Source organism: Mixophyes fleayi, chromosome 11 (genome assembly GCF_038048845.1).
Source record: "Mixophyes fleayi isolate aMixFle1 chromosome 11, aMixFle1.hap1, whole genome shotgun sequence".
Classification (NCBI taxonomy): Eukaryota; Metazoa; Chordata; class Amphibia; order Anura; family Limnodynastidae; genus Mixophyes; species Mixophyes fleayi.
Window position 1 is genome coordinate 13,517,857 of NC_134412.1, and position 72,089 is coordinate 13,589,945.

General features: G+C 38.7%; 3 protein-coding genes across 6 annotated transcripts in view; 2 read left to right on the plus strand and 1 right to left on the minus strand.

The window, feature by feature from the left end:
• Nucleotides 1-3,730: 3,730 nt before the first annotated feature.
• LOC142107386 (interferon-inducible GTPase 5-like) lies at nt 3,731-19,223 on the minus strand. 4 transcript variants are annotated; one of them, XM_075190800.1, is made up of 3 exons: nt 19,013-19,223; nt 10,894-11,064; nt 9,195-10,331 (listed from the first exon to the last, which is right to left on the minus strand). In XM_075190800.1, exons 1-3 carry the CDS (start codon nt 19,118-19,120, stop codon nt 9,618-9,620), a joined length of 993 nt encoding a protein of 330 aa, XP_075046901.1. In that variant the 5' UTR covers nt 19,121-19,223; the 3' UTR covers nt 9,195-9,617. The 4 variants fall into 4 exon arrangements, 3 of the variants coding, with proteins under 3 accessions (XP_075046899.1, XP_075046900.1, XP_075046901.1); XM_075190798.1 differs by lacking the exons at nt 9,195-10,331; nt 10,894-11,064 and adding an exon at nt 3,731-5,936 and having other exon boundaries at nt 19,013-19,092; XM_075190799.1 differs by lacking the exons at nt 9,195-10,331; nt 19,013-19,223 and adding an exon at nt 3,731-5,936 and having other exon boundaries at nt 10,894-10,957.
• Nucleotides 19,224-30,228: 11,005 nt separating this feature from the next.
• On the plus strand, nt 30,229-46,062 carry LOC142107606 (heat shock cognate 71 kDa protein-like). The gene is made up of 9 exons (XM_075191126.1): nt 30,229-30,363; nt 35,748-35,959; nt 36,049-36,254; nt 37,769-37,921; nt 38,017-38,572; nt 39,488-39,690; nt 42,211-42,409; nt 42,766-42,998; nt 44,354-46,062. The coding sequence occupies exons 2-9, from the start codon at nt 35,755-35,757 to the stop codon at nt 44,540-44,542; spliced, it is 1,944 nt and encodes a 647-aa protein (XP_075047227.1). The 5' UTR covers nt 30,229-30,363; nt 35,748-35,754; the 3' UTR covers nt 44,543-46,062.
• An 18,115-nt stretch (nt 46,063-64,177) lies between these two features.
• The window catches only part of LOC142107532 (uncharacterized), a 17,395-nt gene continuing 9,483 nt past the window's right edge, over nt 64,178-72,089 (plus strand). Inside the window, exons 1-5 of the mRNA XM_075191007.1 lie at nt 64,178-64,284; nt 66,760-66,870; nt 68,827-68,976; nt 69,850-69,990; nt 71,337-71,468. Coding sequence (XP_075047108.1) covers nt 64,221-64,284; nt 66,760-66,870; nt 68,827-68,976; nt 69,850-69,990; nt 71,337-71,468 — 598 coding nt within the window. The 5' untranslated portion in view covers nt 64,178-64,220. The remainder of the gene's footprint in view (nt 64,285-66,759; nt 66,871-68,826; nt 68,977-69,849; nt 69,991-71,336; nt 71,469-72,089) is intronic.

The window sequence follows — 72,089 nt, forward strand, 5'->3', positions numbered from 1 at the left end:
TTGCGTCTGGAGGATGGGAGGACAGCTGTGTTTTAACTGTCTTACAGAGCCCAGGAGGACACCATAGAGATTATATATATATATATATATATATATATATATATATATATATATATATATATATATCTCCGGTTTCCTCCCACACTCCAAAAACATACTAGTAGGTTAATTGGCTGCTATCAAAATTGACCCTAATCTATCTCTCGGTCTGTCTCTGTGTGTGTATGTTAGGGAATTTAGACTGTAAGCTCCAATGGGACAGGGACTGATGTGAATGAGTTCCCTGTACAGCGGCGCTATATAAATAAATGGTGATGATGATATATATATTGTGATAAAAAACAAGTACGGCATTCACTGGAACCTCACACAAGTTTGCTGAACCATTTTACTGTTTATTAGCAGTTGTCAGAATGGCTAAGCAGTTTCAGCGATGGTACAGCAGTCATATCCAGCAAAAGTATCACAAAATCTCCCACCACTGACATCTGGCTAAACATTAGTTCCCTGACTACTAGCCAGCCACTTACTGGCATTGGTGGTCCTGCTCACTAGTACAAACAGTGTCCTTATCCTCCACCCAAGCACTACAAATAAATCACAGCAAAACAAACCAATTACACCCATGTGGAACACCTGTATTTGTATGTGCTGAAAGAGGATTCCAGGGAAAATTTAACCCTGTCTGCAGCCTGCTGCTGCAGACTAGCTGTGTTATTACATATATATATATATATATATATATATATATATATATATATATTAATACCTGCACCTATGAGTTTAGAACATTAAAGTATGCCTGGCAAAGGCAACAATAAATCTTTGCGTTATATATTTAAAACTAAATGCTATGGACATCTGGTTAACTACTCTTGGTTTGGTTTTTCTGTAGTGGTGACTATAATGGTGATTAATGTGTAACTTAGGAAGGGGAGAGTACTACTGGGTATATATTTTCTGTTTGAAAATGTTTCTATGGTGTATTCTTTGGCCAGATGGTCTTTGTGCAGGTGAAGCCAGGTGTCTGTTGGAAGCTCATATGTGGGAAGAGTAGTTGTGGTTTGCTCTTGTTACATTTGATGTTTGCTATTAGTGTCCTGTGTGTGACTTTTTTCCCCCCATGATCATTATCTCTTGATAACGTTCTCATTATAGTTTCTAGAATGCTTTTGTTCAATGTTTACATTTTTGGCTATGTTATCTACCTCGTTGTTACTCGTACTTTCAGCTCTATGGCCTATCTCAAGCCATACCACTCTGGACATCCAGATTTAGGACACCCAGAACTTAGCGAGGTCGTCCACGGCAATGAATATTTGTATTTTTATACAAAATACAAATAATATATTTTGTAAAATATTTTCACACATCATAAAAACTATTTTTTTCTTCTTTTGCAAGACTTTCATTAATTGGATTCAGTGTCAGGTGCCATAATATACAAGTGAAACTATTAATTCTTTGTATTTTGTTATATAACATATATACAATTAATTAATTCTTAATGTTATGATTCCTAGTACAAACTACAGAGAGAGGAAATAGTGCTCAGAAAAAAACAAAGTGTCTTTATTATAGCAGAGGTACATGGGAAGCCAATTGGTGCAGACAATTGTAAAGAGCTGCTCAGTTCATAGGAATTGCAGGTTTCAAACAGCAATAATAGCAGGTATATATGGATGACACAATCAGGTACAGATACAATGAATGGCAAAACTTAGTCCATAGAGGCAGCAAGTTCCAAAATACAAAGGGTGAACTGCAGGACAGGGTAACAGGTTTACCAGTTAGTAGCGATAGTCTGCAAGCACAGGTAGCACAGAGGTCCAGGTAAGCTGGGGAGCTTGTAGCTGGATACCAGATGTAGCGATATTCTGCAGGCACAGGTAGCATGGAAACAGAGGCCGGTTACCAACGGAGAGACACTTGCTCAAGAGTGTTTGGACTCGGTCAGAGTATCGGCGGTGTGTGGATATATCCGGCTGGCTCCTGATCGTTTTGGTAAAGAGTTAAAGGTTATTTCTACGTGCCTGTTTATACTCTGAATGGAGCATTTATGACAAGACGATTTAAGGAGAGAAGAAATGTTTTATCACTCATAAGTGTAGTGCATCCCAGATGCTGACATCAGCTAATTCTGGATATCCCTTTATGTAAGTGTGGAATTGGAGTGGTTATTACTCACGTGGTGAATATACTAACCATACAACCACCTACTTTGATACCTATTGGTGCAGGGAATTTCCATATGTGAAACAGATTACACTAAGATGTGTTTCTTTGATTTCTTTTTTATGTGCATGGAATCCCATGAATGAGCCTTTTTGATATATTCCTTGGAATATTTGGAAGAAAGAAAGGACGTATTATTATATGTACTTTAGAATTTCAACATCCAACATACTATTCTTAACCATTCCCGAGGAGAGGATAACTGTTCAAATTTGGGACTTATGGACTACATGTTATAAACATCCATTGAGGTCCATTTCATTTGTTATAAAAAAATAGATTGGTATTTTTTAGATAGCGCCGTTCCTATTGTCCATATTGTGTGTGATTTATATATTTACATACCTGGGTGGAGTGTATGTAGGATTATAGGTGGCTGCTGTCTATAGTCAGCGCAGACTTAACCCTATCCTATTGTATACAGGTAGCATGGAAGCCCATGTAGGCCAGGAGGCACAAGGCACTGGATGAGCCATGGGAAATACAAGAGAAGGGAGGGTCAGACAAACCTGAAGGTGAGGTCGTGAGATCCACAAAAGTTTCTAGGCATAAAGTTGGATCACACCAGTTATTTTTATTTAGCTATTTTTTGGGTCTAATGTCAGTGAACAACAAAACAAACAGTAATATTATCAAGGATAGTTCCCTTCTATTTCCCCCAAAAGAGTGGGAGTAGGCTCTCGAAACTAATTCTTTCTCTTTGGAAGGGCATATTTGTTTGCTGTGTTAGACTATTTGTTGTGTTCTTTCTCTGTATAATTTTCTATTGATCTGTTTTTATTACAGTATCCTATTACTGCCATTACAGTTTGTATGTAGCTCATGTTGTTGCTGAAAATAAAGAGTTTAAAAAAAAAAAAAAGAAAGGGGAGAGTACTACTGGGTATATATTTTCTGTTTGAAAATGTTTCTATGGTGTATTCTTTGGCCAGATGGTCTTTGTGAAGGTGGAGCCAGGTGTCTGTTGGAAACTCATATGTGGGAAGAGTAGTTGTGGTTTTGCTTTTTTACTTCTTGTTGCATTTGATGTTTGTTATTAGTGTCCTGTGTGTGACTTTTTTCCCCCATGATCATTATCTCTTGATAACGTTCTCATTATAGTTTCTAGAATGCTTTTGTTTAATGTTTACATTTTTGGCTATGTTATCTACCTCGTTGTTACTCGTACTTTCAGCTCTATGGCCTATCTCAAGCCATACCACTCTGGACATCCAGATTTAGGACACTCACAGCTTAGCGAGGTCGTCCACAGCAATGAAGGGATTAGCACATCATTTTATACAAAATATAAATAATATATTTTGTAAGATATTTTCACACATCATAAATACTATTTTTTTTATTTTTTTGCAACACTTTCATCAATTGGATTGAGTATCAGATGCCATAATATACAAGTGACACTATTAATTCTTTGTATTTTGTTATATAACATATATACAATTAATTAATTCTTAATGGTATGATTCCTAGTATAAACTACAGAGAGAGGAAATAGTGTTCAGAAAAAATCAAAGTGTCTTTATTATAGCAGAGGTACATGGGAAGCCAATTAATGCAGACAATTGTAAAGAGCTGCTCAGTTCATAGGAATTGCAGGTTTCAAACAGCAATAATAGCAGGTATATATGGATGACACAATCAGGTACAGATACAATGAATGGAAAAACTTAGTCCATAGATGCAGCAAGTTCCAAAATACAAAGGGTGAACTGCCGGACAGGGTAACAGGTTTACCAGTTAGTAGCAATAGTCTGCAAGCACAGGTAGCACAGAGGTCCAGGTAAGCTGGGGAGCTTGTAGCTGGATAACAGATGTAGCGATATTCTGCAGGCACAGGTAGCATGGAAACAGGGGGCGGTTACCAACGGAGAGACAGTTGCTCGAGAGTGTTTGGACTCGGTCAGAGTATCGGCGGTGTGTGGATATATCCGGCTGGCTCCTGATCGTTTTGGGAAAGAGTTAAAGGTTAGCTGGGGAGCTTGTAGCCGGATACCAGATGGTAGCGATAGTTTGCAGGCACAGGTAGCATGGAAGCCCATGTAGGTCAGGAGGCACAAGGCACTGGATGAGTCATGGGGAATACAAGAGAAGGGAGGGTCAGACAATCCTGAAGATGAGGTTGTGAGATCCACGAAAGTTCCTGGGGATAGGCAAGAGGACGGTCAATTCAAAGCCAGGGATCTGAGTCACGAGTAGTGGTGTAGAAATATAGGGACATGCAGGAGTCAAGACCAAGGAGCAGGTCAGGAACAATCAGAGGGTTACACAGACAACCAGCAGCAGCAAGGACAATTGATGAACTGCACACGTTGCAGGGGAAGGCAGTCTCTTAAAGGCCTGCCACAGGTGATTAGCATCCTAGAGTAAATGAGGTTAGGAGAATAGTCCAAGTATCACAGCAGCACCTTAGGTAATACAGATTCAAAATGAAGGAGAGAGTCCTAACACATATAAAGAATTTATTGAGGGAAAAGGGAGATTCTTAAACAGGAGAACCTAAAGCCATCTTGACAACTCGCACTGCATCCTCCGCAATATCTTTTAGGAAGCGATAGAGCATCCAATAAGTGGTAATAAATGAGATGCTACCTGCTGCCATTGTGCCAATCACTGGGATATTGCTGGCTGCATATTCAACTGTCATGAGTATCCCAGTTGGTCCTCTGGTTAAAAGAGTGGTGACAAGCTCTTTGTTTATCTCTGTTAAAACTAAAGGGGACTTGATAACAGATGTCAACTCACTAACATCTTTACCAAATTTATTGGCCAATTTTTGGAGAGAACACTGATCCAGGCCAAAAGCTTTTTGATATTTTACCATTTCTTTCACGAGAATAGCAACATCACAAACTACAGACAGGCCTGGAATAGGGACTGTAGCAACAGCACAGGAAAGAAGGGCCCATTTCCAGATCTCCTTCCTCAGTGCCTCTCTTTTCTTTTCTAGAATTGGCAGAGAAATGTTGGGCAGACATAACATAAATACATGTCTTTTGTGACTTGGAAGTTCCTGTTCGAGAATTTCTTGCATTTGGTTAAAGTCATACTTGTCTATGTCCAGACAGGAGAGGAGAAACACATGTGGATCTCTGATTCCTCCATCATGTAGATTGTTAATGCAATTATCCCGAATCTCCTTCAATATGTTCTCTTCATGGAATGTCTTCGTCCTACGTCTTAAAGAGGCATGCAAGTCAGCGTCAACTTTTGATCTCACAAAGTAGAACTTCTTCCCCATGGACTGGATCTCCTTGGCCAGTTGCATGTCATTGTATCGGAAACGTTCTGATGACATGATAATGAAAAAGTCGTATCTACTGAATTGAACTAAATTTAGATATGCACTTGAATTAAAATTTGGACTTCCTATTCCAGGAAGATCCCAAATGGTCACATTATTATAATGTGGATGGACATAAGGTTTTGACTCTGTCGTGGTCTCCACTACACCTGTTTTAGCAGAACCTTCTTCTTCATCATCCATGCCACGAATGGCATTAACAAAACTAGACTTTCCTGATCCTGATTCTCCTGTCACTGCAATGTTTAATGGGGCATTGTCTATCTCATTTAGGGACTCATGGAGTCTTTCAGTTGCTTTACAGAGATCACCTTCCTCTAGAGCAGAGTTAATTTCCTGCACTTCTTCTTCCGAGATGATATGAAAAGCTTCATTAAGATCCATTTCAAATTGTTTCCTAAATGAAAATGAGACAGAATTTCTAATGAGGATGAACATCAACAAATGCCACAAAGAAGATTTGTATCTTGCATACATATATATTAAATGGACTTATCGGTTATTTCTGCTATAAGGTTATTTAAACAAGTGAATAGTTTACAAAGTTTCTTTGTTAGTGACAATCAGTAGCATTGTAGGACACCCCAGAATGCTGTTTGCTATGATTCAACAAAGTTTTGTTAAATGTAAAACAAAATTAAATGACCCTACCTCACTTCAGGGGTGGTCCTGATCTCACAGGACCTGTGCAATTTATGTAAAATAAAAATAATTAAATGCCTTATAATTTAATAGGACCCATTCTCAAGAGAATTTGCAGACAAACTTAGAATCTGCTATTAGACATTTCCCATACATAGTTCATGACGTTAGTACAAATAAAATAATAGGTGACATGTGCCTCGCAAATCCTAAATTAGAGCTAGACAGCCTGGGGTATCTTCTACTATAAGCATGGGGTCCCTCTGGGTCAGTGCAAGGCTGAAGCCTCTGTGGGTGGGGTGCAAACAAAAAAATGGGTCTCAAAGGAGCTGGAGATCTTCCCACTTCCCTGGCCTATGGTCTGGTAACTTCCAAGATCCTTGAAGTGACTTTAAACTTTTCCTCCCCAGAGGTTCCAGCATAATGTATAGGGTTCCTAAGATCATTTCTCATAATACCAAAAGAGCAAAATGGAGACATGTAGTTTTAAAAATGAACTAGTTGAATAAAATACTCCCAAAAACTCATTTGCCAACTTATTAAACATAAAAAACACAATATCAAGTTTATTGTATTGACTGTTAGTTATAGAAAATAATAAATTGTGTGAAGATGAAACAAACTTTGCTTAAGCCAAAGTAGTAGTATTGTAGCTATGAGACAAACACATGGAATTATGAAATTCCTAGGTCATGTTTGCAGTTTAGATGATAATGACATTTTCAAACCTCTGTCAACCCTTTTATCAAATCCTGACATACAGCTTTGTTTATAGAGTCTCAACTTTGTGGACTTTGAGGACAATATGTCAGGTTCTAGCATTGGGGACAATTAAGTTCAACTGAAATTACAACTAATCGCCAAACTCACAAGAGTTTGAAGTTGAGTTTGATGATACGTTAGTATTGCAGTGTATTAGTTATCATCAGAGGAATAATGAAAACGAACATCTACTGTTATCTCATGCTTAAAACATTTACCACAAAGTGATAAGCCTAAATCTGATATCGGCAAAAAATCCCAAATATGCACAGGCAACCCCATATTGCTTAGTACACTGCGCAATAAAAAAATAAAAAAAGAAGCAATGCTTGTGTCAGTGGTAACAAAGCAACGAAAATTATGTGCAAAATAATAAACTAATTTACACCCCTTGCATTGCTACATGATTTTGTCCAGAAAATTTAAGTAAGAAAACTTACTCAAATTCTTGCCTAAGTTCTTTAATGAATCAGGCCCAACCTTGGAATGACATTATTTTCAGAAACGGCATAAGAAGTTATCATACAAATAGATGGATCTGTAATTCAGCAGCCACAAGTGTGAAAAAAGATTCCCTGTCCCATCGTTCATATAGGAAAAGCTCAATTGCCCTAATCTCGTCCCCCCAAAAAAATATTATATTGTGAAGCATAACAGCATAACTGATAATGTGATACCATACACGTTCTTGGCTGCAAGTTCTTTGTCACCTACAATTTACATAAAAGTGTTAAGAAAGGTCCCAAGTAAAGTAAAAAGACATATGATGTAAAAGTCCAATCAGCTGAAAATCTCCAGTTTGATTTTTTTTACAGTGGCAAACATGAATAGCATAGTATGTGCACAAATGGTCAGGTGATATTACTAGGTAACAAAGGTTGGATTGTAGAACTGATCCAATATATGGAAAGTCATTGCAGAGAGAAATACAAGTCCTGATAAACTAGATCCAAGTTCCAAACATAAAAATAAATATGATAGTGGTATATCTAGTTGTTGTCCTTGCTGTTGGTAAATATGATGTACATGATTACCATTAGTAGAATGAAGCTGCAATTTAAGACAATTCTGAAGGGCAAACATTGACGTAATATCCAACTTTATGGCACAATAACCTGGATAGTTTTTCTGTGCATGCACAGTAAGCTGGGTCAGACTCGAAGGTGTGTAAGTGCAAATGATTTACAAAAAGGCATACACATGTAAGTATAGCAATACTCCCTGGAGGTCTGGCCTATTTAGAGTAGTCTGCATTTCCAGGTACACCTATTGGAAGTCAAAAACTTGCATCTACCCGAGCTGCGGGTTTAATAAATCTGCTAATGATGATCAGCACATATCTTTATTAGTGAAAAAAACACAATTATATAAATGTTTAAACAAACGTAATCTTACACCAAAACTGTAATCAGCATCAGTGCTAACAGCATACATCCCAACTTTAGAGGTCTTCAACTTTGGACAGACAGTGAAACAGGGCATGGCCATATCACCACTGGGAGCATGACCGCACCCCCAAAGGTGCGCTTAGTGCTGCTCAAGTGCTAGGTTGTACTTTAGCCCTGTCACTTTCCCTAAAATTACTCATTCATTGTCATGCGCACCCAAGGCAGATACACACGTCATCCATTGGGTCATACCTCCCAACCTTCCAATTCCTGGAACTAAGATGTCTGTGGGTAGGATGGCAGGACAGAGCACTCAAATCAGGAATGTTCCTCCTAAATTGGGACAGATGGAAGGCTTGCTTATGGTATTGGCTAGCTTCTGCTAATGTGGGAGGACAAACAGTGTTGGGACACCTGCAAAAGCGACAACAAAGCCAGGCTATGCCAGGCTGGGCAGTTCATACTATCACAAGGAGACCCACATCATGGAGTCCCTTTCATAATGCGAACCATCCTGGCAAGCACAAGGCTGAATTTCCTAGGTCAATCAGCTCTGCAAAAAAAGTGTGTGTCCACCAGGGAAATACCACTGAGGCTCACCCCCCTGGGGTGGTGGGGGTCGGGGAATGAGTTCAAGTAAGATAATCATTAGTTTAGTGTATGAAACTCTCAGCACGCAGCCAACTATGTCCTATTGCAAGGCAATTAAAGTTGATCATCACCAATGTTTTTTAAGTGCATAAATCAATTTTATTCTGCTGACTTAAAGTTTTTAAATATTTAAAATGTCAATTTCCTCAGATCAACAGATATGGAAGGGAGAATGTGAAAGTTTAAACAAAAGGGTTGGTAGAATTATCAAATACTTCGTAAAAACACCTTTAATAAAAATAGTTTTCCAACATATAGCAGTTAATAACCATTATAAATATAAATAATTTTCAAATCTTTCAATCAATTAGGAATTCCAGGATTGGATGAGGTATTCGGACCGATACTAATCTCTTCAACATTTCAGAGCATAGGAACGAAACACTGTTTCAGGGAGCTCAAATTTTATCTAGTATAAGATTTTATCATTTATATCACATACTTCCTAATTGCAATATGCAATTAGAGTTTTGATACCATAGAATATATTACAAATATTTTAAATTTGTAAACATCACATGATCAGTTTGATCCAGAGAAACCATTATGGGCCTCTTACACAGCCTCAGATCCCAGATGTTGGTGGGATACTTAAAGCTGCCCTCAAGAGTTATAGCCATACGTTATTTATATGTTTATTTGCTCAGAAGTTCTTTTTCCAGGGTCTTTTGCAAGAGATGAAAGTCATACTTTTCCAGATCTAAGCAGGAGAGGAGAAACACACATGGTTGCCCTATTCCATTGTCAGCAAGTCCCTTCATGCAATTATCCCGAATCTCTTTCAGTATTTTGTCTTCGTTGTAGGTCTTCCATCTGCGAACTCTGCTGGCTTTCAAGTCAGAGTCAATTTTGTTCCTCACATAGAAGAACTTCTTCCCGATAGAACAGATCTTCTTTGCCAGTTCCATGTCATTATATCTCAATCGTTCTGAAGCAACAATAATAAAATAGTCATATTTATGCCAGTCTACTGATTGCAGATAATCACTCTGTCTAAAATTGGGAGTTCCTGTACCAGGAAGGTCCCAAAACATCAAATTCCTATGCTTTGAATGTGGATAAGCTAATGTTTTTTTTGTGGTTTCCACCACCCCTGTTTTAGCAGCACCTTCTTCTTCGTCTTCGCGACCACAGATGGCATTAACTAAAGTGGATTTTCCAGATCCTGATTCTCCTGTTACTGCAATGTTTAATGTAGAATTTTCAATGTCCTTTATGGATTCTCTATTCCTCTCAGCTGTGTCACACAAGGTACTCTCCTGTAGTGCTCGAATAATGTCCTCTACTTCATCTTCAGAGTAAGCCACATATAATGCATCAGTATACATGCTCTCATGTGATTTAGACTTCTGGGGAAATGTAAGACAAACAATTTTAGTATATGTCTGTTCATTGCTGCTTTGTTATATCAGCTACTTTATAATGCCACCCTCATTTATCACCAGGTATATTATCAGCCCAAAAGTTTTTTGGAATTTTTTATTGTCATTATTTAGTTTATAATGCCACCCTTGCTAAACAATTTTATTGACCTGTGTTTTAAGCTTGAACTGTAAAGAGCACTCTTTATGGTTATTTATATGTCACACACAATGTGAAAAGAGACATAAAGAAAAAGTGGAAATAATAGAGTACAACAGGAATTAAGTAGTTGCCTCTTTCTAATACCATTGTGGTCATAGGGGACTATATTAATATAAACCGTTCCTGTACTAGGCAAATTATTTAGTATTAAGTAATGCTGCGGCCACTTCTTGGACAGGGTTGGGCTGGTTACCCTTCTTGAGGACCTGGAAAAGTAGTCAGGGTTACTTAGTAAGGTCCATCAAAATGCAAAACAAAACCCACAGTGTAGCAGTTGGCAACTTTCCCTCAAATCAAAGGTTTGACCAGTCCTTCGTGATGTATTACCTTGTGAATGGAAACCAAGACCTTTCCCTTCCTCTTCAATTCCTGAATATTCCAAGAGGAGTTTAAAAAATCCAAAAGTTGAATGTCCTCTTCAACAAGGAAAACTCCAAACAAAACACTGTATATGATCCGTAAGTAAGATCTACTGATAATTATCCTGTTTATAAATTTCTGAAAAGTAAACAAAATATATGAAAGCAAAAAACAAGATAAAGGAGAGATAAAGAGGAATCACATATGACATATATAAATATAATGTCTGTTTAAATTATTCCAATAGATTAAGAACAATAATGAAATTAATAAGCTAAAAATGTGTACTTACAAACAAGTGTCCATGTATTAGAGGGCCGCATAGAGACACTTAAGGATCTTCCCGACCATGCACCATTGGCTTATCAGTACTGGTCAACCTGAATCCTTCTACAGACTGATTATACACCAATGTGCTTATATAGGCAACCCCATGACCCAGAATTGACCATGTCTCCTTCCTCTCTGGCTCCCATGCTTCTCCCTCTCTCCCTGTGTTCAGGAAGGTTAGTGTCGATAGTGAATAGGATTAGACGCTGGCTTTGGCCCATTCAATGATTCCTTGGGTGCATCGAACTACAAAAGGGCTGAGAGACACAAAGTGATATCACAGCCCAACACTAGTGAGGAGTTAGTCACTAGAAAGTGAGAAGCATGGGAATGCTGGGCAGCTCCATTTTAAAGTGGCTAAAAGCAACTAAGAGAGCTATCATTCCCTTAGAAAGAGCTGATAGACTAACAGAAAGCAGAAAAGACTACCACTAATCCAGGGAGAGCTGCCAGTCTTCCAGAGTAAGTTGTCAGTTTACTAGAGAGAGCTGCCATTTCCAGAGTGGAATATGACAATTTCAGGGAGTAAGCAGCCAATGTCAGAGAGCAGTTCCCAGAGCAAGCCCAGAGTTCCAGAGGAACTCCATATCCAATATAGAGGGAGACAAGATCCGATCAGGAGGGAATATAGATCCATTCCAGGAATCCAGATCCAGTTCAGCTCTCCAGATCCAGCCCAGTTGTCCAGTGGAAGTCTGGAATCAATCCAGATTTCTGCAAGGTGTCCTGATTTGTTACAGTTGTTCCAGATGCCTGCATTTCTTAATATTCCTACCCATCCAAGCCTTTCATCTCTACTTCAAAGACCCAGCAAGTCTCCAGAACTGGTCAGTGTCCACAGCAAGTGTGAGTAACCAGCCTAATACTACACTGCACCTCTGGGCTGAGCCTCAGTACAGTGACTTGCCTTAGCTAAATGTCTGTCCTGGAACTGCTCAACACTGCCGGGACTATGCCTCCCCTCATCTTCTACACATCCAGAATTTATGGAAATTGCCATTGTTGGAACTATTCCCTTCATCTTCTTCATATTCATAGTCATTATTATTTTCAGGACTACTCTTCGCATCATCTGCTTCTGCACCTGCTTCATGAGAGACACATATTACCTTAATTACTCTAATTATAGAGGTACTTAGTGTAACTCATTGTCTTTACATTACAATTATTATAGTGGTATTCTGCACTACAGGCTCCTACCTCAGCTTTTTCTGGCTCAGAGTACAAGTTCATGCCAATTGTTTAATTATTTTGGTTGCACTGTTTCTCCAGTTCATGGTGCCTTCTTTGCATGAACTTGCATGCTGTTAGCTAATTTAGGATGTGTGCCTGTAGGTCTAAATGTGATCACTGTGCACAGTAGGTCCACTCCCAGGTTCGAGTTGTTACATGTTAGTGCTGTTACTACCAGTCTTGTGGTTACATGCTGAAACTATGTTATTATTGTTTTTACTATTACTATTGTGTTTTTATATCCAACTTGTATTTCACAGTTTCAGTCACTTAAGCCATTTTATCACTGATGAACACAAGTTTCTTTTTCTTTATTTGTTATTCATAGATTTACTAGCCTTTGTAGTTGTCAAGTCATTAAATAAACATTCCAAGTGTATTTTTCCTTTTTACCTGGTGTGTGTCTATCATCACCGGTCAATTTACTGTGAGTCTGCAGGGGTTACCAGAGTCAACCTCTGGTAGACCTCGCTAAGAGCATTAACCTATTTTGCTCCTTTCTATATTTATTTTAATCTTATTTTGGAATTGGTAATGATACCTTATATAGGAGCTGGATTCTTCTCCTCATTTCACACTAAAAAGTATTAGGTATTATTTCAAAAGGTTTCTCTAATTTTTTTATTTACTTGGGCACTTGAATATTTGTGTACATTTTGTTTTAGCAAGTGGCTTTTATTTTGAGGGTTGTACAAAATAAGACGTGTTAAACGAGTCATCTCTAAGTAGGAAAAAGATGAGGATGTATTTTGTATTACGAGACACTAGCAAATTATTTCTAAAGCTTTTAGTTAGAGACATTTACTGTGGACCGATAAAAATGAATGTTATTGAAATAATAAAAATGTACTCTTGGTAATATCAATCCACTGGAAATCATCCCACCCCCCCCCCCCCCCCATCTATTCGAGATCGATTCAAAAGACTTGAATTTTATAGAACCATGGATGAATTAACATTATCCACAACTGAATCTTTTGCCATTTGGTGCCCCTGGCTCGAATTCCAAGATTCAGAAAAATTCACATCCCTATCTATCCAGCAAACACATCTTCATGACGACTCCTAAACCACACATTTAATCTCTCTATGTGATCCAATGTTCAAAAACCCCAAAATGATGTTAGCAACCTTGGGCCTGCTTCATTAGTGATCTTGGGCCTGATTCATTAAGGATCTTAACTTAAGAAACTTCTTATTTATGTCTCCTGGACATAACCATGTTACAAAGCAAAGGGTGCAAATTAGTATTCTGTTTTGTACATAAGTTTAATACTGACTGTTTTTTCATGTAGTACACAAATACTTGATAGCTTATTTGTACACTGAAATTTAAAGTTGATATTTGTGTAAAAGTTAAGATGCTTATTTTTAAGAAGAAACAGGGAGATAAGAGTGAAGTTAAGATGGATTTTCATTTAACTTAAGAAATTCTTCACTTACGCAGTGGATTTTGCTTCTTATCTCCCTTTTCTGAGCATGCACAGAGTGGAATTGCTTAAGATAAGCAAAAAACGGCAGATAAGATTATTCTAGAAAACACCTTCCCCTTCCCCCTACCCTTCTATTCTTTTCTCTTCCTTCCTTCTTCATAATGACATCATAAAATATATTTGATTATCTCATTAAGCCCTAATGTATTTTATCTTGAGAATTTACCAATTTTGCCTGTAATTGTGGTACAATTATTATTGATGTCTTTAAAACTTAATAAAGAAAAATTACATTAAAAAAACAAACAATTCTATAGAAAGCAAAGTAAAAAAAATAGTATTTGTCCCACCAGTACTGACATCTCAGAATACACAGAACTCTGAGTCGGATACCAGCGCCTTGATAGCAGTATTTAAACTGTATTATATGTTTGGCCTATTAGCATCTGATTAGTGTTAGGTTGGGTACACACTACTGTGTTTTCAGCTGATACCACAGTAGTGTGTACCCTGCAACAATTAAAGAGCGCTGTTCCAAAGCACATGGAGTCGTTGAGCGAGATTTTCAAACTGAACTGAAAATCTTGTTCAATGATGGAACACTGTCGTTGCAATTCTGTGTACGCACTCTGCAGAATTGGAATGACAATTTAGCTGCAAACAGGTGCCAGATGTACTCTCCTGTTGCTGCTTACCCTTAGGGACCCTATAGCAGCTGCAATAATAAATCCAAAAAAGCAGGACCCAGACAGGGGAAGGAGGAGTCTGGAGCTGACCCTTAGTCACATGATGTCCCAGCTTGTCTTAATTTATACTTTTGAGCATCTCCCTCTTTCATCCCATTTGCTTTCAATCTTTTGTCAGTAACAGTCAACCCCTCTCACCCTTTTCTCTCTCCAGCTCTTCCTCCTTTCACGCACCTGCCTTTCTTCTACACAAACTTTCTGGGTAATCCTTATAATACTGGGGGTTTATTGATTCACTGTGTGTACCCAGCCTAACCAAGGAAAGGTTAAGAAAGCGATCTCTGCAGATATATTTCAAAGGACAAATCCCTCCCGTGGCTGTTGCTGTATTTTGGATGAATAAAAAAGATAGACAGTAGGAGTGGAAGGGGGACTTGTGTATTTCAGGATCCTGTGAGAGATCGCTGGTGTCTAACAAGGTTAGAGCTGGACAGCGTTAATGTTTTTCAAACTACAGTTAGTGACCTGCAAACCTTTGCTCTGTGACTAGATACTTGAAGTAACTGACCTCTGTGAAAACATAAGTCTGCTAGTATGTGAACAGGCATGAGTGTGTACGTTTGTGTCAATGCTACAAAAATAATAAATCTCTATGGCCTTGTATACTGCAGCTATGAGCATATACACACTGTGCTGTGATGAGAAAGAGCGAGAGAGGAGGGGACGAGAATCATCATCAGCTATTTATATAGCGCCACTAGGTCCATTTGATAGCAGTACTGTGAGGCAGAAGTGCTAACCACTAAGCCACCGTGCTGGGTGAGAGAGGTGTGTAACTGTGTGGCAATAGAATGATGATAAGAGATCAGGAGGAGCAATGTATACAAGGAGTTGGCTGCCGGAGAGGTTACTATGGAGATGCTTTCTGAATACTCAGCCGACGGTTATGACAGATAAAGAGCACAGATTGGTTCTGGGGGAGTCAGGGATCTGTCCCGAATGCAAACATGCTTATGCATCTTTTTACCATAACATCTGGCAATGCAGAAAATATTAAGCTTTTTATCCTCTGTCTTAGATACTCTTCTCCCAAGTGATAGAAGGGCCATCTTTTTATGTCAATTCGAAAATTGGGTACATCTTATTCCATCCAGAGATTCCCAGGATGTTAAGCCATTTATCACGGTCACCATTACAATAGCTAAACTGGTAATTTTTCGACATTGGATTAAAAAATCCCCTCCATCCTTATCGGAAGTGAAAAATGAACTCTTTAATACACTATATTTAGATAGGAGAGCCACCTTGCCAGATATTGAGAAAGGGGTGGAAAGATTCTTCAAGAAATGGGGCCCTTTTATTGACTCTCTCCCTCCTAATACCCAAAAATAAATTTTAAAGATGTTTGAAGACACAACATGGTCGTTGTACCGTGCTTTGGGGAGCAATTGATATGGAAGTGGGATGTCCCCACCCTCATTTGCATCTGATCTTTAGTTCTGTAACCATATGGAGGAGATGGGATGATGGGTACACTTCCAGCCGCTGTACTATATACTAGGGAGCTGTCCACGGTCGCCTGCCTGTTACTGTTGGTTAAAGCCAGTATTATTTTATGTTATGTACGTTATTGAATTTAAGATAACAAGATATAAAAGATATTAAGTGAACAGTCATTGACATTTATTGAATGTAAACAAATTACTGTACAACCTTCTGTAACATATTCTTGTCAGTGAGTGTTTATCGTTTGGATATTGTCTTACCTACTGTATCCTGTATGTGAAAAATCTCTAATAAAAACTGTTATAACAAAAAAAAAAAGAGAGCACAGATTGAAGTTATATCGTGTATAGTGTGTACACAGGAATTGGCAGACTGTTTGGAACTTCAGTCGTTCGTAAAATCGTGAGAGAGACCAAATTGGTTGGAAGTTTTTGCCGTGTGTACAAAGCCTTATTAATAAGGATTCTTTAAATCTGTTAGAGAGTCCAAGTTCACAAGCATAGAAGCGTAAATTGTTGAAACTGCAATATGTTATTTTCTTAATCTTATTACATGAATTGTTCTGTGCAGAGAAAACATTTTCCTATTTATATATCTGGTGAATGTTTAGGGCCTGTTAGTTTTATATGAATTTATTAATATTGATACAGGATCTACAGTCGCCATCTGATGTCTTTGTCTGCTTGTTAACACCCAGGCTTGTTTTATTACTGTGACTGTTCAACATCATAAAGTGGAGTATGGGCTGGCGTATGTGTCAAGCATGTGGGCGGGGGGCATGTGTGTGTGTAAAGCATGTGGGCAGGGGGGCATGTGTATGTGTAAAGCATGTGGGCAGGGGGGCATGTGTATGTGTAAAGCATGTGGGCAGGGGGGCATGTGTATGTGTAAAGCATGTGGGCAGGGGGGGCATGTGTATGTGTAAAGCATATGGGCAGGGGGGCATGTGTGTATGTAATACATGTGGGCAGAGCGGGCATGTGTATGTGTAAAGCATGTGGGCAGTGGGGCATGTGTATGTGTAAAGCATGTGGCATGTTTATTTGTGTAATACATGTGGGCAGAGCGGGCATGTGTATGTGTAAAGCATGTGGGCAGAGCAGGCATTTGTATGTGTAAAGCATGTGGGCGGGGGGCATGTGTGTGTGTAATACATGTGGGCAGAGGGGGCATGTGTATGTGTAAAGCATGTGGGCAGGGGGGCATGTGTGTGTATGTAAAGCATGTGGGCAGAGGAAACATGTTCTTCACCTCTTAAATGTCCTTTGTTTAAAGCGTATTTTCAGCAACATTTTCTTGCTTATTTCAAGTGTATACAGAAAACCAAAATATGAGTAAAATAATGCTTTCAATCTATCACCATTTAAAATTCCCATTCACAATATTTGAGAGTTTATAGAAAGTGACATTAAATCACTTCCTGACTGTTCATTGTGTTTCTACATTCTCACTGTGCTGCTACTGCTCTAAGATAATCAGGGACTGATTATCCAATAGGCTGAGTAGGCTGCAGACTAAGACGCTGGGCTTTAGGGGGTGCAAACATTTTTTGGGGGAAAATTGCAACAGGGAGAGATATAAAATGAAAATCATTTTAAAGATCTAATACAAGATTTTGCATTCAGTAAAGTGAGAAGATGGTCAACTAATCTGTAAAAGAATCTTAAACCTTTTTCTCTTCCATCCTATGAGGGACACTGGATATACTATAGCGTGAGTAGACAGTAGTTTGGGCCCTTTTACATTTGCCTCCAAAAATATATGCTATCCACTGGGGCGGGGAACGACATTAGAGGGGCAGGGGCGCATCGCAGGATTTTTAGGGGATTTTCCCCCTCGAACAAAAATAGAGAGAGAGCTGCTGCTCCATTTCGGCGGCACTGTATTGTAGAGCAGCCGCGGTGCTGTCAAAGATACAGCACAGCTGCGGATGCTTCTTTGACAGTGCCGCGGCTGCTGTACAGTACAGTGCCGCTAGGTAGGGGCACTGTTTAGTTCCCGTTCTTCGTGGAGGGGTTTCTGGAGAACCAGAAACCCCCCCTGCGTGCGACCCTGAGGGGGGTGGCCAGGAGGGGGACCCTGTCTGTTTCATTTGTACTGGGCCCCACAAATTCTGATGGCAGCCCTCCCTGTAGATATTGGTCTATTTCTCTCTCTAGAAGTAAGGTCAGTGGGAGATAACGGGGAACGAATATTGTATAACTGGGAGTAATAAGCTTGGAACGCCCCAGCTAATTTTTTTATCTGTATGGTTGTCCACACCCTTACCATCTTGGATGGACTGGATAAAAGTGAAGGATCTTTGGGATCGAAGATCTGTAGCTAGAAGGTGTCTCGGCTTATCTCCCCGTAGATAGAACTTGTTCCTACAACACCTCCAAGTCAATTTAGTTCTGTCATTTTATTGAGAGCAGACAGTTTATTCTGAAGCTGTTTATTTTTAATTTTAATACAAGAGCACATAAAAAATTGTGTGCTCTACAAGTGTAAGCATTCACTTGTGCCCATGCTAGCAATTGCACAATAAACAGTGCCCCATAAATTTTGCACTTGTGGGGAGCACTCCTTGAAGCTTTGCCTTGAGAGACAGTTTGTCCTGACAACACCCTGTACATACAACCTGCTTCATGTACTATAGAAAGCAGTAAATCAAGACTTTAGCATAATATACATAACTTTACCGATAAATCATTTCTCTTGAAATAAGTCTTCAGAAAATTGATATTTAGAATGATATTACACACATAACTAAACAAACCCTTCTGTTTCATCTCCTGAAATAAGTCAATTAGATTAATGTACAAGCAGGAAACTCTACTCTACTAAACATAGTATCACTTTAACATATCAGGTAATATTAAAACACATAAGTAAATAGGCAGAACAAACTATCTTTACCTTCCAACAACTGCGACTTGCGATCCTGAAGGATCTCTTTGCTATATACAGAGAGAAGCTTCTTTTCTGATGTAAGGAAATGGAAAGTGAAAGTAGAAAGTTGATCATTTCCCAGTAGTGACATTCTATACAAAGAAACGAAATTTCTGCAGAAAAGTAAGCCCTTCAGCATCTGCTGTCTGTTTACATTCCACCCAGAACAATTCCATTATTGCTTGTGTTTTTAACCTAAGAATTATTTTCAAGTTAACCTGTAAACCATACATTTTCATATACTCAAATTCTACTCTATATTGTGGGTTCTGTCTGGGGGCGGGGCTAACAACACAATTATTTAAGCACCGCCCCCACACACACACCTGCCTCCTGGGCCTCCCGGGACACAAGTTGCCAATGTTGGCAACTATGATATATATATCTATACATAGCTATATGTGTACATATATATATATATATATATATATATATATTTATATATATATAAATATATATATTATCCAGGTGCTTGGCACTCCTAAATATCATGTGAGCACGTGTACATGTAACATCATGTGTACCCTATTGCCTTCCTCGGTACTTCACTTGTATAAATAGTACAATGAGTAGATTCCAGGTCAGGTGGCACTCACAGATTAAAGACAAATTAACTGTGTTAAAAAAGGTGTATTTAATCCATTCCAACGTTTCGGAGACATCATGATGTATCATGAATATATATATATATTGTTTTTATATAGGGGGGCTCTTGGAATCATTGGGTCCGGCACTGGCCTCAAGGGGGCAACCTCAACAGATACTTATCAAGAGAATAATGTACAAGCTGTTTGTTCAGATCATGCAACCCCACAGTTATATTATCAAATGATCGTCCCAAGATATAATATAACCCCCACAATACATATTATAACCCCCCTGGCACATTGTGACACTCCCCCATCCCACCTGTACTTACCTACATGCTGCTGACATCAAGGTAGAAAACATCCTGCAGAGTGAGCAGGGAAGCTCTTAGTCTTGCAAGATTTTGACACTATCATTAAACACTGTCTGTGGACAGCCTCCCTCCCTCAATCGCAGGTGCGTGAGCAAAAGAAAAAGTACTTTAAGAAAAAAATTGTACTCTCCCCCCCCTCGGTGCCCTTGCCCATCCCCTCTGCTACAGGGTTCCATTTTTGACCTATTGGAGACAGGATGACACGATTCTCTGTAAATTGTGTCACTAAGCTCCACCCCCACCCACTTCACAGAGTAAGTGGGCAGAAGGTGGATGGTTGCCCTGCTCTCGGAGGAGTCAAGAAAATTCCCCAGATATTCTCCCAAACTTGACGGGAGAGTAGACAGCTGTGATTGATTTTACGAGACTGGATTAAGTACTGTCCGCACCTGCACTTAGTGCAGCTAACAGTGATCAAATTTGCTGCTAGGCTGCCTTTCACCAACAAAAAAGAAAATTCTACAGTGCTGGAGCCTGAAGAAGAAGAGAGAGGAGCAGGGCCGGAAGGAAGGTGAGTGAAATGTGCTGCAGAAATAGCAGGGCAGAGGGGGAGGTGATAAATTGACTGGGGGGTTGGTGGTCTGGGGGTCGTGTGATGAGATGGGGGGAATAATGAAGTGGACACTGGGGTTGATAAATTGGCTTCAGGGGTGGGTGATGAAACGACTGGAGGATGGGGGATGAAATTTCAGGAGGGGGGGTCATTAATTGACCGCTTATGGTTTATGAAATGACTGAGGGGCTAATGAATGGCTGGGGGTGATTAAATGGCTGGTGGGTGGGGCATGATCTCTCTATTGTATGTTGTTCACGAGGATGCTTTTTGTGTTTTCAGTGGTCACTACTATGGTAAATACCAGTCAGATGAGGCTGACTGGTATTTGATTATAGCTCTTTGACAATAAATAATCAGATATTTTATTGTCTTTATATGTCTGTGCTAGGGGTTATAGTTTGATCTGGCCATACTGGATTAATAGGTTGAACTAAAGAGCCTTAATCATTCCGTGTTTGTAAACATTTTGAATTACAATACAATTTTTGCATATTTTGAAAACAGGACTCAACTTTCAAGAAGCCAAATAACAACAAAGCTGCAAGAACAGGTAACAGAAAATGTATAAATTTGAATCCTGGAGAATACTCCTGAATATTCATATTTGGGAGTATTCCTATACATCTATACATTGGTAGATGGGGTGCTACAGGTGTATTAGCCTAGGGCAGTGGGAACCCATGGTCAGTGATTTATTAGTTTCCTAATATTGTCTTTGTACAGTAAAACGTTTTTATAGTGGAGAACTGTCAAACCTCTTCTAACCCTACGTTCACCCCTGTTGCACCTCCCTTCTGCCCGTATTCAAGGGAGGGCCATAAATGGGTGGGGCTTACAAAACCATGTGGCGTTTCACCCCAGAGTGGGCATTTGTGGGTGGGAAGTGGACTTTTGCACATGGGTGCTCTTGTTTGCCTTAGTGCATGTGCCAGGACCCTGGATATCTACTTTTGAAACCATGTCTGAATGAAGAGAAAGAGTAGGGATTGGTGCTATTCTAAAGACATATATACACATAAAACGATCCAGTAATCAGCACTGCTGTGTCATTACACAACATCATCCCAAATAATGGTATCGGTTTCTGAATACTACTACATTGGACTTTTTAAAGAAAAATAATTGATTTCTACAGAAACCGGGTCCATCCTGTGGACTATGACCACCCCTTGTTGATGATCAAATGCTCTCAGTTGGAGACGTATCTCACCCTTGCACCTTTATTCGGAACAGGGAAGGTAGTGAGTGAGCACATTAAAGTAATAGCATGTTGATACTTTTATGTTCTCTGCTGAGTGGGAAATAGCCACAGATATGTCTCTAGGAGATGTATTGGTGCAGTTACTTTCCTCCTGGTGCGAGATCCGTGCTGATGATGATGACCATCAACACAGACCTAGAAGTAATAAAAATAAATGCATCACCCAACAGCTTAACTAGATAGTGGAGCTAGCAAAGGGGGGGGGGAACGCATGGGGGTTCACCCGAATATACTAATACCAGCACTAGGCACTAGGCTTTGTCATCCAGGTCTGTTGGTACTACAGCAGGGAAACCCACAGTCTGGTGACCTCCAGAAATAATGCGAAATGAACACGGGATGGATTTTCTAGGGAGGTTCCCCCCCCCCCACTCTAGTTATAACCATCCCCATGCTGAAAAGGAGTAGGACTCTTCTCACACCCCTGGTGTGGTGGGTGTGGGGTTATTATAGTATAAAAATGGAATTCAAAAATAAAGTTTGTTCATGGCTATACAGGTCCCAACATGCCCAGGTTTCCAATAAGTGTTTGGGCAAAAAAAACCTTATTCATCCCTCATTCACCCTCTTTATTGGTCCCCTACATCCAGCCTGGCAGCCATGGCATCCTCTTCATCTGTTATAAATAGATGAATCCTAGGCTTAGCAAAACAAAATCCATAAAAATCGGTTCTGTACTAGCTGGCTAAGATCTCCCGTCAGAAAGGATATTCATATATAGAACTTTTGTGATTACCCACCGCATGAACTCTCGGCACTATGGCTGGTTAAGCTGTTTAGGGGAAGGAAGCTGTTTTTTTTTTAAAAATTTTTTATTGATCTTACAAGGCCGGGGTGACTGATTTGCTTAAAGCTTATCGGACGCTTGTAACGTAGCTTTAAGCGTTTCTCACGAAATGTGACCAACTTGCTTACTATTCTGAGTTGCATTTATCTTTATATACTTGTGGCTCCGTATTGTATGTAGGTTAGGGGATGCAATTTACTCTCACACTGTAAGTGGAAAATTGTGTACAACTCTGCATGTGGCCCTCTCAGAGCAAAGACAGCTGATTGAGACGTTAAGTAGATTAAACACATTGCAGTTCCCCTTTTCATTCCATTACTGGAATGGCTCCCAAATCCAAACTGTTGTTACTTTGCTTCAGAGTAGAGTAACTGTAGAAAAAAAATGAACGAGCTGTCAGGGCAAAGGGCCGTGAAGATTAGTTCTAGAACCAGGAGAGTATCAAGTGTCACAGATTGATCACAGTGTCACGCCTACAAGCTCAGCTTTCTGACCAATAAAAATGCTCTATGGCAGACTTATGTGAAACAAGCTTAAATGGAGAGAGTGACATCAGAGTTATTGCCTGTACTATTTATTTTTGCCAACAGGAAGAGCTAATATTTTACAACGAGTCAAAAAATCGAGCACTGATTCAAAACAGAAGCAACGGACAACTACAGTCCAAGAAGGAGGAAGATATGAGGCATCAAAATGATGTCATAATTCACACGCAATACAATAGTGCATGTAATATCCCATTAGGTCAATAGATGGCATAGAGATACCTGTTAGTAGTCTAGAAGATATTTCTGTTTAACTATTTCTAATACCTGTAGTTATAACGTGACAGGAAACATCCATTGCAACCACAAGATGTCACTATACAGCATCCAATTACAAAGTTACATAGTAACAACCAGAGATGCTCACTGACCCCCATGAACTGGTTTTGGTTTTGGTTTTAGATCTGGATTAGCTTTGTGTTTTGGTTTTGGCAAAACCGCCCTCGTGTGTTTTGGCTTTGGATTTTTTAGAAAAAACTCTAAAAATGTCCTAAAATCACATAATTTTGCACTTTTTTTTGTTCCTACATTATTATTAACCTCAATAACACTAATTTCAAGTCATTTGCTGTCAATTTTGACCACCTCACAGATCACAATATTATTTTGCGTGGGTTTACTCTGGGTGCTCCGGTTTCCTCCCACACTCTAAAAACATACTGGTAGGTTAATTGGCTGCTATCAAAATTGATCCTATTCTCTGTCTGTGTGTGTGTGTGTGTGTGTGTGTGTGTGTGTTTGTGTGTGTTAGGTAACTTAGACTGTAATCTCCAATGGGGAAGGGACTGATGTGAATGATTCTATGTACAACGCTGCAGAATCAGTGGCGCTATATAAATAAATGATGATGATGATGATTAAGTTTAATATGGTGAGGTGGAGATCTTGGTGGTTTCACAAAGTTGGTTCATCTTCTTCAGTACCATGCCTGCTCAGCAAACCAACTGACTGACATTATAAAGCCTAGATTGTTTAAGTCCACGTTTTACCCATACTGTACAAGTTATATGCATTTACTAAATATGTGCAATTATATTATACACATTTCAAAATGCAATGTGACATATTTGTTAAACATAGTGTAAAATCCAGCTCCTCACAATTGTGGTTTGGTATTTGAAGCTGCAAGAATAATATACCACAATGTGTGCCTTCTCATTACACCATGTACAAGATTGATTAACTGGTCTGCATCATACTATATTATAGTAAGTAATTTGAATACTGTGGGTACAATGTCATCTTGCATATCTAATAATGTTGTCTAAAGATGATCAAGAGTTGGTTCATTGTTAGAATGAGGTTAGATGAGATCCGTATTTCAGTGGTAGTCTACTAGGGGCCTCAGAGAGAAGGTCCACATCTCACTGCCTGACCACCAGCCTTCTTCTCCTTCCTCCCTGTCACTGAAGAAGACAGGGCATGGTGATCACTCTATGTGTGTCGCTGTATGAGAAGCACCAGAGGAGAAGTATATTGCAGCGGGCAGTGTCGTTGCTGGAGTAGCTCAGGAATATATGAGATAGGTAGGTGCACAACTGAAGGAGGTTCTACAGTTTTTTTGGGAGATCACAATTCTGATCATTATTATTCCTATAGTGTCTCTTTTGAAATTATGTGATAAGCTTCTGTAATGTATGGCAAGCATTTCTGGCAATAGGTAGTTCCTACATACCAGGACTAAAATTTAAAATAGGTATATCAAACATTCTTGTTCAACCATAGAGTCTCAATTTTAACAGACAACCTTGTGCTTAATATACAGAGCCACAGTTCTCCGGTGTCAGTCGGAAATGGAAGAATGTTTAATGAAATGAGGAGACCAGTCACCTAGACCCAGACAAAGACAGAGAAGTGCTCATAATGTAGAAAAATTGAGCACCAAAGGCGATTATCAAATTAAAAGTAGTGTACACTATCTATAATTATCTTATGCTTATCTGTTGATAACCTCTTTAGCGATCAGATATTCCTCACTGGATCGAAAATCAGCCTCAATGTCTTTGCACCCATATTTTATGTGTCGGAAAGGACGCTTTTAATTTACTTATTGTTTTCGGTGCTCAATTTACTATTCTATGGGCTACATTTACTAAACTGCGGGATTTAGTACATTTTACAAAATGACAGCTGGAATATGATTGGTTGCTATAGGCAACATCTCCACTTTTTCAAACCCGCAGTTTAGTAAATATGCCCATATGAGTGCTTCTTTTACTCTATTTGCCTGTCTTTAGCTCTGTGAAGTTTATCAGCCTGTGAATGGCAACAGATGAAGGGAGAGAGAAGAGTCAGAGCTGTGCAGGAGTTAACTGGAGGAATTCGGTGAACTAGGCCTCTCACACTGTCATGAGCAATCCATAGGGATTTGCTGTGGATGCTACAATGGCGCAAATGGTGTTTACTCCAGAGGAAAAGAAGCCAGTGTGCTCTTATCACACCTCCACCTTGCTTTACTAAAACTGCTGCACTGATATTTATAGTTTTGTCTGTAACACAGTCCCTGCCTCAGAGTACACATGCATGACTGGCTGCAACAACTGTCACACTAAACCATGCCTCGTAACCCCCTCCCATTCTGACAGTGTGCTAAGCAATCCCCATGGCTGTGTGCCAGGCAATGAAGGTTGGAAATAATGTGAAGAGTCTTTTAAAATCCTTAAGGCTATGGGGACAGTATTGGGGCTGTGTGAAATGAAGGTGTTTTGGTTGGATGTTTCTCTGGCCTTGTCTGAGGCATTGATAATACAGAAGTTCACATGCAGCTCAAGAACATATAGTGCAGGGTTACAATGTCATGATGCACATCAATAAGGGGAACCTTTGCATTTTCTCTTATGGTCATAGACCCTCTGCACTCACCAAAGACACTATTAATGCTATTTTGCTATTAATGCACGTGGTCAGCTTAATATGCATTGCAGTATGTAGAACTAACGTTCCCTGACTTTATGACAGAATATAGCTTGTATAGCATTAATAGTGTCATTGGTGAATGCAGAGGACCCTATGTCTTTTTGTGTGTACAATGTGGTCACACCTCTATTGCACCCCGGGCTTTAGTTCTTTATACTTATTATTGGTAAAGCACAATACTTTAGAGGTCTCTTAAAGACATCTATGATTGCTTGTGGAAAGGCTTGCAGATTTGTCTCTTTTCAATGCCAGTCTGTCAGATCTGCCTCTTAGAGTACTTAGCAGTATGAGGGTGTTTGTCTAGTGACAGAGGATCTATTATTTAAACATTTGAATAGGAGTTTTCTGTTTTGCTATCAGTTCATGTAGTTATTTGCTACTATGCTCTGTTTACTATGTTCAAATCCAGTTCACTGCCTGGTGTGGACTGTGGGGCGCTGCTATGTATTCTGAGTGCTGCATCTGCTAGCTGTCACATTAAACATCGTCGACACCAGCACAAGTCTTTGAACCAAGAGTTGAGCACCGGCGAGAAGCATGATTCCCCATAGGCACATCTGCGGATGTGGCCACCTCTAATTGTATCACAATTATGTTAGCACATCTTCACTGTATTCGGACTATGCTTGTTTCCTTCCCCGTTCCATCTCTCCTGATGTCAAGAAACACAAGTCTAGAATACACAATAAACTTGATACTGACATTGTTAGTGCTTATGCACTGTGCAAATATATCTATTTAATGCAAAAAAAAAATAGACTGCCCAGTCCTAAATGAACCCTGTGATGTTTGTGGGTATTCAGGATGGAGTGGAGAAAGTGGTTGGTGTGTTGAGTATTGAGAGGTCGAATCTGCTAACTGCGCAGGGGTCCCGGAGGTTGTTGGTTTATGTGGGTTACCTCTTTGTTGGTAAGGGAGCGCAATGGTATGGAAAAAGTACCACCAAGGCAAGGTCCTGAGGGGTTGATGGATATGGGGAAAAAATTAATCCAAAGGCAATGTCCTAAGGGGGTGATTGAGACCTCTGGTGCCTCCATAGACTGGAAGCGGTTAGTGATGAGAGAAAAACATTTTTAAGTTAGTTAGCAACGGGTCAAATTAGGTTATAACGGGTCATGTAAGTTAGAGGGCTATGGTTATTTATATAGAGAAATATATATTTGTGGATAGAAATAGGTGATGCTAATTGCTTTCTCCATCAATAATCAATGAACACTATGGCCAATTTTTATCTAGCCCAGAGTCTGTGCCAGTTCTTGACAAGTTACAAATATGTCATTGTATGAGCGGGAGAGAAAGAGAGAGGAATCGGTGCTGCACAGTCATGAGATTAGTTAGAAAAGTTCTGTAATGCCTCGCAGATGGGAAACGTATTGCTCCACTGCCTTAGAAAGTGATACTTGAGTTCCAACATCTTAGCTAAGTTGCTGTTAATGTCTCAGCAACTGTGCGTCTGAACTCTGACATTCAACACCTCTAAAGAAAGTTAAATATCCCAGCAGGGTCACTCTCTTAAAATAAACACTCACATCATACTGTATAATTCTAGAACTGATTCAGTAGAATTAGGTGGCAGCACTGATGTGGTCCAAGGTCATATTCACTACTATTAACTGAAAATAAAATATCAGGTACTGCTGTCGGGGGTTATGTACCGATTCTCATTATCGGTGTTCCGAATACTGTAGACCTCACTTATAATGAGCTGTGAAAAATGTCTTGGTTTTACAACGCTGCACCAAAGCGTTTGCAGAGAGGTGGTAAAAAGTGTAAAAGTCCAACTTCCTACCATTTATAGAACCACTCCTTTATTTAACTAAACCTTTCTGTGTTTCTATTAAAATAGCGCTTTGTGTACATTAGGATAAGTGGAAGGTGGAAATTGCATGCCCTTAAAAGTATAGGACAAAACTCAGTCTCCTGCAGCTCTGAGCTATTGCATGTTCAAAAAGTGAATTCTTTCCAGCATTACTTTACCATGAATACTTAACCATTCTGCAAAGAGCTGCAACGTTGTTACAACAAAGTAAAATTCTAACAGTAGTCCTGGCTACCTGACAAGTTATATTGTAGTAGTGAAAGGAAATGGATGAGAAGGGAGCACTCTAAAAATATAGTAACGTAGTAACATAGTTGATGAGGTTGAAAAAAGGCACCAGCCCATCTAGTCCAACCTATTTTGGATCTTCTGTGATCCCTCACTTATATTTGAAATTGATCCAGATTAAGTAACCTCCAATCTGTTTCAATCGGGAAAAATCGATCCAGACCCAATATTGCAGTCCTATTTTTCCCTATATCCACTACTATCCTTCATTTTAATTAAAGGTCGTATCCCTGGATACACTTTTCCGCTAAAAATTTGTCTAACCCTTTCTTAAACATATCTATTGAATCTGCCATGACAACCTTCCCTGGCAGTGAATTCCATATCTTGACTGCCCTTACTGTAAAGAACCCCTTCCTTTGCTGGTTGTGAAATTCCCTCTCCTCTAACCTTAGGGGGTGACCGCGTGTCCTGTGTATAGTCCTTGGGGTAAAAAGTTCCCATGAAAGTTCTCTGTATTGACTCTTAATGTATTTGTACATAGAAATCTACGATTACCATTGTTACAAATTTATTTAATATATTTAATCTGAAATCCAGTAAATAGGAATAACATGTTAATCTATGTTTATAATTCCTCTAGGAAGCAGCAGAAAGTTATAAAAGGTAAATCTTAATATTAGTTAGGGCATATACATTTTACAAAAAATGTGTGGATTTCCCTTTTTATTTTCACTTAAGTGCGCAGCATTAATTCCAGAAACTTACTGCATGGTAGCACAGCATTCAATCCAGAAGAACGCTGCATGACTATGAGGCATTCAATCCAGAACCATAATGCAAGACTGCACAGCATTCAGTCCAGAAACATACTACATGGTAACACAGCATTCAATCCAGAAGCATCATGCAGGACTGCACAGCATTCAGTCCAGAAAAATACTACATGGTAGCACAGCATTCAGTCCAGAAAGATACTACATGGTAGCACGGCATTCAATCCAGAAGCATAATGCATGACTGCATAGCATTTAGTCCAGAAGAACACTGCATGACTATGAAGCATTGAATCTAGAAGCATACTGCATGACAGCAGAGCATTCAATCCATAAACATATTCCATTGCTGCACAGTATTCAGTCATTGCTACGTAGCATTCGGTCAGAGTTATACTATATGGCTGCACAACATTCAGTCATTTCTGCATAGTATCAGGTCAGAGTTATATTGTATGGCTGCATAGTTTTCACTTTGGAAGCATAATGCATGGCTGCAGAGCATTCAGTCATTGCTGTGTAGTATCAGGTCAGAGTTATACTACATGGCTGTATACTAGCTCTCACTTTGGAAGCTAAAGGGCAGCACGGTGGCTCAGTGGTTAGCACTTCTGCATCACAGCACTGGTTCAATTCCCGACCATGGCCTTATCTGTGTTTAGTTTGTATGTTCTCCCCGTGTTTGCATGGGTTTCCTCCGGGTGCTCCAGTTTCCTCCCACACTCCAAAAACATACTAGTAGGTTAATTGGCTCTAACAAATTGACCCTAGACTGTGTGTGTATGTGTGTGTGTGTGTGTGTGTGTGTTAGGGAATTTAGACTGTAAGCCCCAATGGGGCAGGGACTGATGTGAGTGAGTTCTCTGTACAGCGCTGCGGAATTAGTGGCGCTATATAAATAAATGATGATGATGATGATGATAATGCATGGCTGCAGAGCATTCAGTCATTGCTGCGCAGTATGTCAGAGGTATATTATAGCTCTCAGTTTGGATGCATATTTTATAGCTTTAGAGAAACTAGTGTTTGTTGTTTGCAGCATGCACACAAAACTTGAAATGCTTTCAAGGCAGGAACGAAAAAGCTTTTCTCAAAGCTCAATCCAATAAAACAGTCGTCACGATGTTTTCCTTATAAGGTTCATGTTGTGCATTTGATCATTTCAGATTTTTTGAAATCTCTCCCTGCTGAACCATCACTGTCTGCAGCTAGAAAATGAATTGGGTAGTGGCAGCCCTTCTAAATCTGTGCCAGGCTGTGCTAGTCCCTTCCACCCTCCCTTTATGTGGACTCTGTGTCTGCGTGACTGCCAGGCATTTAGGAGGGGGTCAGGGGAGGGTGGAGAGAATACAGGGACATCTAGAAGCTTCTGAATCCAGCTACAGCTGTGCAAGTGATAGGAGTCAGACAGTCTATTTAGAGAGAGACCACTGACAGAGAGCCAGCACAGTCTAAGGGATCTGTCGCAGGTGAGGCGAACATAGACCTGTTTAGCAGACAGACAAGAGGCTACATAGGGGGCATGTGCGTGCAAAGATAAAGTGACAGACGTTTAGACTGACTGCTTCCTTTTATTGTCTGTGTTATGTAATCATTATAAAAGTCAGATTTATTGGCCTGCGCTGTTTAATAAGCTGCAACATTAACATCTAAGCTGCTGCATCCGTTCTCCAGCTTCCTGTTGCTTTGCTAAAAGGCTTACAGTACTTTAGTGTACTTTGGGGGTTACAGGCAAGAATGCTAACTGTATTAATTGTTTTCCACACCTCTTCGATTGTAAACTCTTGTGGGCAGGTCTATCTTTACTTTCTGTTTCATATCATAGTGCATTAATTGTTTGTATTATGATCCCCTCACTGTACAGGGCTTAGTTTTATAGATAAATTATAATAATACTATACATTTCCAGGGTAACTATGTTTTGACCATTGGAAAATATGATATTGCAACTTTATTGCATTTCATATCATTTCTGTTTTTTTTTATAAACTATTTCTGGATACAGTTAAAGCTTCCGAATAACTTAATGCATTTGATTGGCTTCGCCAGCAGATCCTCCAATGTCACCCTTTCCTTCTAATACAAAATTCTCTGTTCCAGAATATCCCACTTGTCTTCTTAAGTGGTTACCTGTGGGGTGAATTCATTCACTAGGAGGGTGTTTCTAAACATCAGCTCGTTTAATCCAGCCCAGGTTACTGCAAATCGTAAAATAACTGGGAAGTTTGGAAGCGAAATCTGACAAGTTCCAAAATATGCTGAACTGTTGTGTTTTGCTGTAGATTTGTCTGTGTAGCTGATGGGTGTGGACAATTGATAAGGAGAGAGTTAGTTGGTGTCACTGTCTATGTTACTGTGAAATATCAGACGGCCTATTTAAATCTGATTTGTGGGAAAAGTAAGAGTTGCGCATGTGAGGTTTTAAGTGTGTGTAAGGAGGACACTGTTGTTGCAACCGTTGAGGGACTTAGCTTAGTTATACCACTTTCATACTGCCGCCCCTGCAATATCCCGGGTTTTTGCAGGGGCTCGGAGCGTCTCAGCTCAGAAACACCATTCATACTGCACCTCGGACCCGGGAATTTCCCGGGATGACCCCATTCAGACTGCACAAGTCTGTGCCCTGGCAATTTGTGGGAGTCCTCACCAGAGCAGTTTTCATTGGCTGAAAAATGAAGACTGGATGCTGCTCCAGTGTTTAAATCCTGGCAGAAAAACCTGAAATTTGCTTCCTTTCACACAAAATCTCTCTCTCTCTCTCTCTCTCTCTCCAACCCGGGATTTTCCATTCATACTGCAGGCAACCCGGGTCCGACCCGGGAATTACCCCTCGATAAATCCCGGGTTTTTAGACCCAGGATTTTTTGACTTGTACCATTCATACTGCACCAAGACCCGGGTCGAGCTGAAACGACCCGGGTCTTGGTGCAATATGAATGGGGTATTACATAAGTTGAAAATATAGGCATGGGTCTATCAAGTTCAGCTTTTATAAATATTAATAGTGCATCTTTCAACTTGGACTAATATTTTTATAAGTGACTAACATCGCCAAAACATGATATTTCGGAACAGATTTTTTATTTAATTTCCTTTTTCATGTTTTATATAACTTAGCGGGGAAATATCCTGTGCACGTAATGAGATCTTGAAGGAGCGAAACAGGAGCTACTGTTTGTGTCAATGGTTGCTCCATTTTCTACTGCTACCAATGCATAGAGTACTTACATTTATTCTCAGTTGATCTCTAATTGTTGGAGTAGGAAGTCACTTGGGGCTAGATTTACTAAACTGCGGGTTTGGAAAAGTGGAGATATTGCCTATAGCAACCAATCAGATCCTAGCTTTCATTTATTTAGTGCATTCTACAAAACGACAGCTAGAATCTGATTGGTTGCTATAGGCAACATCTCCACTTTTTCAAACCCGCAGTTTAGTAAATATAACCCTTGATCACTGTATTAAAAGTCTGTAAATGAAATGCAGGGAAGTTGTCTGGTGGTGGCGCCGGTGCTATTGCTGTTAATGAACATTTTATTTAACAGAACAGTTTACAAGTTAAGTCTGTTTCCTTGTTTTAGCTCCTGATCTTCAGGATTAAAGTCATATAAATGAAAATCCATAGAGTAGAAATGTTCCCTTAAAACATTACACGTTTGTGTTTAAGCCAGGGGCAAACGCAGGATTTGTAGAGGGGGGTTTTCAAGCAGAGCTTTGTGAAGCAGGATCAGGGTCAGGCCACCTCAATTATACAGTGCCCCAGGCTTGGAGGGGGTTTCCAGGCACTAGGAACACCCCCCCCCCCTCGGTTTGCCTATGTAAGCATCCCATTAATTGAATGTAAACAATTTTTGGGTACAGTTTGCTATTAGTCATGTGTCCCTAAACTGTCTCTGCTCTATAATATAGTAAGACTTTTTAACTGCCTTCCTCTGAGTGGTCACGGGTGTCCTATTGCAGCAGTGAGAATGGTTATGATGAGTAAGCCTGTGCTTCACTCCCTCTCTATCTGATGGGCCAGGCTCCCAGCCCTGCCTTTTGAACTGCAGCCAAAGTATCGCTCGTTCTAGAACGCTCCAGCTCTCTGTCGCTGCCAAAGCAGCAGAAATCAGTCAGAACCAATACTCCAGGCACAATCCGCCAGCAGCTGGTGTCTGTGAACATCACAAGCTTTTATCAAAATATAAGTTAAGAGATCAGCAAAGCAACAGCTTGTTTACATCATATTGTGCCAATACAATAAACTGTTAGTAGTAGCTTAATGCTGAAAATTGTGATGTTGTTTAAGAGCCCCAACAGTGCATATCTCACAATCAATGCACCCCGGTTTTGTAGAATTAATGCAAAAGTTGCTCACGATTGGGCTGCCCACCTACCTGATTCAAGCTAACTGGTAACCCTTCCTTTGCTTTAGGAGCCGATTTAAAATAAGAGTTAGGCGTGATTTCTGACTTCTTGCCCTATATACATAAAGAAAGGGATATAGATTACTTGAACAGAGATAACAGTTTTCACTTTATTTTGCAGCCATGGAACCACAATTCTGTATAACAGTAACCCCATACTTGCCAACTTTGTAGTGTTGCCCTCCTGGAGATGGGGATGAGGTGGCTGTATAGCCGCCGGACCCTCCGTCATTGCTCCAATAATGTCGGCATTGTTATCATCGACATTGTGAATGTCGACCATCTCACTGTCGACATTTTGAAGCTGGCACCAGAATGGAAGTGTCGGCATTTAACCTGCTGACATTTTCATGTCGACAGGATAGCTGCAGACATTTCCATTGTAGGAAAATTGACCACATTTCATTAGGACCTATGTTCTGCAAACCATAATATATGGCTCAGAATCATGAACTTTAATAAACTTTAAATCAATGAATTTTAAACAACAATGTGTGTGTTGTGAGATTATATATAAAGAAAAAGGGGTATATTTACTAAACTGCGGGTTTGAAGAAGTGGAGATGTTGCCTATAGCAACCAATCAGATTCGAGTTATCATTTATTTTGTACATTCTACAAAATGACAGCTAGAATCTAATTGGTTGCTATAGGCAACATCCCCACTTTTTTAAACCCGCAGTTTAGTAAATCTAGCCCAAAATTCTCTGTATATCCTAATAGTGATCTATGTTCTAAGTGTTCAGATATTAATAATATAGTCTGCAGCATAGTAGACCGATTTATCAAAACTGAAATCTCAATCCTAGCATTTTACCAAAAGGTGACTTTCAGAATATCACATGAAATCATTGTAGGATAATACTTGGTAGCTTGCAGGCAGATTGTCTATTTACCAAATTGTAATATTTTTACAACGTGTAAATTTGTGAGCCTTCTTTTGGGATATTTCAATGCAGTTACAGACCAAGATATTCTCACAGAAAGCAGAGCAAATATGAACAATGACGCTTAAAGATGTCATTTCGTCTCAGACCTTTTAGAGTTCACCATGTTGACCTTGGCTTGATGACACGTGTGTCTCCAAGTCATGTGTTCACCCACTTGCGTGCAAGAAAGAGAACTAGTCGAAGACTTTCTTGCTCTCTCATCCGTCCAGCAGGTCTCCCCCTAATGCAGACGTCTACCAGACATTCTGGAAGATTAGACAAAATCTGCAAAAACTTGCATTAAAAACTTTCTTTAGGAACACAGAAGCCATCCCTAAGCCTCATGTATAGATGTACTATACTGATATGTACTATAATGATAAAATAAACCTATTAGTCCCACATTGCTCACCTCAACTTTGTGCCTTGGTTGGGTTACATGTCGCCCACCCTAGTTACGGTTCTGGAAACCAAGCTAAATAAATAGATACCCACTTTGATGTCAAACCGCAGTAAGCAGAGAGCCACTAAATTGGTCTAAAGCAGCTATGACAGGTTCCTCTGTGTATTTGTGGTTCCCTATGAGTCGGGGCTATTCAGTTGCCTACACGGGACATTTAAATGCCCTTCTGTAAATGATCACAATTTATTATTCTCAATAGTGCTAATTTTAAGTTGTGTACTGCTGTTATTAGACATCTTGCAAAATACCTATTGGTTTGATTCTAGTTCTGACTTTAGAGTTTTGTCCACTATGCTTAAGATTTAAAATGATATCTACTAAAGATCAATTTTCTCACTAGTTTTAAATTACCAATAAAAAATGTCAGTTTATTTTTGGCAATTTCTGTGGCAACTTAATAAATTGATCTGTAATATTCTATACTGAATAAGGAGATATGCAGATTTTAACACCTGAAACATATGACCATTAGGATACGCACACATTCTTTCTTCTGTAACCTACTGTATGCAAAAATTGGGCAAGATTGCCATATTCCCCGGCCTGAATTTGGAGAAACCACCATTTGTCCTGTTTTAATGTCTGTCCAGTGTGTTTATTTATGTCATGAGCTGTGTCTTGAGCATTTATGTTTGAAAAGTTGTTGTGGCTTTTCATGGAGATCACCTTTGTCCTCCAGGTGTTTATAGAGATTGACGTAGTTTTTCCATTTACAAATTAACTGGTGGAAACCAGCTTTATAACAATGTATTCAACAGATTTTATTTGGTTTATTTATAGCTAAGACGTTACTATATAGTCTATTTCCTAGTCTGTTTGTGCTTACAATTGCGCAACACCCCATGGTTGAAGCTTGCAGTTGTTTTATTAAAGGGTGGGCTGGGAGCACAGACTGAGCCACTAGTAGTTTCATGCATATATCCATAACAGCGCTTTTGGTGAGTGCAAGAGTTGCCAGGTTGGCAATTTGGGTCTCTTGCCTATAAGTAAAAATGCAACAAAAATGGCTCGTTGAAAGGTCTAAAGTTTGTCATGATTTTCTTTTGTCTTCACAGAGGCAAAATGTCTAAAGGGCCAGCAGTTGGCATTGACCTGGGTACCACCTACTCATGTGTGGGTGTTTTTCAGCATGGGAAAGTGGAGATTATTGCCAATGACCAGGGCAATCGAACCACCCCCAGTTATGTGGCCTTCACGGACAGTGAGAGACTCATTGGGGATGCAGCAAAGAACCAAGTGGCTATGAACCCAACGAACACTGTGTTTGGTGAGCGTGTTAAATATTTATTTTGTCATACTTCTAAATGATATCACAATTTAAAACTCCAATAATTTCCTTTGTACTTACTATTGCAGATGCCAAGAGACTGATTGGTCGGCGTTTCGATGATACAGTCGTACAGTCCGACATGAAGCATTGGCCTTTTACAGTTATAAATGACGGGGGAAGACCCAAGGTTCAGGTTGAATACAAAGGGGAGGCTAAGTCATTCTATCCTGAAGAGATATCCTCCATGGTCCTCACCAAGATGAAAGAAATCTCAGAAGCCTACCTCGGAAAGGTGAGATTTATGTCAATTTTAGCATAGGATGGAAAATAATTTTGAAAGGCCAAAGGACACTAAGTGTAAAAAAAAATAAAAAAAATAATTAAAGATGATGTTGGTGATTAGAGAAATTTATCATTTGAAAGAAGAGTTGTCCTTAATAACCAGTTCATGATTGGAAAAAATACATTTGTAATTAATCTACAGTCCCCTATCATCTCTTCAGGTTTCCACCAGCTGGCCGTCACAAAGTCCTGCTGTTATTGTACAGTAGGCTGAGCTTTAATTTTAATAAAAGCTATAAAGTTCGATGTAAGGTCTCCTTCCAGCTTACAGAGAGTTGGAGGTACAGTACCTGGTGCTAGGCCTGAGAATGCCACTCTTGAATTCTGCCTCCTTCAGACAGCACTACTACTAAACTCTTGCAGAATGGAATCTTTTTCTAGACAGGTTGACTTGTTGCCGAAGCCACAGGTCAGCTCAGTAGAGTGAAACTATCTAATAGATGACTCCATCCGCTGCAAATATCTCCATAGAGCTCCTCTTCAAGAACAGAGAATTCAGTGACATGATTATTGTTGATGATTTTGGTTGTCAGAAAAAAAATGTCAGTGCTATTTCCTCTTTATATCAAGGTCAAAATGCAACAAGTGCAACTTTGGTTGCAAAAATGGGCCCTATCTTCATGCGAGCAAAAAAGTTATTGTCTCACTTATCGTGCCAGATTAAATCGGCATTTCATTCTATGAATTATTCATTGTCCATGTAGCGAAAAACAGTTAAAAAAATAAGACACAGTATCTTCCCAAATTGGCCATATATTAAATTTTTGCCCACGTTACCACTTTAAATCGAAAATATTATTATTATTGTTGTTTTTATAGTGCCAGAATATTCCATAAAGCTTTACAATTGGGAACAAACACAGTAATAAAATAGGTTTGGGTATTACAAAGAGACAGAGAGGTAAGAAGGCCCTGTTCGCAAGCTTACAATGTGTAGGACAATAGGGGTTTGATACATAAGGTTAAGTACCACATATTGCATATTGGTCCAGCAAGATTGCAATGGTAAAAAGTACTTAGTGTGCTGTATGATCACAGCAATGTTGATTAGGGAGGTCAGAGGGTTGTTTGAGTATGGAAAGAACACTTGAAAGTCTTGTGTGAATTGTGTAAACGGGTGGTTATAGTGTATCCTAAGGAAGTTAAGAGGGTGGCTGAGGAACTTGATAAGCTTACCTAAAGAGATATGTTTTCAGAGAATGCTGGATGGTTTGAATGCTAGAGGTAAGTCGTGTTGTGTGAGGGAGGACATTCCACAAATTAGGTGCAGCCCAAAAATTTCTTGCAACTGAGAATGGGAGCAAGTAACGGGTTGTGGATGAGAGACTCAGATCTTGTGCAGAACGGAGGTCTTGAAGTTGGGAGATATTTTAAGACAAATAAAGTTGTTGAAGTTTTGTTGAAAACCTTTTTTGGTTTATTGTAAAACTTGCACCTTTTTTAAAATGCTATATTTCTTTTTAGACAATCAATAATGTAGTGGTTACAGTCCCTGCCTACTTCAATGATTCCCAGAGACAGGCAACTAAAGATGCCGGAACCATTTCAGGACTAAACGTTCTACGCATCATCAATGAGCCGACTGCAGCTGCCATAGCTTATGGCCTGGACAAAAAGGTAATATTCAAAGATAAAACTATCATATGTAATGTGGATACATAACACATTGCCTTAATCAAATATTCACTCCTTTTTGTGGTGTACATACCTAGGTGGGTGGTGAGAGGAATGTCCTGATTTTTGATCTGGGTGGAGGCACATTTGACGTATCTATTCTTACCATTGAAGATGGTATATTTGAGGTAAAATCCACAGCTGGTGACACTCACTTGGGTGGAGAAGACTTTGATAACCGTATGGTTAACCATTTTGTTGGTGAATTCAAACGCAAACACAAGAAAGATATTACCGAGAACAAGCGTGCAATTCGCAGACTGCGGACAGCCTGTGAACGTGCCAAACGTACGCTGTCTTCCAGTACCCAAGCCAGTATTGAGATAGACTCCCTTTATGAGGGCATTGACTTTTACACATCTCTCACCCGTGCCCGATTTGAGGAGCTCAATGCCGACCTCTTCCGTGGGACCTTGGAGCCAGTTGAGAAGTCACTGCGGGATGCCAAGCTGGACAAAGCCCAGATTCATGATATTGTCTTAGTTGGAGGGTCTACGCGCATTCCAAAGATACAAAAACTTCTACAGGACTTTTTCAACGGAAGAGACCTTAATAAAAGTATTAACCCAGATGAAGCTGTGGCCTATGGAGCCGGTAAGAGTGTGTGTTTTGATTTACAGGGATTACCTGTTAAATCACATGAGAATTTGTCCATTGCTAAATGAAAAGAGGAATTCTATATTGCACATTTACAGGACATTCACCATTATGGCTATAAACTTTATCTATTAGAGCAGTGGTTCCCAAACTGTGTGCCATGGCTCCTTGGGGTGCCATGGCGATCTCACAGGGGTGCCTGGGCCAGGGTCATTTTTAAGCAAGGCAGGGGGCTTCTTGGTAAATATTTTGGCTTAGGGGTGCCTTGAAAAAATTATGGAGACCCTAAGGGTGCCTCCAACTGAGAAAGTTTGGGATCCACTGTATTAGAGGCTAGATCATAGAAACTTTAGTCACTATTTGTAGATGCTGGTTTACTCTTTAATAGGGATACAATAAGCCTATGCAGCTGATTTATACAAGTAATACTCACCAAAGACGTAGGAGTAACAATTCACAAAACCTGTTGGAAGATTGGGAAGGGTGCACGGGGAGAACTGTATCTGGCGGATGGAGTAGCTCTTTGATTAGGGTCTTCTGCCACAGATGGTTCTTTAACAATGATTAGGAACCAGCTAACAAAAACAGCTGATACATTGTAGCCATGTGCACAAAAAGAGATGTTAAGCCTTCAAAAAATGTTCACATTAGTTACTTAAGTAGAACGTAGAGCCTCTCAGTATGATTGGCTCTGGGATTCCTTGTTTTTGGCAATTACCAGAAAGGAGTTTGGACTACCAGGAACCATAATGGAATTTGAACTACCAGGAGCCATTATGGAATTTGTTACTGGCAGCGAAATAACATTCTAAATGTTGCTTATCGTATCAAGTGTACATTAACAATTTACCTTAGTATTTTCATTGTTAAGATTACATTCCCCTAATACGCTGTTCAATACTCTTTTATTAGCTGTTCAGGCCGCCATCCTGTCTGGTGACACATCCGAAAATGTTCAGGACCTTCTGTTGCTGGATGTGACCCCTCTATCTCTCGGTATTGAGACGGCTGGCGGAGTCATGACTGTGCTCATCAAACGCAACACAACTATACCCACTAAACAGACCCAGACCTTCACCACTTACTCTGACAACCAACCAGGAGTTCTCATCCAGGTAATGAATCCAGACAAACCCATTGTGATAGTCTAAAACTTCTGCTATCCAGTTATTTCAATCCAATCCATAATTCACCCCCCTTTCCTTAAAATCATAACTTAAGCCAGATAACCGAAAAAATTCCAATGTTACCTCTTTAACCATTAGAGGCCTTAATTATGGAGAACTTGCAGGCCCTTAAAGGTAATATTCTCTTTCAGCCCAAAGCTTGGATATAGCTGTCATTCTCCCCACTAAAACAGTGAGACCTTCAGGTTCTTTCATGCTACTTTCTGAATGAAAATAACTTCCAAGCCTGTACCCAGAGTAAAACAATTGTACAAATCAGAGACACTAAAAATACTATATAATGTATACATTTAAGAGCAAGCAACATATTAGCTTGATCTTTTTCACTCTATGAAGGAATATCATCATCATCATCATCTATTTATATAGCGCCACTGATTCTGCAGCGCTGTACAGAGAACTCATTCACATCAGTCCCTGCCCCATTGGGGCTTACAGTCTAAATTCACTAACATACACACAGACAGAGAGAGAGAGACTAGGGTCAATTTTGATAGCAGCTAATTAACCTACCTGTATGTTTTTGGAGTGTGGGAGAAAGCCGGAGCACCCAGAAGAAACCCACGCAAACACAGGGAGAACATACAAACTCCACACAAATAAGGCCATGGTCGGGAAATGAACTCATGACCCCAGTGCTGTGAGGCAGAAGTGCTAACCACTGAGCCACCGTGCTGCCCAATATACTAGATATATACAAGGCTCAGAAAGTCCGCCTGGAGAGAATTGTTAAAATAAATTTGATTTTATAGTAGTCTTATCTGTTTGGAGATTGTATATTGTCCCCGTGTTTGCGTGGGTTTCCTCTGGGTGCTCTTGTTTCCTTCCACACTCCAAAACATACTAGTAGATTAATTGGCTGCTATCTAAATTGACCCTAGTCTCTCTCACTCGGTCTGTGTGTGTATGTTAGGGAATTTAGACTGTAAGCTCCAATGGGGCAGGTACTGATGTGAATGAGTTCTCTGTACAGTGCTGTGGAATTACTTGTGCTATATATAAATAGCTGCTGCTGCTGATGATGATGATAGTGTGTTTAAAACTTGTAATGTAAGTCAGAGAATGTATTGAATGATCCATTCAGAAAAAGTGGTGTATCCACAGCTAAACCCCTTTAAACTACCCAGGCTAGTCGCATTGAGTAAAAATGTTGCATTTGACGATACGTCAATATTTGAAATGAGTTGAATTAATATTAACTGGATTGCAAAGAAAATGGAAATTTCCATAAATAAATTGCAAAAAAAAAGGTAGAATTTGTAGTCACTGTTTCCACTGCTGTATACGTAGAGTTAGGCGTTGGCTATATGTCTTGTGACATCTCAAGACTAAAAAAAATGTACTGTACTCCAATAAAAACACACAGGCAGGAGAACAAACAATACATATGATCAACATGTATGTATGTTTTTTTAATTCAATGGGTAGTAGTCGGTTACAACTTAAAAATACCAGGGGGTATATTTACTAAACTGCGGGTTTGAAAAAAATGGAGATGTTGCCTATAGCAACCAATCACATTCTAGTTATCATTTATTTATTACATTCTACAAAATGACAACTGGAATCGGATTGCTTGCTATAGGCAACATCTCCACTTTTTCAAATCCGTAGTTTAGTAAATATACCACCAGGGCTGGCTTACGGTGAATGGAAATAGGAAGTTAACATAGATTTTCAGATCACTGGTGGTTTATTGGCAAATGTGTGAGAGATTTTTGAGATACCTCTTATGTCTCTTTTATATAATTGACTTTTATCCTGTAACTTAAAAGTTAGCAGTGGGCAGAAAAATAAAATTACCTTAACCAATGACAGGGGTGAATAGTGGATAAGGCAATGAACAGAAGTTAAGGAACGTATAAATGGCTTTTATTGGCACATTGAGCAAACTCCTGGATCTACAATGTCCTGGAGATAAAAAATTATTTTGATCTTTTAACCAAACACCATTTTTTTCATCTTAGGCTGGGTACATACCGCAGAACATTTCTCCCGATGCGATATCGTTAACGTTTTGACCAACGACTGAAAGTCTCGATCAGCATGCCAATTTATGTGCACACACTATACACTTTTTACACGATTTACAGTCAGATCTGTGCCCTTCATCTGTCGTAACCATCATCTGAAAAGATTGTGACTCTGCACACTGTAGAATCCACACAACATCATTCCATCGTTGAACAAGATTTTTAGTCCAGTTTAAAAATCAAATGAAACTATATGATGTGCTTTGGAACAATAATTGTTCATTGTTGGAGCGTACACACTAATGTGACATTGGTCCGCGTGATTGACCCAATAATCGGGTGAAAAACCTGTAGTGTCTACCCAGTCTTACTCTTTGACCTAAAAGTGAGGAACCATCCATAGTTGAAGAACATCTGACTATACTTAGTTTGCCTAATACTCCTGTATATTATATATCACTCATTTTGTTGGTAGGTATTTGAAGGTGAAAGAGCAATGACCAAGGACAACAACCTTCTGGGGAAGTTTGAGTTGACTGGAATCCCACCTGCTCCTCGTGGTGTTCCCCAAATTGAGGTGACCTTTGACATTGATGCTAACGGAATTATGAATGTGTCTGCTGCTGACAAGAGCACTGGGAAGGAAAATAAAATCACCATAACCAATGACAAGGGTGAGTGATTCTAAGGGTAATAATCAAGAGATAAGAACTCAATAAATTGTATATTTTATCACATGTATTTTTTATCAAGACTCTTCATATAAACAATACACCTGTAGGTGACTTTTTCTTTAATCTGGGTTCTTATTATGTGACTTAAATGTGAATAACCAAATAAATTTATACTGAAACTGTTAGCAAATAGACACCTTTTACAGAGGCTTTCAGAATTAAAATGTGCAACTAATATTGGCAGTGAATAACAGTATGAATGATTTTCTTCAAGTTATTTTAATAAAGACGATGTTTTAAAATGTAGTTGCTCATTTTCAATGGTACATTTTTGTATGGTTTATTTTTTCTGGCAGGTCGTCTGAGCAAGGAAGATATTGAACGTATGGTACAAGAGGCTGACAGATATAAGGCTGAAGATGAAGCTCAGAGAGAAAAGATCTCTGCCAAAAACTCGTTGGAGTCTTTGGCCTTTAACATGAAGAGCACAGCTGAAGATGAGAAGTTGAAAGACAAAATAAGCCCAGAGGATAAACAGAAAATCGTAGATAAGTGCAATGAGGTTATCAACTGGTTGGACAAAAACCAAGTAAGCAATTAGATACCAAATGCTTTATTTATTTTATGGGGCATAGCTAGACTGTAGCACATAATGTAAGCACCTAAGACAAAATATTCATAAAGAGCCCCTTATACTGAAATCTGAAAAGCAATAAATACCCAAATCCCTGAAACCTCATCTAGAACATTGACTCCAATTAACATTTCTATATTGTGCCCTATCATTTGAATTCATTTTGCCATTATTATCCCAACTCCATAAATCCTTTGTGCATAGGATATTCTCACTCCAGGATTTCTAGGACCGTTATTCAACAGAATTGGAGACTTTATACACTACGGGCCTGAGTCATTCAGGAGAGCCAAGCAAAAAAAGGAGTAACTTTGCACTTTGGCAAAACCATGTTGCATTGGATTGGGTGGTAAATTTAAAATGTGGGGGCAGATCTATAGTCGGGGTACCATGTCATTGATCAACTTTAAATTTCAGTGTAAAAATAAAGTTATCAAGTATTTGTATGCTACATGACAAAAAAAGTCAGTATTTTCTTTACGTGCAAAATAATAACCAAATATGCTCCCCTTATACCCCTGTTTATAGTGCCGGGGAGTTTTATTTTGTATTATTCTTTATCACCTTAGAGAGGATTAGGGATCTCCTCTCTCTCTCCCCTATTTTGGCAGCTTAATACGCAACCGCACAGAGAGCGCTGGTATTTTCTCCTCCTTTTTTGTTTCTCCTTTTTTTTTTTAATATGCACCCCTTGCATTTGAACATGGTTTTGTCTAGGATCAAATTTACTCCTTTTTTTGCCTTGCTCTCCTTAATGACTCAGGCTCTACATCATTAGAAGATGACTGCTGAGTCCTTCTCTCACCAGCAATGTCTTAAAAGAGATTTCCAACTTTAGATGGCTACTATTGAGAGGCACAGTTGTTTTATTTGTTTTTAACTGTGATATAACATAAAACAGATCTCTGATGTTGAATATTCAATGCAAATATTGATACATGATATTGATTATTCAATGCAAGGAGCAGAAAAAAAAATAGATTGGTAGGCAATCTAAATGTATACATATACAAAACAATAAATGAAAGTCATTTGAAGTAGGAAACCCCTTTGGACTGGTGGAAAGAGTGGGGAAACTGCTTGTATCCCTTTGTGAGGGGACTTGCTACTACAGTTGTATACTGAGACTAAATTTAATCTGGATCTATCCAACTGTCTCATTGTTTCTTTAGCAATTTTGACTGCCACCACCAATATTCTTACTGTTATTTCTGTTATTCTTCCATATCTCTATAAGCCCTCTTCATTGCTGTGTCATCTCCTGTCCATTATTTCATTTATTCATCCATTGTTCTGCTTTTTCTCGTAAGATGGCTGAGAAAGAAGAATATGAACATCAGCAGAAGGAGCTTCAAAACCTGTGCAACCCCATAATCACCAAGTTATACCAAGGTGCAGGTGGCACTGGGATGCCAGGTGGAATGCCAGGAGGCTTTCCTGGAGCAGGGGGCAGTGCATCAGGTGGTTCGTCAGGTCCCACCATTGAAGAAGTGGATTAACAAACTCCACAAATGCTCTGTAAAGCAGGTTACTTACTACACCACTGCTTTTCCACACTCGAGAGTCTTTATAGTCCTCCACTTAGGTTCTGCTTGATCTTGATGCTTTTGTAACAGAGGAGATTGTTAATTCCTTATTAGTCTTGAATAGCCTGCAGTTACAGTCCACTGAATAGAACAATATGTTTTTTTTTGCAGTGTTTGTCCTTGTCTACACAGTTAAATTCCATGTGTACGCGAAATAAGTGTCTGATGGTGCTGCCACCAGTTGGATTGTCCAATAGTGCCAGATTCCTCCATACATTTTTGCATTACAGTATACCTTGGTAAAATATGCCAATATTCCTGGAATTCTTGGTCTATAACTGTGGTTTCTTGCAAAATGATCATACCATATAGTCATGATTCAATACTCAATTAGTCTTATCAATATCCTATAGTCATCTATTCAATAGATCCTGAAGCCCACTATGCATTGTATTTAAGATCCACTGTAGGCTTCAGATGTAATCTAAGAATACACATGGTTCTTGATGGGATCTTAAATATATAGAGCAAGTATTGTGGCAATTCTCTGTTTGCATTATTTTTAGCATCTGCCCCAGAAATCTTCAAATATGTTTTTTACAAAATATATATATATATATATATATATATTTTCCATTTTCCATATATGACTGTTAATAACAGGGTGGAAAAAAAATCAAAACTGTCCAATTACCCATTGAAGCTGCAATGCATATTGTGTTATCTGTATTTAATAAGCCTTGTGTTGTAGACAGGCACTTAATTTGCTAATGTATGCTCAATTATCTATGTTTATATTAGCATTGCTCTTTGCTATAACCTTCTAATCTGTTCCATTGCCCATCTTAATGTTGATTTGTGCTGATAATGTTACAATAATCCTATATCGGTAGGCGACAAACTGTATGAGCGGAAATGTGTAAGGCAGAGAAACAATGGACTTTGTTCCTTGAATCACATTAGCTTTCAAGAGCATTAAATCTGCATCCTGGGATTTTTAAACATAAGTGCCTTCCATATTGTCTTCCAAGATTTTGAATTAACCTATGAATGAAAATATTTTTCCATAAAAAAATCCCAAAAAACATTGTCTTGGCTCTCACACTTATATTTTCCTTCCTTTTTGTGGGTTCCAATAAAATAAAAAAATACTGCCATCTTAAATTCCCTCTAATATGTTATATTTCTAACCCCTTCCCGTGGAGTACAAAACTAGGTGTTTCATGAATATATGGCAGCATATTTATTGACCTGGTGCAAAGTGAACATGTATGTTGTGACCCATAGCAACTGATCATGGATTAAAGACGGCAGATATTGAATTAGTGACTACGGGTTCAAAACCATTAGTTATATGTTCATCAAGTAATTAAATGTAGCTTTAATTAGTCTATTTGTGAATGGGTCCAATGCCATCATGTTTGGGGTTTCCATGTGTTCAGTCCTTTGAATGGAACTTAAATTGTCACATTCTATTAAAAGTATATGCATTACTTTGTTGGCCTTTTCTCAATTTTGTTTTCTTTAACAACCTACAAAGCATCATCACTTGTTAGGAGTCAACCAAGAAGTTTACTAATAGCAATTATGCTCCGCTTCATTCAATCAACCAGCAACAGAACACATGTCAAGTTCCAGTACACATTCCCAAGAATTAGGTCTTGGGAAACCTGTGGCTTTCCATCCGTTTTTGAACTTCCAATCAGTCCTGGGGGTATATTTACTAAACTGCGGGTTTGAAAAAGTGGAGATGTTGCCTATAGCAACCAATCAGATTCTAGCTGTCATTCTGTAGAATGTAAGTAACAGCTAGAATCTGATTGGTTGCTATAGGCAACATCTCCACTTTTTCAAACCCGCAGTTTAGTAAATTTAGCCCTTAGTGTTTGTTCCTGAGGGCTTCAGAGAGAATCCATTATTATAAATATATACTGGTTTATTTTAGTGAATTAATTCCATTGCCACTTAGAAATGTTGCTGGTGACCAGTGAATCAGTAGTTTATATTTTGTCCTTTTTTAAAAAACCTTTGTTGGCAAGATGTTAACCTTTCCCTCTAGTGTGTATAGTCTATTTCTGTCAGAGGTTTCTACCAGCGTGAAGTGTACCAAATTAATCATTTGGTGGTATTAAAACACTGTGTAAACAAAGGCTGCGTTTTCTTTCTTTTCTCCTACTGGGAGTATCTAGGTCAGTTGGATAGAAAGACAAGTGTTTATTTTCTTAGTAAATGAAACATACAAATGAAGTTGATATACAGTACGTTCTGGTAGTAGACAAAGAAATATCACCAGGGAATAGAGTTAATACCAAAACATAGTTTACATTTTAAAACAAGTTTAATTGGTAGTTAGTGAATGGGTGTGAAAATCTGAAGGTGGTTAAGAAGTTCAATCAAGTGATTCCAGACCAGGGGAAACAATAGTACTTAGTATGTGCACATAATATTTGTATTTATAGGTGGTAACAATCGTGGGTCTATAATTTTATGTCTATTTTAGCTTATCATCCTGTTTACTTAGGTTGAGACGTGAGTTGAAATAACTCTTGTCCAATACATGATAAAGTTGCACATTCAACAAGCAACAACTTCGATACTTTCTGGCATGCTGTAGCTAATTTGCAGGTTACGCAACTGTTTCGGGGGAAAACTCCCATATCTTTAATTACAGGTTTATTTTTTCTACTGTTGGGGCACTGCTCGTAAAAACTACTAATAGATTGAACAAGTTTCAAAGGTTTATTCTATGAGTAGTTCTTATATACAGTACTCAGATGATGGAACTACACATGGGACACATAAGAACAAGTTGTCTCTTCTATTTCTTATTATGACAGTAGCTGCAGCCAGATCAAATAATTAAAGGCTAACACCACCCAAACCTGAAATTTTTGTTTTGGGTGGAAGTCTATAAAGATATTATTACCTGTATTCCAGTGATCCATACAATTTAGTGGATCCCCTGATGTTTGTTGAGTCTATCCATGTTCTTGCTGGTAGCAAGGTGTTGATGGACAAGAAACTGCTGGCATGAAAAGAGGTTGCCTCAACAGGAGTGACAAGAGTCCCTCGTTGTGTGCTATGTGTTATGTTTTTGCTGCTCTGTTGTCTCAAAATCCATTTCAGATTCAGCTATATGTCAAAGTTGTTGTGTCTTTGTTTGCTGGAAGTGGCTAAGCCACCATACCCACCTTGTCTTCTGAGATGCTAACTGGAATTTCACATTGCATCTGATTTATCAGCTCTTGCAAGACTCATTATTGCTCACTACCTAGCAGTTGATCAGCCAACACTCTCTGCTCACATGACTTCTACCCAGCAGCTGCTTTTCCAGGACCTTCATAAATACACTCATTGCCATTATTGCCTTTTTGGTGTTAGGTTTACCTAGGCTAGTTCCTGGACCTTGCTGTTGGGTCTCTGCCTGCTCTTGAACTCTCTGTCTGTTTAGTGACCTTGTGTACTTTTCCTGCCCTTTGATCCAGCCTTTCAATTGACTATTCTCATTTGTGTCCTTCTGTCGTTTTGTCCATGTGTGACTCCATAGCTGTGAGTTTTCCTAATTCTACCTCACTCATGGCTGTTAACAACTGTACACTACTGGGATCAAATCCAGCGGGCATCCCAGTACCAGTGAACCGTGTGGTTCCGAGAAAGGTGACTGCTAATGCTGAACAGCATCCCACACCATAGGTTATGTATAGAGGTTATCAGTTGCTGATTATGGGGTTCATAGCACTGTGGTCCAGGGACGCTTTCTAGCTCTGCCAAGGCAGCTTATTAGCATACAGGCAACTTGTTGGGCCTTGTGGCTACTCTTGTCAGAACTGTGCTAGCTTGCTTATTGTTTGGATATTTTGCAAGACACAAACTTTTCCACCCCCGGAAATAAGGGAAAAGTGGCCTACTTCCTATGGTACAAATTTGACCAGTAGAATGCCATTTCACCTGCACAACTGAATACCTCTCTTCTTTTCCCCTTCCCTTGAAACCTGTCTATTTGTTAAATGAATGTAACACAATTCAACTGGGTACTATCATGCATGTACAACTGAGCCCTGTATGAGAAGTGTCACACAGCTGTGAAAACAAAGAGGTATCAATCCAGATATCCGCACATCTATTGATAGAATAGATCTCTATGTTGCTACCTTCTCTGAAATTTCACTGTCTTGCGCACTGAACTGATTTATGTTCAAAAAGTGAAATACTCTACTGAACAAATGGTTTCCTGTCTTCCTCATTGGGTCTAATATATTGTCATTGAAGACATTTTTATGCTCACAAATACTATTTTATGTGGAACGGAAGTGATACAAATATTTTTAAATGCAAACTGCCAAATTTAGGTTTTCAGAAACAAAAACTTGCAGTAATGGTTTCTTTTTCCATAAAGTTATTATTATAACATTTTTATGTTCAAGCACTGTCATGACTCACAAAAGGTTGGGAATCATTATGTTAGTGTATCTTTATGGTAAAAAGCCTAAAGGAAATTTTTAAGCCAAGAATTTTATAAATACATTTTGTAATCATGTAAATTATTGTTATTTTTTTAAATCATTATTATATATACCATACACTAGTAAAGAAAACCGGATAATATTTCACTCAGTATCTGACTTAGATAAACTAGGGAAGTCAGATGAAAAGATATCTGTACTCTGAAGTTGTGTTTTATGATCCTAATTATAATATTTAATTTTTCCTAGCACCATTTTATGGGGTTAGTGAAATAAGCTTTGGCGACAGCCCTCTGAAGCTCCAATTAACGTCACTCGTTAATTGCAAAGTGTTGTTTAAACAAGGAATTAGTTGGATTAATGCATGTTGTTTTGTGATAATACTGCCTGCAATTAACATTAACAGCAATTATATCAACTGTTTTATGTCTGCTTAAAAATGATAAATGCAACAAATGACCATGAGTGAAATTAATCACCGATATTAAGAAAATGCCAGAGACACCGCAACTGTGATCACAGTGAGGTGTATAACCTGTACTTACACCTATACAGTTGTCACCTACAGTGAACAGAAGTGAATAAGATGCTGCTGTACCACTGCTGCACCCTGCCACAGGCACGTGTGGAAATGGGGTTGGGGTCATTGGAACCAATAGGTTACATCGTACGTTTACACGTTTTTATTAGCATTAAAAGAATGCAATCAAAAGTATGATTTCTAATGCCAGTAGGTAACCGATCTAGAGCACATGTCTCACTGTATATGCACAGGCAAACCGAGGGGGGGTCCTATTGCCTGGAAACCCCACTCCAAGCCTGGGGCACTATATGATTGAGGAGGCTGGACACTGTCCCAGCTTCACACGGCTCTGCTCGAAAAGAGAGAGCTGCGTGCACCTAACAGTAGTGCACGCAGCATTGCCCATGTATGTTATGAGGATAGGAAGAGTTGGAGAGCAGACAAGCACTCTCTAAAATTATAGCCACGCCCCCATACATGCTGGTCACGCCCACTGGTGTGGAAACCCCCCTCTGCAAATCCTGCGTTTGCCCCTGATATGGTTGTGAACACCGCAAAATGATTAAATCACAAGAATACAAAAATGTGCGATTCCAGTTTGCAATTTTGGGAGTTAATCGAAGTGTTTAGCTATAGAGATCTGTATGACAGAGGCAAAAGAGTGACAATTTGGAACTAATCAGCCACAAAGCATGTGGGTACAGAAGAGGGACAAGTTTTGGATAAGCTAAACAGCTATGGAAGGAATTGATTGCCGTTCCACTGGCTGTAAATAGGTTGAGTTTGCCCTTGTAATGATCTATTATTTAATGTATATTCAGCTTCAAACCCCCAGGGTGTCACAACGAGATGAGCAAGGGTGAAATTGACCTAGTTTCGGCTGCATGATATTTTATGAGTTTTCATTGCGTCTTTTGTGAGAGAATGCAAACATTGTCCTGGCCTGATTCACTGCAGTCTGTAATAACATATTCTAGCAAACTGAACATGTAACATGCATGCCGTCAAATGATCTCTTTCCTATAATTGAGTGAGCTAAATTAACTCATTGAAGGCCCACAGAGAAATGAACATTTAAAATACTCTTTAAAATGTTAATAAGCAGAAAATCTCAAAACTAATTTCAATTTCTACCCAATTCAAGATTAGTTAAAATAAAGTAATCCATAGATGTCTTCATGTGATATAATTACTAGGGCAGTGGTGTCCATCTTTTTGGGTAAAACATACTAAATATTTTGGAGCTATATAGTGGTGGGATAGACTGCATATAAAATGTGAGGAATTATGTCTTAAAATCAATAATAAATATCCACAAATAACACAAGTGTATAAATGATGCCTATATCATGAAGTGTTGCCTCTGTCAAAGATAAGTTATTATTGCATTTCTTAGCAATCAAAAGGGCAGATTCAATTGTGCTTTTTTACCATTACTACGGTAAAAAGTAACGTTGAGTTTTGTTGGCACCTCTATGGGGCGCAGGGAAAAATCAGCGTTGCTTCTGTCAAAAAATATCCGCGTGAGCTGTCTCGTGGCTGTTCCAGAGGATCCTCGCACGGATATTTAGGGAATTTAATCTGCCCCATATAGTGTTGTCCCATAATATAATTATTGCTGCCTTAATATATTGTTAAAATAATATTTCCCTTTTACTATAATCATACATTAATTTGGACCCCCATGTATACATAAAATAATTTTGCCCCATTATTAATTATTTTTGCCCCCTTAATCAACAAATAAGTATTGCCCATAACTAATAAGTGTGTTGTGCCTTCTCCTATGTTATGATAGGCCAGGTAGGTCAAACAGTGTGTGGTTTGAGGTATCTCAACTCCCATAACCACCACTGTTTCTGATGTTTTTTTATGGCGGTTTTGGAATTCTCAAACTGCCACACATCACAAGAGTGAAATCTGCCGGTCGATATCTAGTGATGTTTGATTTTTTGAAAACGGCCAGAAATTCTCTGGTTAGTCAATTTCCTATTGGTGCAATCTTGTAGCAGCACAGAAGTGAAAGTGCATTGTAAATTATGTTGGAATTTGGATTTTTGTTGGCCACCCTATTATATATTGTAATATTTGGATCTTTCAATCCTTGTATGAATATAGATATATATAATTATCAATGAAAGTGTAGCAGTTATTAAATGTGTTTTAAGCATGCAGTGTGAAGCATGTGTGGTACTCTAGCAGGTCTTTATTGATGGCAACCAACCCCAATTCAGAGAGAGGTGAGCTCCCAAACAGAACAAGACCCAAGGAAGCAGGGCATGATTGCTTAATGATAGAGTTTATGGCTAACATTGGGTGAATGGGTTGGGCAGATTTAAATGAAAGGGTAGAGAAGAAGAGGATGCCCAATTGTAAAGCACTACGGAATCTGTTGGCGCTATATAAATAAATGTTGATGATGATGATGATGCCTTTCGTTCGTTAATATGGGGAACCTGGAGGTGTGGGAGAGACTTCCACTTCTTTCTTGGAGATAATACTAGTGTGGTCATATCCCACTCACTATCAGTCAATATAGATCTCCCACTGCATGTCACAGATGGATGTACTTCATGTGTCACCTTTTATTTAGATTTTTCTAATGGATAAGATTTAAATTCAATAAATAAACTAGTAATGAAAAATACTCCACTTTCTCAAGTGTCTCTGACAAGCTTTAGCACAAGCAGAACTGAACATGTTAAATATATCTGCTTTGCAGGCCCTGGTCAACCTGCAAATAAATATTTGTATGTCCTTGAAGACAGAAATCTATGTTCCCTGGATATGAAATAACCCACTGTTTTGGTACAAGTAATATAGTCAAGAAAATACTTTTCTTCTCAGTGTTTTACACTGCACAAACATTAAATCACTTAATAGCTACTTCTTTGCTGTGTAACACAAAACAAACAATAAAAGCAAGACAAGTTGGTTGTTTAGTACAAAAGTTCGTTTTGCGTGTCTTAATGAATTGGGTCCAAGGTGTCTAAATAAATACATAGAAATAATTCAACCTAAACAGCCCATGGTTACAAAATATGTATCTATTTCATTAACATACAAAATAAGAAGAAAAAAAACATTAAATAATGATGTGCAATGTGAGTAGAGTTCCCCCCCTTCTCTCCTGCCCTCGGTTCAGGGAGTGGTATTTTACTAGTCTAAATTCTAAGAAAAAGTACTTTTTGCCAATGCTATTAACAAGGAAAAACATAACTAAAATAGAAAAGACAGTGTTGTTCTTAGAAAATATGTCAATCATAGGCCCTCATCTAAATGACCTTTCCTAAACTTCAGCTCTGGACCTGTACACCTTTATATAAATATACAATACTGACATACATATATACATACATGCATATCTATAGAAATACAGGTATATATAGACATATATACAGACACACACATGCATGCATGTGGACATACATGTAGCACTGATGCCAGATAGAGACTGTACATTGCAGGGGTTAATACTGACATGTGAGACTATATGGAGGGATATGCAGCATTGCTATAACATCTGAGCCATTAGGTTGGTATTTAGCTGCTCTGTGAGGTCATAATACACATTAGACAATATTATACACATATGTTTCTGTGCACAATAACAGTGTAATTAGTACATTCTCAGAAATCACAGATTGTAAATATTACTTTAACCCTTCACTTCACAGCTGATTAAATGTTTCATATGTGTAGGTGTGTTCTCTCCTCACTAACAGTTGACCATTTGGTTGAACTATAGCAGAAAATGTATGGAAGACCTTACAGAGAACAAAACAACAGCTCATATCAGCAATAGCCATTTCATTCCTAACTGCCAGTTTCCATCTTTTTTCTGACAGCGCTCTCTGTTCTGAAATTAGCAAGTTCTGTTTCACCATTACATTGTACATTTACCGCAGCTTAACCATAACATGATAAATTTAGTCATGGAAATTATATTACACAAGTAGCCAGTAGCTTGTTCTTATCAAGAGCATGCAAGAGCAAATGGTGCTTCTTGTCTTTGGATAAACACATGTGCAAACAGTGAGTAAATAAACATACATAATTTAACTACTGTTTCTCAGGTCCTTGTTCCAGATTGATCATGTGAGCACTGTGCTGTGAGTATGTTTCCAGTAGGTGCTAGCTTTCTGGATGCTCCCAAAAGTTATGCCTGGTGGCTTCAATATCGTGTTCAGAGAAATGTTAGTAATATCACTCAGGTCTTTAGTTAATCCTGTTAAGCCACTTAACTGGTGCCAAAGCGACAGGATTTATATGCTCTGTTGTTAAATAATATTATTCAGTCTGAACCTGAACTGAGCTGCCTGTATTCTGCATCTGCCAGTCTTTTATGACTTTGACTTGACACCTCAACTGTGAGTCAGTAATTGAAAACCTTAGTATTAGAGTTGGGTTGAAACAATTAAGCTTTAGTTGATGGGGGGCAAGGATCCTTCCTTGTCATATCCAAGGCCTTTAATCCACTTATTCTTGACTTTCAGAAACATATTCCAGTCTTGGATTTGAATTCCAAAAATATTTTTTCTAGGCTTCACTCTTGTTTTAGCACCTGCTTGGAAAGAATTGTTCCCAAAACCCCTTTACATGTGGCATATGTAGAACTTCTTCAGGGTGTGCCCCTCAACATTGTCCCCATTCATATGAATGTGAATATATCATCAACCTCTTGCTTGGATCCTCTCCTCTCCGTGGTTAAGGAGGCCCCTTATCTATTTCTATTTCTATGACCAAGGCAGTATCCAAATATATTAATGAGAACATGGACTGAGGATTCATTCACAAATCCATCTTTTCATCTAGACTATTTATCTGTTGAAAAGAAGGATCACTCACTCAGGTCCTACATATATTATAGATGCCAAAATTAAATGAACATTAAAAACTGCTATATCCTTACACTGAGATCTGTTTAATTGTGTGGGGAAATTCAGGTCTTAGCAAACTCAATTTATGTGGAACCCACAGTTTAATCTGGATTAAAGAAAGAAATGATTCAAAAACAGTTTTCCATACATGGCAGGGACACTATGAGTATCTTGTGATTCCTCTTGTTCTCTGTAAATTCCAGATTCTAGACATGTTTTGTGATTTTTTTCACCATACTGAATGTTAATTTTATTTTATGTTATGACTGTTCTGCAAAGACAATGTGATAATGGTCTTTATGACAAAATTGGGAAGTGTATTTGTAAGCAGTCCCATGTTCCTTTCTTACATTGTCTCAATTTATAATCTACAGAGGGACCCACACAAGGTTTCCACTCTCTGAATTGCCCTTAGCCCAGGGTTTCCCAAACCCAGTCCTCAGGGCTCCCCAACAGTGCATGTTTTCCATATCTCCTTGCTGGAGCACAGGTGTATTCATTACTGACTGACACATTGTAACAGATCCACAGGTGGTCCTAATTATGTCACATGTGATCCAGAAAACCTGCACTGTTGGGGAGCCCTGAGGACTGGGTTTGGGAAACCCTGCCTTAGCCTATAGGCCTGAATGGAACCATTTGATTTCTTATCAATTATTAGTGAAAATTCATAAATAATTACTCTTTTGTAATAGTTCCCATAACTGATCTCACTAAGAAGGAAGTTAACCCTCACAAGTTTCCTTCCTAAGTTATTACTTTATTTTGCACATTGAAAAAGGCTTTCATGTGTACTCTAACCAAATCTTTCTCAATCTTTCTTTTTTAGAGGTGGATATTTCTTTTGTTAGAGCAGTATTTTTTCAGCGCAACACTCTTATTAATAATCATCATTGATTCTTCTCTACCAAATGTTCTTCTTGCAAAAAAATAATGATTGAACAGAATAATGAATATCTCTAGTGGTAAAGCAGACATTGGAGTATCTGATGCAACTGCTTGAAGGAGCACTCCTTCTACTACCATATATACTGATCGTAATCATTTTTAATGCATCCAATCTGTACATTGTTAAAATCCTAGACCGGCCAATTGGACACTGTTTTTTCCCCACTTTTTCCACTTTGTTTTCTTGATTACTTCCATTGTTGTTCCAATCTTGGTCATATCATTATAATGACTCTGAATTAGAGGAAGGTTTTACTCATATATTCGTCTCAAAGTATTACGTCCACATCCACTATTCTTAAAGATGCCAACTAAATGACACATACATGGTAGCTTAAGCTGGGTACACACTACAGAATTTTCCATCACCTTTTTATGCCGATCGATTTTACATGCGATCGATGTTCTGATCGCTCGTTCCATGGACTGCATACACACTAGCCTTGTTTAGGACGATAAAGGGAAGAGCGGACGTCCCTTTAGCGACTTTTTACAGCCATGTTGTCGTGAGCAATGACTGTAATTTTGTACTCACTGTTGTGGATCGGTCGGAAGTTTATACACACTACTCAGCGGAAACGAGATTGGAACGAAAATATTAAATGGTACGACCAACCAAATGAGGTGACAATCGTCCACTTGGGCAGACTTTCGACCATCGTATCACTGCACACACTGACACGACTTTTGAACGAGCGGTCATATGTCGGCTGATTTAGCCGATTATTGGACGAAAACCGTGTAGTGTGTACCTAGCTTAAGTAAATAAAATGGTACCAAATCACAATAACGCTCTCTCTTGGGTAAGCAGAATTGATAAGTTCCAGTACATGGCATAAGACAAATAACATATCCAATGCTCAGGAAAGATGTGCATCGACAATTTAGTCCTTTTTATTTACTAAGCTACCATGTTTGTGTCAGTGGACTGACTTTTGAGTGCTTTTAGTTTGAATACAATAAATTTCTTATATTTGTGTGAAGTATATATTGTGTAAGTAGAAATGTATAATATAAATGCATAAATCACATTTGTGAATTCAATCCATAATTAAAGGTTTGCTGCAATAGCAGATACTGTGTCTACAGGACAGTTAGGTAATATTTATAGCAGCGGTAATATTTTACTAGTTGAACAAAGGTTTACACAATTCATCTTGATATTTATGACTAATTACATGGTAACAAAAGGACACATTCTGTAAATATGGTCAACAATGTGGCTTACTACACCCATTCCATGCAGAACTCAATGTTCCTGCTTTTCCCGCTTTTGGTAGCTTTCCACCATATATCCCTGTCTTTTTGTGTACCCCTAGTACTATCAGGAGGATGGAGCAACAGAGGAGGTAATGGTGAAAGATATATCCTTCACAGTTCACAATGTTTTCTATAGAAACCATTTTATACTGTGAATGGAGAGCAGCCATTAATATATTATAATAAGTAATATAATACCTAATATGTTCATCCTGTATTAAGGTTCATAAATGACCCCCTATCTTAGTCATCTGCAAAAATAGACAGCTTGCTCTCTAGGTAATCTATAAATGAATAAAGTTTCAAAATTACAGAAACCAGTACTCATCCTTGTTGTAACCCACTAACAACTTTAACCCTATCTGAAAATGTTATGTTCCATTTAAAAGGCCACTTCTGATTTCTATCCATTAGCCAATTAGTGTACCTATATTCATTCATTTTCCGAGTGTTCTAATCTTGCAATATGCATTAGTTTTTCATGTAGACCTGCATCAAACACAATTGTAGAATTCAAATACTTCAAATCACATCAACAACATTGTGAAGATCCACTTTGCAACTTACCAATTACAACTTACCACGGTGGTTTGGCATGATCAGTCTATAATAAAACCATGCCGACTCTCATGATATTATTTGCCCGCTGAGGGATCTAGTGAAGCTTCTTCAGCATCATTGGACCTCATTGAAAAGGTAAGATAATGCCATACTGAGATTGCGTTAGTTTTTACAGGGACGCTTGTTAAATTCAGTCAGAGCACAGTCCCCATGGAGGTCTATGGGGACTGCGGAGAACATAGGTTATTGGGTAAATCACTAATTTCTCCTGCTTTAACCCTTTGATGAATTGACAGAAGACCTGCCATAATCATTCTCCAGAGAAAACAGTTCGCATTTTACTTGCATAAACAAACAATATAAACTTAGTGGAGAAAAAACACAAACACGGTCACACGTTCCTAACAACCACATGATGATATGCCAGTGATTATCCATTGCGAGATCTTAGCCTTTACCAGCTGAGTAGCAATCACATTAATTAATCTGCCTGCTGCAAAGAGCCTGACTTCATATTAGGAATGAATTTAAAGCCAACGTCACTAAATTCATCTGCGATCGTACTGTGGATTTTAAAAAGTTATTTTAATGTTGCTCTATGCACATAACTATGTTTGGTGGATCTACACACAACTGTGAAGGCTTTATAGTATATGCAAAAATAAATGCAACTTCATTTGGTGCATGTATATACATCACGTGCAATGAAGTGTAAGGGGAAATGTGTATTAAACACACACACACACACACACACATAGGTTCACAGATGCTTTTCATGTGCCCACAATATACCCTGTCTCGGCTGCATTCACTGCTTTGTTGAAACCTATGACGAGTGCGTTAACAGAACACATTTAAAGTGAACTCTGGATGGATCATGGACACCAGACAATAGGAGATGCTGCATTCTGGTCCATCCTGTGTTCACTGTTAACACTAGTGTGTACTGTTGGTGCTTCCTTCATAGGGTTCAATGAACCCTATTTGAAATGACAGCTATAATATCTGTAATAAGATTTTAACTTGCAGCATGCACAACAATTTACTATGAAGCGCTTCCTGAATATTTAAAGTAGAAGTGGAATGGTTTAGTAGTCCATACACACAGAATTTTATTACAAATACAGAATAAAATGCCACTTATAGAGCCAGTAAAACAAAATAAGATGAAAAAAACAATAATTGTGTGTAACATATAGAACACCATAAATGTTATATACAGTGGCACACATAAGCAGTATACATGTTTACATCCAGGATAAAGAACAAGGAGAGTAATGTGTAGCAGGGCCTATGACTAAGACCAAAAACTTCCAAACCTGTGTGGAAATGTGGAAGAGTTGGTAACTATCTCCAACGTGTATAAATGATAAACTGAACTTTCTGCCCTCACTACCTATAACACTTAACATGTTGGGTTCATTGGTGTAAACAGCAACTGATATAAACAGAGTTGCTCCGTAAGGGTCAATCCTGACTAGTAATGCAGTGTTCTCCACAGCGCCTATTTACCGGTTCTCCACCCGGCTGTTTTTACATGCCACCCGGCTATTGGCGCCCAACAGAGTCCAATTATAATAGAATAAACCATTGTTTCTCCTATTATAACAGGCACTATGTGAGCACTACAACCAGCAGTGTGTGTTGGACCACTGACCACCAGTCTGCCCAGTCCTGGTAGGTGTGGGCAATAACCTCCAAAACTTTCCTATATTATTGCAAAGTATTACAACTGCCACCACCTGGCTGCTTCTTAATGTCACCCGGTTTGTTTCCTAGGGAGAACAATGTAATGGTATAATTAAAGTTGGTTAACAGGGTTATATATTTTTTGTGCTAGTCAAGGTACAAAAGAGCTGTCATTGCCTTGTTATTTGACTGCCTCACTTTGAAGCTAATCTTTGGACTGGTTAGTGAACCAATCATCCCAAAGTAGAGTGTTAGAGACTATTAGGAATGACAATGGACTCGCTTGTAATGGAACCTGCCTTATCATATATCTGATTATCCCATGTAAGGTAATTTGGAGCCCAAGTCTCCACTCACAAATATAGGCAACTAACGGATGCAGGCTATGGCCACATTGTGGTAAGGTCCGACCTTTGAGTCGGACCTTATCACTTGAGACCAATACACAGCGTTTAGCAAAGTGCAAGAGACAATAACACAGTGATACAGTATTTGGCGAAAACAAGCCAGTGCCTGTGCTTTATTGTCAAAAGGAAAGTAAAATCAACCAATCAAGAGGTAACCTTAACAATGGTCTATCTCGTCAGATTGCGGCTCTTTGGCGACTTGTGCTTTTGAAGTTTGGTCACAGACACTCTGCACAGTGTATAACTAATGTTGATAGTTACCAGAGTCTACCGTCTACTTCCAAAATATAGGAATTGTGTCACTATAGAATGGATCTTGGATAATACAACACATTAAACACAGAATAGGAGAACAGATATTGTCATTTTCTGACCTACTGACACACCCAAGATAATTTGATATGAAAGAGAAGAGAATCCAACATTTTAGCCAGTTACAACTAGGTTAACACAAAGAAGAAAATCCAGTACCATCTGCCTACAAGCAAAATGAGTCACTGGTCACAGGACAAACATTTATTGTGCACTGGTTTCTGTTTGGGGAAATAGATAATAATACATTATACAACAATATAATAACTCTGTTATCTACTGATGATCTGATCTCCTGGAATTTCTGACAACTTGTGCATAAAAATACATACTTGGCCTCATTTTGGAGTATGCACAGCTAGAAATGGCAATTTGGCACCTTTGCAAAATTATTTTTATCTGTCATGTATAAGGCACCACAAAGGGTCTATATCACCGTAGAGAGAGCATACAAAAAAATAGTACATTACATATCAGAACAATACAATATAGGAAAAAATAGTACAATACACTGCAACAAGAAGCTGAAGCAGAAGCAATGAGTTGCTGGGTGGGATATAACATATAGCTATAACTTGAGGAAACAGGCATAAGAAGTGGATTAGTGGGAGACAGAATAGGGAGCAAATAAGTGCAAGTTGAGTCTGTAGTCAGGAGTACACAAGGGAAGAGGCCATGCTTGGAAACAAATTTAAAATGTACAACAGATTTAAAGTTTGGAAGGGGCCGAGTTCTTTCATCATTATCATCATCAGCAGCAGCTATTTATATAGCGCCACTTATTCCGTATCTTTGCCCAGAGAACTCACTCACATCAGTCCCTGTCCCCATTGGAGCTTACAGCACACATATCTATCCAATTATTTTCCATAAATTGGAGCAGACTTTAAATACATTTTTACATTAAAAATATATTCACATAAAATATTATTGTATAATGTAAAAGTTAAATGTGATTTATATTCTCTTAACTGGGTGTTAGTTACTCTTTCAAGAGAACCATTTGATTTTTGCAAATGCAATGTTAGAAAATAACCCTCAGTATCTACAGTTATTCAGTATATGGCACCAGTTTGTTTGTTTAAAATGGTCATTCCACGTAATATTACAATAAAAATAGAATGCATACCTTCTAAAAAGGAATGTTAAACTGTTGCCCATAGCAACCAGTTCAGTACATTCTAGAACATGATAGTTAGAATCTGATTCTTTTTAGACTGTTTGATAAAGAGAAAGTTACATTTGCATTAGTCAGACAATTTTTAGGCTCTGTAACCATAGACCAATACCAAGGGATAGCAGATTTTCTCATAGCATCTACTGAATAACAAGATTGTATATCCTTTGTATCAGTAAATAAAAATGAACTGAAATAAAGGATAATTCCCAATATTTTTTTAACCAATAGGACTGTATTGGATTCCATGACAGGGACTCTGCAGTTCAGTAAAACTTTCCCTAACTAGTGCTCCCACCACTGCTGTTCTCCAATGACCTTCAAAAGAGACAGAGCAAACAGCGCTGTGTTAGTGTTGAAAACAGACTGCACGCAGCTTTGTCCATTCAGGATTTGTGTAAGTCGAATTGTCATCAGCAGGCAATGCAGTGTAGGAACACAGTTGAGTGCATTCTATTGAGCTACCTGGAACTACCTGGTTCTGGCCTATAGCTATCACAAATGCTCTAGTTGGAGGGAAAAGAGGTGTTTATTTAAAAATATTTTTTTTACAGTAGAATTATCAATTAATGATGCACTACAATAATGTAAATCTGGCCCATAAAAATTACTATTTGCATGATCTTTCCAAAGTAGAGCATCAAAACTTGATATTGTTTTTGTAGCTGTGAGTGTGTTTTAAATCAAGTCCACCAGATGAGATGACAATATGTATTTGTATTTAGCTAGCTAATGGCATTTATGCGCCAGACCAGTGGCAGACTGGCCATCTGGCATTTCTGCCAGAAGGGCTGATGGCTAGATGAGCCGATTTTTCCACCTGAGCAGCAGCACCTTCCTTCAGCACTTTTTTTGTCCCCACTGGGCAGCACACGTGTATGGCCTACCACACGAGGGGGTGGGGGGCAAAAACCCTGGGCCCCCTTATGTCAGGTCCAAAATCCTCTCATGGGGGGACAGTGTATTGGCTGGAGGCTGGCCCCTCCTCCAGGACCCGCCACCTTCACCCTCTCCCAGTGGGTGGCCTCCTCCTATCCTGTCAGAGACAGGAGTCACATGGGATGTGCACCACGTGACAGGTGCCGTTCCATATGGCCAGATAAGCACCAGAGGCAGAACAAAGGGTCTCCTAAACAGCGCAGATGGAGCAAGGTAAATGTGAGGGAAGAAGGTGGGTGGGTATGTTATTATAAAGCATGAGGGTGGATGCTAATATAATGTGTGAGAGAGGGGGATATGTTAATACAATAAACGAGGGAACAGAGAGGGGGTCTTAATATAATGTGTGATGGAAATGAGTGGGGGGTCTTAATATAATGATGGTGAGAGTTAAGCTATTAATTTAATGAAGTGTAGATGGGGCCTAATTCTATAATGGGTGCTATTTTATTTGTGGGGTGTCAGTGGGGCAATTTAATTTAATGGTGAGGAAATTCAGTATAATAGTGGGGCCTATTAATATAAGATCAAGTGATGGGACCTTTAATTTAAAGTTGGGATGGTTTGGGACCATTGATTGAATATGGGATGGAGTTTGGGGAGGAAGGGTATTTATTGAATAGGAATATTAATTATTTAATACTGGGGATGGTTGTGAAAATTGGTTATATTTATTTAACATAAATACTATTAATTTATTGCTGGGGCTGTTTGGAGGGAGTGAAATAGGTTTATTTATTAAATGGGAATGCTATTAATTTAATGTTGGGACTGGTTGGAGGGAAATAGATCTATTTATCATATGTGAATACTATTATTTTAATATTGGGGCTGGAGAGAGGCCTAATTATTAAATGTGTGTGCTTTGATTTAACGCCCGGGCTAGTTGCAGTTTTCTAAATTTCATGTACCCATGTTTTTTCCAAATAGAGCCCCCAATATTTCAGGATTCAGACAAGCAGAAACTGAGCTAAAGACACCAGCAGCAACAAGTGGTGAAAATGACAAGAACAGTAGGAGAGAGCAGGACAGTCTGCCATCTGTCCTGAATCTGGTGGGGCAGTCCTGAATTTGGGTGACTGTGTCGCTTAGTCAGGATTTGTTCCGGCGGCAAGGACAATTGGGAGGTATGTCCCGTTTCACACTGTACTGCTTGTAAAGGCAGAGCTGCGTGTACCGAACAGTAGTGCACACAGTATTTCCTATGTATTTGTGTCAAATTTGTCTAAAATGATAACCATATTGCATCATAGGGGACCCCATGTCTTAAATGCTCCAGGCCCCCGAGGCCTAATGCAGCTCTGGTTAGCAGAAGGGAGCTGATAGCTGCTCCCAGTCCCAGGATAGGACATGGCCTGCAGAGCAAGCCGCAAAGCTCTAAGTCTGATGAGATGTGGTAATATCCCTGTTCACTCTACAAGAAGTTCCCACCCTGATGGATGTCAGCAGCACCAGAAGCATAGATAAGTACAGTGGGCTGGGGGTGTCATAATGTGCCTGGAGATGACGCGTGATGTGGCTGGGGAGGACGCAATAAATATAATGTTTTATTAGAATGTATATATCAACGGCCCATGTTGACCACACCCCCAACACAATGTGACCACGCCCATGTTGGCGCCGGCGATGTGCGGCGGCGCAGTTTATTTCCTATTGATCAAAAAAGTTGAACCTGCAAAATGACGTCATCATAAACCACAACTCCTGTTAAAGGGGTGAAGGACGGACCCGGCTGTCATTGATTTATTGCAAGTATTATTTTAATGTTAACCCTAATCCTAACCCTAACCCCTAAAATAATACTTAGATTACATCAATGACAGCCGGGACCGTCCATCGCTGCTTTAACAGGAGTTGCGGTTTCTGATGACGTCATTTTGCAGAGTCGGCAACAGAGCGAGTTGTTCCATCAAGTCATCTGCATCCTGGTAAGTAGTTTTTGTAGCAGGTCGCTGTACTACGTATTCGAAGTCCTCATGTCGTCCCCTTTTGTGTCGGGGTAGTCAGTATCGTTAAACTAACTACCACCGTTGACTGGGTATTTGAACACCTTTATGTGAAATTACAAGTACTAAAAAACAAAAATATAATATGCATTAAAACACCCCCGCAAAAAATAATTAAAAAGATAAGCATTTCTGGAACGAATGCCTGGCATAATATATAATTAAATAGGAAAATTCTAATTAATGCAGAAAGATGCATATGAACTCTTTCTGTTCTTTATATGTTCCACCTGTCCCAAAAGGCAACAGTGACAATGGATAATGTACATTGCCTTAGGACAGTTTGCAGTGATTTCCAAATAATCATTCTCTGTATTCCAAAATATTAATTACTGCCTGTGCCGGTTTTTTTTTTTACATGTTACTCATCAGGGATACAGGGAGTGAATATTCACAGGCGGTTCTGACATGTCTCATAAGGCGGTGGCCCAAGTATTTAAGCCTCAATTTGTACCCTGGATAAAAATACACAGGGGTGCACTGAAGATGGCTACATACATAATGGAGAGGTCTCTTTTATTATTCTGCTTTGTGGCTTTTTTTGTTCCAGGTAAGTCTCAACAATGTTTTTGCTGGATCCCAGAGTTAATAAGAAAATAACAATTATTATCAGAAATATAAAATCAAATGTAGATTTTGTTTAATCCAAATAGAGACAGATAGTAACCAAACAGTCTGATATCTCTTTGCTGCATGCAGGTATAGAAACATACTTACAGGATCATTTATGTGAACACCCAATATTCAAAAACTGCAGAGAATTAGAAAGAAAAAAAGTAAATTGTTGCTGTTGCTCTGTAATTTTGTTATACATACAGGCACAATCCCCAAGTGCCCTACAGTTACTATGAGGAGCTCTGCTAAACAAATGAATGAGGATGATGATGCCAGCAGCGAATTGGGGAAAGATAAGGGCAAGTTTAGGATATTTTAGACATGTTGTAAATTATGGGAACTTCCCTTACCTGTAAAAGCCCACATCTACTTATATATAAAGGAACATACATCTGAGCAAAGTTATCAAGCAGTTAAAAAGATGCAGTTTCTTAGGGACAGTTAAACTGTATAGTAAAATATATTATGATCATGTTTAAATATAGTTATTCCAAGCAAGATCTTTGTCCGATGCTGTTGTTGATGTTGCCATAACGTAGGAGCACATTTTGAGTTTCTATGTTCTTCAAAAAAAAATTAAAAAGTTATGTAACAGATGCACATTATACAGTAAAGTTATTATTTTAAAATTATATATTTTTTTCAACACATAATAAAAGCTGTGTAAAGTTTGTGAATTGATTTGCTGAAAATATAACTATTGGTTCATTCATGCAAATTGCCCATTGATTGGCACAGCGGGAAACCGGTTCACCTATACTATAGTTCTGTGATAAACAATATTTTGCATTGTGAATATGAATTGCAGGTTCTAAACTTCTGGGACATGAATAGGAAGAATGCTAAGTGAATTATATAATTGTAGATGTTTGTTTTTACTTGTTGGGCATGATGGGGAAAGATGAAGCTGGACCTTTTTTTGCAACGCAGTCAATTTACTTTAAGCAAAGGGTTAAGGCGAGGGTGTGAAAATTGTGGGTGTTAGGAAACAAATAGGGTGGGTAGCATACTAAAATAAGAAAAGAACATTTTCATTCAATAACAGAATATTTGGCAAGAGAAAGTGACATCTCATGGTAATGTGTAATTATTGTTATTAATGGTCTAGTTGGGCTGGGGTTATCCCATAGAAGCAAGAGATGAGCTTCCTGGTAATTCGATAGTCACACCCTGTAAAGATAAACTAGTTTTAAGTGTGCTGAAATAGCCTCCACCACATTTATGTTGGAACACGTCAATATAATAGTACAGCTAAATTATGTTTTATTTGTCTCTCCTTGCTGCTGTAATGTAAAGCAGATACAACGAAACAGTAGTATCCAGAAGTCAAATGTAAGATGTTGTATGGTTGTCGTGTTTGTCATATTAAAATTGATGGAAATGATTCTGGAAATCTAAGGGGGACATGTACTAATCCCTGATTTGGCAGAAATAGAGATAAAATCGGTATTTTGTAATAATTTACAGATTGAATTCCAAATCACCGAATCTATTAAAAGCAAACTCAAATCTCAAACACTAATTTTCAATATCTTCAAAATCATCAGACATTGCAAAATCACTAAAATCACCGATTTCCCAGTGATAAGCATAAAACATGAATCTAGGCTCAATTTAGTATGGAAAAGAAAATTAATTTATGCACATACACATATGAAATACGCCGTGAAATATTTAGTGATGCTACAAAAATTTAGGGGAACAGTGTCCTCCAACTAATACACAGCAGACAGTATTGATTGCTTGGGCAACACCTCCACTTTTTCATTTTAGAAGGCATGATAAATCTAACCTTGGAGGCAATTCAGGAATGTTTAGGGTAGTGTTGCCCTTGACACAATTAAGCACCTAGGTCAGTGAAGGGCAACAACAGCCTTCAAGCCTTCACCTCCAGGTGGAGGTTCGGAGCCATCGCCTTCAACCCCCAACTCCTTCCTGCTTTACTGTTAGATTGTTTGTTATAGCTTGTAACACTTGTTTAATATGTCTGCTGATAGGTGTCTCCTTCTTTGATTAACTGTATTGTTTTAACTAATTGCTGAGATTAAGAGTAACATGTGACCCTTTTGAAGGTTAGAGGGCCATCCAATGAGGCCCTTGAATTGTTTCAGGTTGCCTATCTCTGACCTAGCCTGATTTATCAACTTTGCCCGTAAATCAAATACAAAAAATTGAAACAAAAAACGTTTATTCAATAAAATTAAGCCATTAAAATATGTTTTGGGGATTATCCACACACACCACTCTTTTTTTTTGCATATAAAGTTATTTTACTGCTCAACAAAATCCTGAAAAACAGGTTCAGCAAATTTCCAAAATAAGGATTTGATACAGGACAAGAGTGACGGAACATACTGTAAATGTATGGGTCAAACAACCACTAAACTGTTATATATTCTTTCCTATTTAGCCAGTTCTCTGAAGTGCTACTCATGTGTTGGCGATGATAAGAACTGCAAGCCTGTCACATGCCCCGGAAATAATGACAAGTGTTGCACAACTTCTCTGGACATAACTTCTTGTGAGTATTCACTAACCCAGTTGCGGAACTACCATTGGTGCGGCAGGGAGATAATGGAGCCCGCTGCACAGCAGATGCAGAGGGTCGGGAGCCACCAGCTCCCTTCTCACCGGTTCCCTGCTCCGGGGCCCACAGCTTGCTAGTTTCACCTCTGCACTAACCCTTTCCAGTGTGCTGTCTATTTGTACCAACACCAATAGAGCCAACAAATCTGATCTGTGCAGTGTAGTGCTGTATAAAATATTAGCACTATTCAACAAAGTTCACAATTTTTGGGATAATATGCCACCTAGTGCAGAGGAAGATAATCTGTAGCTCTCTAGCTGTTGTGGAGCTGCAGGTTGCCCATGCCTTCACAGTCTTTGCCATAAAACATACCTCAAGTTCAGTACAGACAAATGCATTTCAGTATTCTGCATCAAAATACTTCTTTATATGTATATTTGTATATTAAAATAAATGAGAGCTGCTATCTTGCTTTCTCCATCATGAGGAAGTTTACTCTATTGTTGTCAATGCAACAGTGCCTCCAGTGGCCAATTTATAAGAAACAGTACAATATTTGTCTGCCTTTACCAAGCAGTGAAGAAGGTTTGCTCACACATGGATGCACAAAACATACATTTTAAATATAACTTTCAGTTTTAGTTCTGCATAAAATTCCAGTAGTCTTCACAAGCAAAAACTTTAATTGTACCGCTTGCCCAAAACAACCACATCAAAATTGTTCTGTAGAAATTCATTACGGAGTGTTGTATCAGTTGGATTAGACTGAAGACCAACCAGAGAAAACATTGTCCATCCTCCATATTAGCAGCATTCAAAGTTTTTGTTTCCTGCTGGGATTCAAAGTTCCATTGTTCTGAAACTCCAAAGAATTGGTACACAATAGAACGCTTAGGATCATTGTTCTTTATTGCTGTCTATGGATGTGGTTTTGAAATGTCTCTCACGACATAGAACAGTGACTCCTAACCAGTGTGTCGGAAGACATTTGTGTCTTGCAGCGCTACGCTTAATGTGCATTGCTTGTTTCTATTTACAGTTGGCTATATGTGTTTATAACCCTGTTTTGCCTACAGCTTCATACAGAGTAAGGGGTGTTTTATATAGACTGAGAAAACTTCATATCAAATTGGAGCCCTAACTGCATAGGACAGTGATTCACAAGCATTGTGTCAGCATGCGTTTGTGTGTAGCAGTGCAAAGATGGATTTGTTGCAAGAATTTAGATGTGATATGTGAAAACAGTAAGAAAAACATGGATTGCATATATAATATGCCTTAATAGACAATTGAAAGAAGTAGCCAATATTTTTTTTTAATCTCAATATTTTTAAAAATGAGGAAAAATATGTTTATTAGTTGTTAATATACAAAAAGCCAACAAGGGATGTGTATGCTAAACTATGGGGATTTGCGGTGGAAGTCATCTTGCCGACAACCATACTTCCGATAAGAGAGATGTAGACACTGCAATGCCGATAGCTGTTATAGCGACATGTAGTAAATGTAACTTAACATTTAATAGTGTTTATAAGACAGACCCCTACTCTTTTTACTTTAGCTTTTGTATTAACAGTTGTACCTCATCCTGGAAGTCGGGTGGTCGCATCGCACCCTTAAGACAATCTCACTCTCGGGAAGTAAAGTGAGGAAAATTAAACTTCCGACGTTCAGTCCTGTTGCAAATCTTTGCTTTAACTTTCTCTATAAGTCTACATTTACTACATATTGCTATAACAGCTATCGGTATTGTAGTGTCTACATCTCTCTTGCCGGAATTATGGTCAACGCCAATTCGTAACCCCTCAGGATTTATTGGTTTAATAGCTTAAAAATGCCCAGAACATATAAACTTAGGGACAACAGTAAAACATTATCATTATAACAGGATTATTATGTAGAGCACTGATACATTGATGACATTTTTTTTTGTTATTTGTTTTCATCAAGTTCCCTGTAAAGTCCGGAGTGTTTTTAAAGGTTGTGTTAATTCAACTGCACCCTCCAAGAAAGTATCAATTTCCCCAAATGAAATAACAAGGTTATCCCTACGGCAGGAGACTTGTGCATCTGATCTTTGCAACAAGGAAAGTATCTCAGGTACTTCCACATTATTTATTTATTGTTGTCTTGGGTCTATGTGTTTCATTCACAAACCAATGCAGCTACAAAATATATGAGAAAAAATGTCTATATGTCCAGAAGACACATCCAATGGTGCAGACCCAAATTCCACTGTTTGATGTTTGTTTGTATAGAAGTCTTCGTTCATGAGTAAGGATAGGTCTGGGCTTTCATTATTTCAAATGTCACAGTTGATAAATGTAATGTTTTATTTATATTGGTATATGTTTGTATAGTAATAATTCTATGCACATTGATGGTGGCAATTTTGTCCCATTGAAAGTAAGGTAAATGGGAGAACCTACCAAAATACATGCTCGCAACTCAACAGAATTACATGCGGTCCTGAAGCTTGACCACATTTTCTAAAGAATTTCCTCCACTTAGTCCCTATTACAATTACAATACTGCTCTTTTCGTATAACTTATGAGATCAGAGCAACAGCTTATAGTGTAATCTCCCCAAATGGTAGATTAGTCTAGTGATGACAAGTCAAGGTGGCTCAAAGAACGATAGGTTAGTCCATGTTTGACTAGTGGTGCTGGTGAGAAGACATCATAATCTGATCTTGGACTATCCAACAACATAAACTTTGTAAATGCATTGTGTTCTGATATTTGTGATTTTAAAGTCCCTAAATGGTTGTCCAATTAGGGAAAATTACCCAACTATTATCTATTTGATTACTTACTTTAAGTTTGTCCAGGTGTAGGACATGGAAACACTACTTACCTTGGAGTGGCGACATCCACTATAGTCCCTAAGCCAGCATTGGCATCCTGAAATTACCATAGTTAAGATTAACGATTTTTGTTGTTGTTTTCTAAGTCACCTTTACTTTTTTTCAGATAACGACTCAACTCCAAATGATCTCTACTGTCACTCATGTATATCCCCTGGGACAAGCTGTAACAGTGATAAAATGAAGACAATGAAATGTAGTGAACAACAGAAGGAATGTTTGGATATCAAAGTCATAGGGACTTTTGGTGAGCAACAGTCGGTGTGTTTGTGTGTGTGTTTGTGTTGTTGAATGGGCAAACTCACATCCACACAGATGTGGCACACTGTGATCCTATGGTTTGGAGATGATCACACTGTGGTGAGAGTTCTTCTTTTAATACCTAGTCAAATATATAATGCAGTACAATACAGTTTGGCCCACCTGTATATATGCATGTTAGCAATCCAAATTCAATTATAGAAATTAAGTACGTAGTATGTAAGCTAAATTTCAATTTAAATATATTTAAAGACTAATCACACTAAAGTAACAACATGGCCACAAAAACAATGCTTTCATGGTTAGAATGAGCTCCAGCATTTGACAAAGCAATATTCAAATTTTGAGACGTACGTAGTATCTGGCATCAATTTGGATGCCTTAATGTTAACCTGCTTCCATTTCCAGTTTCCATGCATTCTATAAGGAAAATAGCAAAAAGAGACTATAAAGTATATAATTTAGTATAACTACACAACAATTGACTTAAAGCCTTTGTTACGTCCACTGTGGTCCCCAAAGCATATAGGTTTTATTCGCAAAGTATTACAAGGCAATATTTGGCATGCATACGCATGCGCTGTTAGCACTAACACAAGCTTCTATCAGAGTGCTCTGATTTCCAAAGCCAGAGGTGACCAATTTATAGACTGTGCAGTTGTAAAAAGTAGTGACATCACTAAGAAACACAGTTCCAATATTAAAGTCCACATTCATAGGTCGATGGGTCATTACCTCCCAAGAACTTGACATGCCATTGGTTGATTCCTCTGGTCATCGTTCATTGAAGGAGCCAAGTGTCCTTCCTCAGGCTCCCTCTTCTAGATCTGTATAAACTGTTTTTTTTATGACCTCTCTGGAGTTGCTATTTGTCATATGAAAATTAGTATTAGTTATAACTAGCGTTTGCAATGTGCGAACGCTACATTAATAATACTGGAAACGTTCTTAGCGATTGCAAACAGAATAAGCCCAAACTAGATGTAATTATTATGTTGGAAACATTATTTAGCTTTTTCACCACATTATATTTTATATTAACTAAAATAGACAGATTAGTCTTATTTGCATGTTGTTATTGGCTAAAATAATTATTTGACTGTTTACTAATCGCATCATAACTGATATTAGTTTACAGAAAATATAGATTTACACTTTCATCCAATTATTAAACTTCAATGCCTTTGTCTACTGACTTTACACCAGGATGAAAACTCTACTATAGTATTTGCAGAAACATTTTAACTGGGGTATTTAAGGGAAATACAGAATAGGAGGTTAGTGAGGCTATGATTAACTGCTCTGTTTTATTCTTCCCAATCCAACAAAAAGGTGACATAGCAGATGTCAACATAAAAGGATGTGGAGAGATTGCATCATGTTCTCCGAGCCTGCTGTTCTCCAGTCAGACGTCTTCGGTTGCAGTGCAGTGCTGTGACATCAATTTCTGTAACAGTGTTACAGGTAATGTGAGTCTATTAACATGAAGGATTTTTTACAAGGTTAAAGGACAAACAAAGAGGGAAGGTTTCAGTGCAGCAAGTCCTTCACATTTTCTTATTCTATTACTTGTAGGCATCATTTGCTTAGTTGCATGATCTGTGGATTTATCAGTATGCAAGTGGCTGTAATTTAAGTCTGACATTTTCTATGTTCTAAAGTGAAACTTAGGGTAGTAGCCCAGCAGTATTAAACACACACTTGCCAACTCTCCCGGAATGTCCAGGAGACTCCCGAAATTCGGGTAGATCTCTCGAACTCTCGGGAGAGCGGGCATGTATCCCGCATATGGAACTCACTCATCAAAATGACGCAATTTGCGGTGAATCGCGTCATTTTGGCCCCACCCATGGTGCAAAAATAATTTTTTGTCTCGGGGGTGGGGCCAAAATGACGCAATTAACTGTGACCCGCCCCCCCTCCCGCCTTCCAACCACACCTCCTGACTGGGATCTCCCGGAATTGCCTTCTCAAAGGTTGGCAGGTATAATTAAACATCATACACACCTCCAATAGTCCAATAGATGTGCAGACCCCAAAATAAGGGGGCTTGTTGGGGCAGATTTTCATATTACCAAAATAGTA

What these genes read in the sequence shown, in the direction of transcription:
- LOC142107386 (XM_075190798.1), bottom strand. Translation starts at nt 5,923, where the DNA reads ATGGATCTTAATGAAGCTTTTCATATCATCTCGGAAGAAGAAGTGCAG.
- LOC142107606 (XM_075191126.1), top strand. Translation starts at nt 35,755, where the DNA reads ATGTCTAAAGGGCCAGCAGTTGGCATTGACCTGGGTACCACCTACTCA. An exon ending in AACCAGGAGTTCTCATCCAG is followed by an intron (nt 39,691 to 42,210) that starts GTAATGAATCCA and finishes TTTTGTTGGTAG; the next exon opens with GTATTTGAAGGTGAAAGAGC. An exon ending in ACTGGTTGGACAAAAACCAA is followed by an intron (nt 42,999 to 44,353) that starts GTAAGCAATTAG and finishes TTTTCTCGTAAG; the next exon opens with ATGGCTGAGAAAGAAGAATA.